This window comes from Cimex lectularius, unplaced genomic scaffold (assembly GCF_000648675.2).
Source record: "Cimex lectularius strain Harlan isolate CLEC.00 unplaced genomic scaffold, Clec_2.1 scaffold125, whole genome shotgun sequence".
Taxonomy (NCBI): domain Eukaryota; kingdom Metazoa; phylum Arthropoda; class Insecta; order Hemiptera; family Cimicidae; genus Cimex; species Cimex lectularius.
Window position 1 is genome coordinate 752,715 of NW_019392662.1, and position 72,089 is coordinate 824,803.

Sequence of the window (72,089 nt, forward strand, 5' to 3'; positions counted from 1 at the left end):
GGAAAAGTCTAGATGTTTAATTTTTTTAATCTAATGAATATTTTCTCTTTTTCATGATCTTCAATTTATGTATACGTTTGGAGCACACTATACGTATGTATTTCCAAATTATGTCTTGGCTATTTCGTTCGAGAACGCCATCCTCAGTCGGTTTAATTTTCCATGTAAATGCAATCTTCACCAGCGGGCCGGCATTTTTCCATTGCTGGTTTAGGCCATAAAATAGCATATCCATAATAGGACTTATCTTCTCATCACACTTCTATTAAAAGTTCTTATTCTCATATCAGGTAGATTCATGGCGTGTTTTTAGAAAAAGCTAGCTTCTATTCGTAACGTAGGTTTAAATTATTTTCTAGGGTTTTATTCCACTGTTTGCCATATCAAAAAACGATTAAATTTAAATTGACGTAGTCTTGTCAAAGAAGGCAAGTACGTTTATTCGGATGGAATCACGACCTTTTTGTACGGAGCAGTCACCAGTTCGTGTCTGAGCAGTGAAATTAATCAGGGTTTCGATATGTCAGGTTCAATCTGGTTTGCTAACAATATAGAGTGCCCCTGGGACTTGTCGGAAAAATATGTTCCTATAAAAGGGATGTAGTGCTCGTGAGTTTAATGAAATGAAAGGACAAGCTAGACCACTGGCGAAAAGCTCCGGCCCAATTGTTATACAAAGTTTAAATGGGTACGTGGTACAAAATAGAAGACAATGGTAAAGGGTGTTCTGCGCGTGTCGGCGATTACTTTCCCAGAGTTCCTATTGGCAGCAATATGTCTTCTGTCGATATGAGGGTGGATGACAATAAGAGGCGCGTGCCCAGTCGCTATGGGAACGATTCCGAGATTAGAACCTTTCTCCACCCCCGTGGGAATGCTGCACCCCACCCTCATTTGCGCTCATACGCATTGGATTAAATTTTTCCCAGGGCACTTAAAGGACCAGCATTCGATACTGACATGGTCTAAATGGCTGGTGTTTCTCCCCTCGCCACCTCGCTTTTTTCCCAAACAATGGGATATTGGGTGGATTTTCACTGGAGAACTTTTATTGTCCAATGTATTTCTAGCCTGTTCGACGTGTTAAGATTTAAATTCATACCTTTTATAATTTTGAAAATAATAAATTATTTTGTTTCTCACTCTGGAATCCGTCAAACTAAAATCGTTTTTTTTTCACACCATTTATTATGTTGTTTATTATTTAAGTCGGTGCTATTTTCGGGTTTCTTTGCTGCTGTTGAGCAAAACCTATTAGAATTTGGGAACTGAAAAATCTTTATTGTAACTGGGGTGTTAAACTTAATGAGTTCTTTAGAAAAATTGACTCTATTGCTTAATTTGATTAATTATTTGCTTGAAGGCCAAGTTTAATTTTTTTTTCATTTTTGGTGAAACTAAAATTTTCAGTTGAAGGTTACCAGTCCACTGAGGGAAGTCGTAAAAAACAACAATGAGCGTGGTTTTATGTGAGGCTTCACACTTAATGGTTCCTAAATTTTATTAACCGTTTGTCCATTGTTTGCCACAACAGTTCACCATATATCAGGCCACCTTCCTTGTAATATTTCAAATTCTTGATGTTTGTTTGAAAAGGAAGAAAATCTGGGTAAAGTTGGGTCAAAGAAGTTAAAAAAACGGATCTAGGAAGCAAGAAGTTTTTGGAACCAAAATCAAGTACTCGTTCAAGCCTAGTACACTGGTTACCTTAAAAGGAAACATATCATGAATTGCAGAGTAGACTAAGTGTCAGATAAAACCAAAACTCAATCAATAGTTAGGTCAAATAGACTAAATTTAATTAATTGAGTTAAGAACCGAACAGTGGATACCAAAGTATTTAATTTTTTTCCGGAGAATATTCCAGGGGTGACGATGGAAAATTCCCATTACCATGGGGTGTTCGAGCAGAGATTTTAAAGCGAAACACTCAGCTACCGCGGTCCAGATTTTTAGAAAGTTAGATTATAAATTAATGTGAAACTATTTAATCATTGTTTGTAAGAAATTTTCATATCCGTTACAGGTTATTCCGTTTGAAAAAAAAAAAATTGTTGAAACCGGATGACTACAATTTCATCACTCCGCAAATCTCACGACTAAGATGGCTATAAAAATACGTAAGATGTGTTTTTAAAGTTCAGAGTACTGGAAATTATTTCTGTATTATTTTTCTTTCTGGCCACTTTTTTTTTATACTTGTTAGAAAGTGAAAACATCACAATTTTCTTTTCAAATCGCTTAATTACCGTTTCGAAAGGGCTACGTACCTGATTTCCTCGTTTGATCTTCCACTACCCTAAGGGCAAGGACGGTTTTTTTCTCAATAAACTAGTACTTTACTTATCGACAACACCTCGCGTTAATATTAGTCATTGTTAAAGAGAATATCTCAACACCCCCACTTGGGTCGTCGAACCTCCACATCTGCCTAAATGCCACCCTGCCCATGAAGGCCATCAGGAACAGAAGACATGAAGTCATTTATAAAATTTTATTATTAATCAAAGTTTTCCTTTCTTTGTGATGGTTATTAATGGAAAAAGAAAAGAAATAGGAGTTAATTTGTAATTGTATATGTTGTACCTATTGTTCATATGTTTGTTGACATATACATGTTGTATATTAAGTAATAGCTGATAAAAAACTAGTAACTAACAAATAATTTCTTGAGTTGATGAACTTGTAGCTTCCGAACATTTTGGTCGACTATCCTCGCTGTTTTTGTTCTGTTGGACGGGTTTTACAATTCAACATTTTCAGTCGTACTTTTGTGCACTATTGGGACAAGCGTGCCCATACAAACTAACCACTAGAGATAGTGAAATGCTAAAAGGCGCCTGACAGACCAAAACAGCGATGATAGGAAGACCAAACGAAAACTAAACTTAAATGACAAAAACTAAGGTGGATGCTACAATTCGAACCCAGAACAAGTAATTTGACAAATTTTTTATATTCATAATTAAATATATGCACTATTAACCAAACACAAAAAGTGGCTTGCAAAAGCCCACCTAGCCAAAAGAGCGATGAAAGGCAGGATCGAAAACGGTCAAATTGCATAATCTATTTTCCTATAAATTAATTTACCCTCTAACAACTGACATTTTCTATATTTAGTTGTTACTTTTGTACTAAGACTGCGACTAAATATAGAGTCGAAGGGTTCGTCGGTCAGGAGGAGGTTACGTGAGGAATCTTCTTTTATAACTTTTCTTTGAGCCCCGCTTCCTAGTTCGTGCCTCTTCAAAAAACGTTATGGATTTCTCTCATTATTCTAATTCATCCGCCGCCGTTCATAGGGTTATCCCGGTGTACTTAAAGCCCATCATAAACGACCTGTCTTCTTTCATTGAATTCTTCTCTTTTTTTAAATTTTTTTTTAGTGTGTAGCGTTAGGGTGTTATATCCTGGGGTACCATTATTTTCACCTTCGGACCATGATATTTGGTATTTTCCCAGACGTAGATTTCATATTATAAAGAATTATCCGTACAGAACTATTGAAATGAAACTGGCAATTTGAAACAAACAGTCTAACATTTATGTCCATAAGTCATATTAAATTTCTTTTACTGCCCACAGTTATTAGATTTATTGAGGGCTATCTTCTGGGTTATAGCCTAGTCAATGGTCGATATGTTTTCGTATTTCACCATTGGTGGCTTGGTTAAGCGGTAATTCAGGGACATAAGCAGGGTGAGGCAAGGCTAGATACTTCTTACTACTAAGGATGGCGAAATGCTGGAACGTCTTTAAAAAACAAAATAGCAAGAATAGGTAGGCCATAATGTTCGAAAACGACAATGTTTGCAGGCCCACCAATATCACCTGTTATTTTTTTTTATTTTTGACTACCCACAGTTATCAGATTTCTTGAGGGGCTATCTTCTGGGTATAGCATAGTCAATGGTCGAAATGTACTTCTTGCTACTAAGGATGGCGAAATGTTGGAACATTTTAAAAGACAAAATAGCAAAGATAGGTGGCCATAATGATCGAAAATGACAATGTTTGCAGGCCCATCGACATCACCTGCTATTAATTTTTTTTTATACTACCCACAGTTATCAGATTTCTTGCGGGCTATCTTCTGGGTTATATCCTAGTCAATGGTCGATATGTTTTCGAATTTCACCATTGGTGACTAATAATGAAATGTTGGAACATCTTTAAACGACGAAATAGCAAAGATAGGTGGCCATAATGATCGAAAATGAGAAGGTTTGCAGACCCATCGACATCACCTGCTATTAATTTTTTTATTACTTATCTTCTTATTTTTATTTCCTATTAATTATTTAGTTATCAGACTTCTTGAGGGCTATCTTCTGGGTTGTAGCCTAGTCAATGGTCGATATGTTTTCGTATTTCACCATTGGTGGCTTGGTTAAGTGGTAATTCAGGGTCATAAGCAGGGTGAGGCAAGACTAGATACTTCTTACTATTAAAGATGGCGAAATAGTGGAACATCTTTAAAAGACGAAATAGCAAGGATAGGTTGTCCATAATGATCGAAATCGACAATGTTTGCAGGCCCAGCAACATCATCTGCACACCTCATAAAAAATTTCACATGATTCGACACATGATATAATAAGAATACTTAATGTGTGTACTCAAATTTGAAAGGGGAGGAAGTTATTTAATATTTTCTGTTTTTTACCAACGAGTACCAATAAGTACAAGATCAGGATGCGGTCATCAAAAGAAGCAGATTTTGAAACTTACTCCAAACTTTCAACCTTCATTGAGGACTTCATCTTATTGGTGATATCCTGACGGTCGATTCATCCTTCTTTCGATACCTACAAGTTAAACACATAATCTACAACTATGGTATGATGTAGATTTCGATTCAGATGGCCATACTTTTGCTTGGTAAAGATTAGTGATATGACTGAAAAACAGCAGTTTCTTTCAGATTATTGTTCATTAACATTTAGGCTTAATAATTGAGTAAGGTATTAAATTAACAAATGAGATAATATAGACTTTAACTAATTTATAACTTAACAAAACAAGCATAGATTTTTATCGTTTGTCTCTTCAAATGTACATTTTTGAAAACTTCTCAATAGTTTCCGGAAGCAATCGGATGAAAAATAAATGTCTTCGTACTAGGGTTATACCGAAATAAAGTGCCCAACGTGATAAATAACCGGCCATTGTTTCCGTGATGAACATTCGATTGTGGAAATAAGTGAAGGGGAGAAGATGTAATTTATGAGGAGGTTCACCTGGCACAAGTGATGAATCAGAGCATTGCTCACATCATTAATCACTCTCTCCACCTTCAGATACATATTATATTACGTAATAAACCATCAACTCTCTGTAATAAGTGTACTAGTACTAAATCAAAATTTGAAAACTTTATGTACAAATGTATTGAAGTGTGACTCTAACATGCTTATATTGTTTTCCGATTAAATATGCAATGTTAGTTGTAGTGACTTTTTTCACTTTTTGTAAATGATCATTATGTTCGATGATTTGTTGTTTACATCGTTCCGGATTTCGGGCGTTAAACGCTCATCATCAGTTTGAAGGAGTTACATACACACCACTTGACATGAATTGTAAGAGTGAACCCGCCAATCTATGTAAGTTAATAATAATTTGTTTCGAGTTTTGGAAGTGTCAAGTTGGTTTTTTGGATCTCCTTCTCGAGGTAAAAGGTTTTAAAGCCTTCTCCAACGCCACGTTCCAATCAGCAGCTCGTTTTAAGTGCCGCTCAATTTTGAACTGGCGAAAAACGCGGATTATAACGCAACTAAATATCCTATTAAATACTGTAAGAAAAATATTTTTGAACTAAGGATTAATTTGTACTTGAATATTATTTAAGTAGAAGCCCAAAAAAGGGGTAAATCGGGGGTATATCAAAATCTCGTATATTATTTATGCATTTATTTCATGTTTTATTTTATTTTCAAATTTCTCAGACCAATCTAGTTCCTTCCCTTTTTTAAACCTGTGTAACACTGTTCTATATAATTTTAAAATGAAATTCTGTTTTGTTTCATTTACATGGTCCTTAAATCTAGAAAATTTGATTGATATAGGCAAGTTTTCTTTAACTCTCGTTTTAATTTTTCTGCAGCTGTTTTTTGCCTACATACTTAATATCGCAATCATTAAATTTAAGTTGGTAAACCCCGCTTTTTAACAAGTTGTCAACCTTGTCTTTATGTTTTGAGAGAATGCTTCTACTACTCTAAAACCTTCTCGTTTAAGAATTTTACCTCTTTTTTATAGCTCACCAAGGAGCAACGAATAAATAATGATTCTTTTTTGGTAGGGTGACCGAGTCTGATGGTTGCTTCTTTTAAAGTTATTTTTTAATATTTTTTTCACTAGCCACCTTTCAATAATTATTTTTAGCTAAGATTTTAATTATGTGTTATTCTTTTTTATAGTTAGAAGGTGTTAATGGGATTTTCAGCGTACAGACTATGAGCCAAATGAATCCAGCAGCCTTTCGGGTAGATAGAATAAAATCTACTGGTATCATACTGCCCGCAGTTGTGAGTTTTCTGTGCCTCAATTAGGTTATTAATTATGGACTATTTTATGTCTAAAAAGTTTAAACTAGTATTTTTATTTATTGCCAATATAAAATTTATAATGGTGTGCAAAGGACTAATTAATGGGACGAATTCTTTTATATCCTCTATTGTTTCTAACCATTGTACATAAAATATCGTCTACATAACGTTTAAAAAAGGACGGATTTTATTAATTTGTTATTCGATTTGAAAACAAATTTATCCATGAATACTTCGGCAAAATGGGGGGGGGGTAATGGAAACCCATTGTTAACCCTTTCATTTCATAAAGTTTAGTGTTAAATTTACAATAATTACACAGTAGGCATATATTTTATAGGCCTATTATATCATTTTTACAAATTAGTTAATAGTTTTAGTTTCTATGTACGCTCTTGTTTTGTAAGTTTAGTATATTCTTTAACAGGAATTAATTATTCAGAAATCGTGATATGCGGTCTGGTGTGATGTAGGTTTCAGAAAAACATTTCCTTTATCGGGCCAACGTTTCGATCTTTATTGAGATCATCTTCAGGGCCTGGGATTTACAAATAAATTTAAAAAATGCTTAAATTTAACAAATACATATAGGATGAGGAAAAAAGTGAATTTATACAATGCAAAAAAATATTTTTTTATATTCAATCAAAGTATTTCTATTCACTCAGTGTTTGTTTTCTGCGTAATTGTTAACATAAGTTTTTAATTTATTTAATTTAATTTAGCAAGAATGAATGGGGTTAGGCTTAATTTCATGCATTGAGAATTGAACCAGATTGATTTTTCAATTTTCGAGCATGAAAGTCTTAATTTGTAATAAAGTTTTAAAAGTTCCTCTTTGTGGCTGATTTGAAATAAGTGGAGGTAGTGTTTTTAATAGCGTTATAATCCATTAATTGCTTTGACTGGCAAATTAATAAAACTGATGAAGGTCGGGGTGAGTATGTCGTGTGACTTTTTTCTTCTTAGCCCAATATCCATATAACTCTATAAAAGATAAAACACATTCGGCATTTCTTTTTTTAATCTTACTCAGAAATCAAAATTAGGTATAATAAATTTGTGAGATTTCTTCTTGAGGTATGTATCTTGAGGAGTGACGGACCTGTAGATTACTTCGTAAGGGATCCGATTTCGTCATCCCCAGTAGTTCATAAGGGATACTGTCAGGGTGAGGGTATACAACAAAACCCACCCTTGACGATGGCGAAATGGAAAAGATTAATGAAATGTCTTAAAATGCAATAGGGGAATTCACGAAACAAGAGTTGTAAAGTCGAGAAATTTTATTTTTAATATCACATTTGACTCGAGCACTGGCTTAATCGGTGTTCAAGTGTGTTATTTCGTTGACTCTTACAAAGCTTTTACTGACCACAAAAGAAAAAGGAAGAAACAAGTTGGTCTGAAAGATGACCTGTCGGGCTCGTTTCACTTTTTCAAATATGGGTTAGTCACGGATATAAGTAGGTTTAGACAAGGTGAATTACCAAGCACGCCAAAACAAGTCTGACGGACAAAAATAATGAATATAGATAAACAAGAACGATAGTTAACTGTAGATGTATTACTGGGGGTGTAATATACTACGCCCTTTAAGAGCTATGGTATCTCCCCGTTCTGTCCCTACAGCACACCGGTGAGTCCTATTTCATCAAGGAATTTGATTAGTAGACCCGGTTTCAGTGGTTGAATTTCTTCTACAGTCACATTGTACATCCCAACATACTTCCTCCTGCGGGCAAGTGTAGCACCAAAGTTTGTGAATAGGTGTGTTGGTGTCTCCTCTGCCTCTTTGCAGAATCTGCATGTGCCGTCTTGGATTATACCAATCTTCTTTAAATGTCCATTTAGTTTGCAGTGCCCTGTTAAGAATCTTGTTAGGATTCCTTTGATACATTCTGTCACTTCTTTCCTTCCGAAATTTGTCAGGAGATTCTTGGATTGTTTATCCAATGAATGAATTCCATGATTCCCTCATTTTCTTTTTATCCTTCTGTCTGAGGTACTCATTGATAGTGCGGATTGCCTATGCCACAGAAGGGTTCTGGTCTTATCGACGGTGTAGCAGCCCCTTTTCTTGCAAGGATGTCCGCTTTTTCGTTGCCTGCTGATCCTATATGTCCTGGGACCCAGCAGATGCTGACTTGAACTAATGATATTTGAGCTTAGTGCCTTTGATGGCTGACATGATGTTATGTTCTTGTTTTTGTACCCTTTAGCCAAGTTGAATTGAGTACATCTCTCGATTGCGTGGATCTCAGCTTGGAAGATACTGGTGTATTTTCCCATGAGTATTTGGTTCCAGGCCAGAATACTCCTACCTCTGTACCTTCTTGTGTTCTAGATCCATCGGTGTACCAAAAGATGCTGTCATTCTTAAAGGAGGTTTTCTTCTCGTTCGCATTCTTTTTGGTACCTAGGTTTATTTGGAAGTTTTGATTAAATTCAAACATCCTGTTCATGTCGTCCCTTGGAGCCGACAAATGACAGTTCACCTGCTCCAATCCACTGTCAATTAGGTATCGTTGAGCATTGACATCAGCGGACCTTATTTTTTTATTTTTTTTATTTTACGAAGGTTCGCAACAGCAGAGGTTATGTCAACCCTCGGGGTGCCGGTGTTTTTGAAAAAAAAGCTCATTTGTAAGTATGTCGGGTTCGAATGCAGGGCTGCTGGATTCGAACCCGGGACCTTTACCTTACAGTGATGAGCGCCGTGTCAACGCAAACCGTTGCGGCCACCGACGCCCGTAGCGGACCTTATTATTATCAGGTTTCACATTTGAAATGTAAAAATCTCCTAAAACAACATGCTTTTCTGAACTTTCGAATGTTAATTGCATTTAAGTGCTTAATATGTTTTTTCAGAACCTCGGCTATACTGTTCGTTTGTTTCAGCGATGATTATAAAATCATGTTGAGTTTTAACAAATTTAATCAGCTCGAAAACTATCGGCATTTTCTGTGAAAAGTTTAGTTGTCTTCTCTCACCCTGCTTATATCTCTAGGAAAAAAAAATAGGTGGCCCTGGAAGATTTTGATTTTAAGTATGATATCACCTCATACCATCATACATTTATACCTGACATTTTTGTTTTTGACATTTCAACTTTGAACAGCTTGAAACCCGTGCAATATGTGGTATTAAAGAAAATTATATTAACTTCAAATTTATGTAAACAGGATAAAAAATATTATTTTTTTTATTCTTGATGTAATATTTATATAGGTTGAATAGCTCTATCATAACTGTTACTTTTATGTCCTAAATATTAATTAGCATTAGTCTAAATTAAATTAGTATAAAATTAAGCTCATTCCCGTATCATTTTGTAAGGATGAAAAGGGTAGGTGAGTGTTAAAAATCATACTGTGATTTTTTTGAGCTGTCGTTGAAATCATCGCAGGCTACGTACAAAATTACATAATAAAATACATTGACGTTAAATAATATAATTCCTCTAATCCATTCCTTCATGGTGATAATCTCCATTAAAACCGTCTCCGTTCGATTAGTTCTACGGTGTAAGAAGAAAAGAAACCATAAAAGGATGCCTTTCACCTCAGGTTGTATTAAACCGTCCAATTTAATGAGAGTGAGCCGGGAGATCAAGTATGGATCTAATCTTTTACTCCCTTCCATTACCAATTCGTGACAACCCTTCAACGGTGAAATATCATTCGAATGATATTTTTCTATAGATCATCCGGCGATTTAGGACGATGATAATCGTGACTGGCAGAGCTGTTAATATTTTAACAACTGCCATGTGCGGCTCGGGCCATTAACCAAGTGAAATGGTACTTTTGGTTTTTTACTCAAGGATTTATACCTATTTAAATCATGATCCTGACGTCGGGTTGTTTGGATTTTATTTGGGTTTCTTCGGGCAAATTATTTTTACAAGTTGCTGTCGTGATCTGTCCGTATTAAATAATTGCGTGTTCGAATTTGACACCAATCAACACAATGCGCCTTTCATACACCTACGTAGAAATAGCACATGTTTTATCCTTCATCCATCTTATATTTTTATATTTACATTCTTAATTTAGTCTAGTTGATTCAGATCATTTTGGTCTGCCTTTCCTTGCTGTTTTGGTCTTTCACGCATTTCGACTTAATATTTTATTTCAATTAATTATTCTTTTTATCTAAGGTCTTGGTTAAAATGAAAAAGTTAGTGTCACGAGCGGGATTCGAACCCACGACCCTCGGCTTAATATACCGCTCCTCTAAACACTTGAGCGATTGTGACTTCGAAGACTTATATAAAAAGAATAATTAACTGAAACAATTAATAATAATTTGGCCTCTCAACACGACATGCAAGAATGGCACAATTACACAGAAGAAATTTGAGCCCTGAAGATGATCTCAATAAAGATCGAACGTTGCCACGATAAAGAAAATGTTTTTCTGAAACCTACATCACACCAGACCACATCTCACGATTTCTGAATAATTATGAAACAATTAATATGAATAATTATGATCGCTAACACAAAAGGATCAATATAATATTTTATTATAATCTGCGATTTAAAATTACAGCAAATATTCCTCCCGTTGCACTTCACTTCATTATTTGATAACCGGTTTCATATACGAGAAAAAAATGAAATGGTAAATATTGTAAGAAAATACGAAAGAACGGAAAATGAAAATATTTTATGAAAAATACACAAGAAAAGGAATAAAATATTTTCCCGTCCTTTTATGATGAAAAATAAAATTAAAAGTACCAACGAGTTTTGCCAGGAGATTCACTTAAGAAGGAAAGCTTTCTAAGTTGTGATTTTCTAGAAACCCGAAATAGGAGGTGTCATTCGTTGGCTCCTTATAGAAAGCATGTAGCACCACACGTTATGAGAACTGTGCTTGAGCTTGGCAGCCAGTATTTCGAACACTTGTTCCTACTTTTGGAAGGAACAGGACTACTTTATTGTAAATAATACTGATGTACAATAAACATATCTCGTTTTGTGTTCTATTTTGTATATATCGCACACCCATAAGAAAAGTGACACAACTCAACAAAACAAAATTTTTCAGGAGAAATGGATCGTTTTTTACTAATGTATTATGTTCACGTCATTACGATCTTTGGCAATAAAAACTGTCATCCATCAATATTGTGTTTTGTTTTTCCGATACTTAAGCGTAAACAATAACTTTAAAAATCCAGCTGTACTACCCCTAAAAAACAATCCTGCATTGAGTTGTGAAAGTTTTCCTGAATTAATTTAAGTTAATTTATTTGCTCTAACTGTAATGGAGGTCATTGAATGAGTATAAATATATTAATTTCTTTGTGATAGTAGCAAACCTAACAAACAAGCATAAATGTCCATGTAGAACATTTTACTAAAATTAGTTTTGACTCAAGTGAATTTTACTCCTGGAGTCAGGGCTAATTAGTTATTTAAAATACAAATTAATTATTAAAATAAAGGTTTTATTGATTATTAAAAATAATGTAATTCAAACATAAAAATTATTAAAACTATGAAATAATGTAAGATTTAAAAAAAATATTGTTAAAAAATTAAAATGTAACTCGGGTACAGCACAAAATCCTTCACTAAAAAAATGACGTAACGAGAAATATGCCACTTTTCCCGATGAATACTCACATGCTTTAAAACTCGACAGAGAACTAAGATATGCCACTTTTCGTGAATGGTGTCAGTAATTTCGTGAAACGTGACATACATTGCTGCTAGGAGTTCACCTACAGTTGTGTCATTTTTGTTGTAGCATGGAAAACTAAACAATCCGGTTTTTAGAATTTTTCGACTTGTGTCACTATTCTTGCGGGTGTGCGTTGTGAGATTGAATGTATTTATTAGTGTGAGTGTGTAGTGTGTGAGGATCAATGGAGGGATTGTACCACCCTAGATGTGGATGTATATTCGGGGTGAGAGATTTACTGCGCACTTGAGACGGCTTGTACCTTCGGTTCTGTGCCCGTAGCGAGCCAGTCAGTTCTTGAAGAATCAGAATAGCTTTCATCAAATTACATCTTGTAATCATAAATTGCAGATTGTAATAAAATATTGGGAAAAAAAGAAGAGCTTGAAATCTTTCTATTGTATAAGTACTGTTTATAGAACGAATAACAGGAAAAGAACAATTGCTTCATTTAAAAAAATTCTAGTTTTATGTTGCCCAAACTTTTCTCAATATATATCGACCCAAATCTGTATTAAAAAATGGCAAAATAAAATTTTAATTATTATTTTTCATTGAAATAGCAATAAGTTATGACAAATTTAAAATTTTATTTACAATTATTTAAACAATTTTTACAGTTAAAAGTTTTTATGCTATGTTCCCTTAATTAAATCCTAAATTGTAAAGGCGAACATTGAACTATCTCGATTATGATGCCGTTTGTGCTATAAAAGCCCTCGGCCGGGAATTTAAGTGCGATTGATACGGATTCTTTTATCCGGATTCCCTTTCAGCAACAGCGTATTATTCAAAAAAGCTATTGTACAATAGTAATTACTGAATCGCACTAGTCCCGCCGCTCACAAAAGACTCACTTGTGCCCCTCTTGTTCTTAAGACTTCCCCAACTTCTTTTGTTAAAGTTCTTAAATCGGGGAGGTCTTTTATCGTCCACCTGGCGAAAACCATTAAGGCAAGTGTAGAATAAAATCTTTTTTTTAGACAAATACTGACTATTTCTGGATTCATTTGTCTTTTTATATAGCGCAATTGTTTCTTTTATTATATTTTATATCGGGTCACTTTTCATATTGTCATAAAGAAACCTTTCGTAATAGGATCTTCTATCCAATTGACCAGCCCTTCTAACAGTTACTTAGGATTAGGGTTGTGTTCAGAAAAAATTCCTAATTTTTGCACAAACGCCGAGCTTTCGGCGAGATATTTCGTCTTTTTCAGGGTCTACAGAGAACATTTTTGCATTAATATTCATACATATATATAGGTGTATCACAGATGCTTCAAAAACCTTACAGGTACTTAGTCAAAATGTTAAATTATTAAACAGGTTTGTCAAATAATACCAAGAAATCCAATCAATTCACATTAGATTTTAAATAATGGGAACAAAATATAAACAATTATTTATGTATTTATTTATATAAAAAACATGCTAATATATGCTAATAATTTAACATTCTTCAAACTACTAGTTTTTAAAAATATAAATAGGAAACTTGACTATAAGAAATATAAATAATAAAACACATAGTAATTTTTATATAAATCAATACATAAATAATTGTTTATATTTTGTTTTCATTTTTTAAAATCAAATGTGAATTGACCGAATTTTTTGTTATTATTTGTCAAGCCTGTTTAATAATTAAACATTCTTCAAAATATACTAGTTTTTAACAATATAAATAGGAAGTTTGACTAAAAGAAATATAAATAATAAAACACATAGCATTTTTTATATAAATCAATACATAAATAATTGTTTATATTTTGTTCCCATTTTTTTAAATCTAATGTGATTTGGCCGAATTTCTTGTTATTATTTGACAAGCCTGTTTAATAATTAAACATTCTTCAAAATATACTAGTTTTTAAAAATATAATTAGGAAACTTGACTGTAAGAAATATAAATAATAAAACACATAGCATTTTTTATATAAATCAATACATAAATAATTTTTTATATTTTGTTCTCGTTTTTTAAAATCTAATGTGAATTGATCGAATTTTTTGTTATTATTTGACAAGCCTGTTTAATAATTAAACGTTCTTCAAAACATACTAGTTTTTAACAACATAAATAGGAAACTTGACTATAAGAAATATAAATAATAAAACACAGCATTTTTTATATAAATAAATACATAAATAATTGTTTATATTTTGTTCTCGTTATTTAAAATCTAATGCGAATTGACCGGATTTCTTGTTATCATTTGTCAAACCTGGTTAATAATTTAACATGTTGACTAAGTACTTCTAAGTTTTTTATGCATCTGTGATATACCTATGTATATGTATGAATATTAATGGAAGAATGTCGTCTGTAGACCCGGAAGAAGAGGAAATATATCGTCGAAAGCTCGGAGTTGGTGCAAAAATTAGGATTTTTTTTTAACCACAATCCTAATCCGAAGAAACTAAACTTTTATACTTAATATGTGATAAAATTTTAATTAATGGTTTCGAATTGGTATAAAAGCGGTTACAAAAAAATATTGTGAGCACCTGATGCGCATTTCGTTTCATAACAATTTCTCCTTTTGATTTCTATGTTGACACATATAGATTGGTTGTATGTATAGTTCGGCAGTTCAGTTATCTTCGAACAGACCTCTCTTTCTTCCTCTATGTACGCAGATGTGATTCTTTTATTTGCTTTACGGCCCATCAGAAAGGGGGTGAAACACTTTATTTCAAAACTTCGGGAAATCATGTGCTTTGATACGTAGAACATTTTATAATAAGGTAATTCTGCCTAAAGAAACTAAACGCACTTCAAAAACAATGATATAGGTGCCATCTTTTTCGAAAATATTTTTAAAAAATAAGTCAAAGCCTTTTAATCTTTGAGCTTAATGGGTCAAGAACTGAACTAGAGGAAAGCGTGAACTATGGATGATGGTTTAAAGTACTCATTTTGGAATATTCTTTGTAAAACTTTGCAACTCTATTTCCTATGGTTGATTCTAATCAGTTATTAACCCACATTTAAACAAAGCCTTGGTTCGAAAAGAAAAAAAGATAGTTCTTTAAGTACGGAAAGCGATGATGTTTGAAAAAATGGAAAATTCTAATTGATCTGTGACATACAATTATGATATTCACTAAGTTTTAATGACAGAAATAATTTCTACTAGACAAAATTTACTACATAAAATTGCCAGAAAAACCTATTTTTTCTGTTTTTCCGCAAGTTTTCCTTGAGTCTACAAAATCGTAGATTGCGACCATTCCAGTTAACGGCAAATCTTTGTTTTTCCATTAGGGCCTCACACTATTAATGTGAAACATAAGGCCAAAAACAAAAAATAATTCACACTAGAAACTACCATTAAAAAAAAAAAAAAAAAAAAAAAAAAAAAAAAAAAAAAAAAAAAAAAAAAAAAAAAAAAAAAAAAAAAAAAAACTGAAGAATCCAAAGCATGTACTTGATGTTTAAACTTATGTGAAAAAGTCTGAATTTAGTTATCCTACATTTCAAAGTTTATTAGTTATCTGTTTATTATTAATTATTACTTCCAATTTTTATGTAAAGACGGTTGAGAAAATTATTTCCCGCTCGTGGCCTTTCTCAACCGTCTGCATAAAAATAAAAAAATATTTTTTCCAAAGCATAATGGTAGGTACTTTATGTTTAAAACTATGCAAAAAAGTCTTAATTTAATTATTCTACATGTTAAATTTTATTAATTATTATTTTTAATTTTTATGTAAAGACGGTTGAGAAAATTATTTCACGCTCGTGGCCCTTCTCAGCCGTCTTTGCATAAAAATAAAAAAATATTTTTTCCAAAGCATAATGGTAGGTACTTTATGTTTAAAATTATGGGAAAAAGTCTTAATTTAATTATTCTACATGTTAAATTTTATTAGTTATCGGTTGAAAAAATTATTCCCAGCTCGTGACTCTTCTCAACCATCTTTGCATGAAAATTAAAAAAGTCTATTTTTTCAAACATATTGTCCGTGCAATTAATCATTCATGTAAGTAACGAGGGGCTTTATATTAAGTCATACACATGTTACAATAATCTTACGCTCGGCGGACTTCAGCGTCGTTGTATTGTGTGGCGTAAAGAATCTAACTAACTTAATAACTTTTAATGTTCACCTTTAACTCTGTATAATTTGTATTTTGTAGAGGAAGAGGGCGAAGCCTTTATGGTTACCATTAGTGCATATGTTACTTGTATCATCTTACAACACCCACGCATTTAACGACCCGGATTTGACCCAGTTGAAACCAACGAGCTTGGCTTAAAACATTTCCATTAAATAAATTAACTAAGCAGTTTTTTTATAAATATAAAAGTAAATTGTGTAAACTGATGAAACGAAACGTTAGTAGAGAGTTTTTCTTCTTATTGTTATAGTTAGTTGTTGGTTAATTTTTCGTTCCCCTGTTGAGCATATGTGTTTTATGTATGATTTCGTCATTCGCAGCATGAAAGATCGGCGCAAAATGGCGGTACCTCCGCATGAAACCGGATCTCCCGTAGCAAATTGCCAAACTTCCGTTCCCATAGGAGAAAAAGTACCACCTTTACAGGTTATTTGCGCAGTTCTATATACAATTATTTAAGATCTCAGTATGTGGTTTTAACAGGGGTAATTTTTCCGATTAGGCTACGTCCTTGGAGGGGGTCGATTGTCCCGAGGGGTGCGAGAGCTAGTGGGAAAGAGGAGAGACCGGATCTAAAAGGGGGTTGATTCGAGGAAGGGTGTCCCACCCCGTCTCCATACAAACAACGACCGGGAACATTTTTCCACCCCACGTTTCACTATCGTTATTGATGAAGAAACAGGTAAACCCTACCCCCTTGAGATGTAACCGGTAAATCCACTTGTCTCGCAACACACAGGTTGTACCACTCTCCTGTACCCTATGTTCTTCTATTAAAAACCAATGCTCCAAAAATTTGCTAATCAAAGTAGAAAAAAAAATTAAAAATGTTCTACAGACTTTCTTTTCTACATCCGTTAATCCAACATTTCATTTATAAAATATTTTTTCTTGAGGGTTGCGGGCATATGAACCTGTAGTTAGCTTGTTTCCTATTATTTTGGTCTCTTCATCTGCCATACATGTTTCGGCATTTTTATCTTTTCAGTGATACGTAGAAGATACAATCAGGAACAATCACAATTATTTAGTTTGTCATGTTTAAGTCCAATAACACATCTGTACGTCTGACATGCCAAGATACCATTGAGAGGCTGACCAAATTAACGTAAAAGTCGAAACAACAAATATTCTTTGTGTTTTAATTAGCAAGTGCCCTCCACAAAACAATTATTTATACCTTACAATATCACAATCTAAAGTGTCACTGAAAATGCTCTCCCAGGCAACCATTAAATCAAGACTAGTGGGTTTTACGGATCACTGGAATAGCCTGGGGAGTAGAAGGTAAAAGATAAATAGAGCTGCAGTCATGTCCCTGGTGATAGGATTTGTTTCTTCTTAAAATACAGGATCCTTTTAAGGAAAACAAACATAAGTTCACACATGTTATGATTTTTTCCAACTGTCAACTGTTTAACTTTCTATGGTTAATTCTAATCTAGAAATGGTCAATTTGTGAGTTAAAGTTATTAAATATAAAACCAGCGGTTTTTACTTTGTTTTTCTTTTATTTATTTATTTTTTTTATTAACGCGATATCATTCGAAATTTTTCACGTTACTTTAATATTGGAGAGTGTTTCTATTCTTTAGCAGGGTTCACATCATTTTTTTTCTACGTCGTTTCTTAAATACGAGTTTTCGGCCCCCCCTGTTCACTCGCGAACGGCATTTCGTCACTCTCCCCTTTCCCAGTTTTCCCTTTTATTTTCCCCAAAATCTACCTTTATTGTTCCTTACCCTCGGTTGAAACTGTCTTTTTTTGTAGTGCTCGCCGGCACAACGGACTATTTTCCTTCCTTCCTGAACATAATAGGTTTATAGCTCAGGTAGTTCTCCCCGCGGCTTATAAACCACTGCGACCCCCCTATGGACATTTTTTGTTAATTTGCTTAGGATAGTAGTGCCATCCCTCTAACGGTTTTTCGAGATTTTCGATTGTACAGTCGTTAAGTTATGGTCATTTAATGAGAATTTGTAAAACGAACTATGCAGGTGTTGGGTTTCTGAATTGGATAACAATCGAAAACCACTTTGCATGTTTATTTTCATATATAAAATTTCGCAGAAAGCTACAATTTTATTGAATAAGCTAATAGTAATTATATTTTGAGAAATATGTTGCATTTAGAATAGAACTAATAATATAATTTGTTAAAGTCGTGAGGAGCGGTCAAGAATGAGGTAGTTTAGAAAAACACCTTTTTCATTTTTTTTTTTTTTTGCCGACGTTTCGACCTTTATTCGGGGCATAAAGTGTGGTGCTATTCTTGTGGTGTCATATTGGTTTTGTGTGAAAGTGTTACACTCACAATAATAAATAATAATGTGTGGTGATTAGTGACAGTTAATCGATATTTATTTAGAAATCGTGAGATGCGGTCTGGTGTGATGTAGGTTTCAGAAAAACATTTTCTTTATCGTGCCAACGTNCGTGACCTCGATCCACTCGGACACTAACTTCCCATCTCAACCCTTTTGAATTTTCCCCCCTTTTTGCCATTTCTCAAATGTCGTGTAATCTATTTGATTCTCGGCGACAAATGAAATGACCACGGAGAGCTTTAGTGAAGGTATATTTCAACTTATTAAATTCACTAGTTTTCGTGGTCCGCTTGACCAATTGATATCTTTCAATTAATTATGGTTTTTAGTTGAGATAAAAAAATCGGTGTCACGAGCGGGATCACTAAAGCTCTCCGTCGTAGGTCTCCGATGTAGAGTGGTCGTTTCCATAAATTATTATGTAGACTAAACGAGGAAACAACCACAATTTATGTGGTCTGGCCGTTTTCATAGAAATAATCTATCACAATAGTCACGACTAAATAACGAAACAATCCAATTTATTTAGTTTGATTGTTCCCAAAGATTTAAATAAAGTTTTAAGAAAAAAAACGCCAATTCACAAGATTGGTTGTTTCCGTGGAGTAAAATGGATTAACAAGTAAACAACCAAATTTATGTAGTTTGACCAAATATGTAGAGTAAATGTCGAATTAGCCGGGAAACATAAAAATGTGTAGGTTAAGTCGCTGCCATAGAGTATAATCGCGAATTGACAAATTTTTATTCGTTTCCGGTCATCCAGGTCTTCATTGATTTGCGTATTATTTTGTCAATCGTGTCCCCACAAACAATGAGGATAGGCAGACCAAAATGATATGAAACCTCCAGACTGCATGAACCATTACCTCCCAGACCTCATCTAGAAATCTCACGATTTAGATTGAAACAGTTGTAGTGAGTGTTTTTTGTTTTAATATTGCAAAGAATGAAGAAGATGGGATTTAATAAATTTCTAAAAAAGAATGACATCGGATTTGTTCTTCAGATTAGTACCCTTTGAAAATGAAAATTGGCAGCCGAGAAATTAATCTTTTCCGATGCATAAAACAATTTACGATTTTCATTTATCAGTCAATTCATTTTTCTAAAGACAATACATCATCGTTAACGGTGATAAAATCGATATTATACAGCCGTCGATTTGTTTGCCAATCCCATGCTATCTTTAAAATAGCACAGATTAAAGATTCGACGTGTCCTAGAAGTGATTATTTGCTGTACTTGGTGCGGAAGTAAAGCAAGGAGGGGCATTCACAGATGCGCCCCAGGCAAGGTGTGCACTTCACATCTGCCCTGAACTTCTCAATATAGCTCAATCCGTAAAATACGACACTCGACTCCGAAGCAAGGCCGATCCCCCCTCAGATGATTCGTCGCTAGGCGAAGGGACCAGCTGAAAGTAACCAATGTTGACTATTTAGGTAGTTCGACAATTGAGGTTTTCCCATTTTAAATATGAACGGCTGTTTAAAGATTTTTAGTCCTTCTGTCCAGAAGACCGATAAATGTCAAAGGTTTATAGAAAGTATATTCTAAATTGTATAAATTAAGACATATTATCCAGCTATCCCACGTATGACCGATTAGTTTAACAATAGAATACGGATAAAAATATTGTAGCATATTTAATCTCAATTGAGATCATAGCAGTTACGAAACAAGATTCCTACGAATAAACAAAAATATAGACAAGCTAAGATGTACAAATATATATCTTTAACAAAAAAAAAATTGAAAAATGATGGATTGTACGTAGCGAAACAGGGCTATTAATCTTCCAACACCAGATGTGATACGATCGTTTTGATTGGCTAATTGCAATTTAAAAAAATAAATGTAAGCATTAAGCTCAATGTTACATTAATTACACGTGTAATGAATTTATGTTTCTTCATTATATAGAACGAGGTAGATAGATCGATAAATTTACTAAACATGGTATTTAAATATTTAACACCAGGCACATACTAGATGTAAAATTTTAAAAGCATATAAATAATTACATAAATTATTAAATTGTATTTGGCAACACCTATCTTGCAAAAAGGGTCTCGAGTGAGCAGAAGCATAAGAGTACACTTACGACAATTTGGTCAGTTATGGATAATGGATGGACAGTCAGTTAAGTCAATAATTAAGCCCAAAAAGAGTTCCTGAAAGGATGAAAATAAATAAACAAAACAACCTGATTATACCCTTATTCCATGGATTATGATAAAGATAGAACAACGAAACATTCCAAATTATATAATGAAGTCGTTTCCATGGAATGAAATGACAAAAAATTAAATGAACATTCTATATTTTCTAAATTTAGCCGTTTTTTCCATGGATTGTGATAAAAATAGAACAACGAAACATTCCAAATTATATAATGAAGTCGTTTCCATGGAATAAAATAACAAAAAATTAAATGAACATTCTATATTTTCTAAATTTAGCCGTTTTTTCCATGGAATATGATAAAGATAGAACAACTTCCAAATTTATACAGTGAAGTCGTTTTCATGGAATGAAATGACAAAAGATTAAGTAAACATACATTTACTAAGTTTTTCTTTTTCCTTGGATTATGTTAAAGATCGAACAACGAAACAATCCAAGTTTATTAAGTGGTGAGGTCATTTCCATGAGCATGGATAATAAAATAGAAATAAACAAATCCCATTTTTTTAAGTTTAGTCGTTTCCATAAAATATTAAAAATATTATTGTTGATCACACCGCAGACGACACGAAAAAATCTCACAGCATGTAGAAATAATAATAATAATATATCAGAATGTAGATATAGTAATAATATATCAGAATGTAGAAATAATAATAATATATGAGAAAAAATTACAAAACTGGTTGAATATAAACTATGATATATGAAATATAAAACAAAACAAAGGAGGAAAAATTATATTAGTATTAATTACTGTTCCTTATTTGAAAAGAAATAAAATTAATGATGATACATGTGAATATTCGTAAAACGAACAAATTTACCATTGTGTATAAACTGCAGAAACAAGTAGTTAAATTATTGTAAGAAACTTAAGATATTATACAATAAATATTACAAAATAATTGCATAACTCTTTATTTATTCTGATATAATATATATAAAAAATCTAGAGGAATAACAAAATATTGATTACTGGAACCGAAGTTAATTATTAATAGAGTAAATTTGTTTAAGGAAATTATTAAATGATGAGAAATATTCAGTTGGAGAGAATTATTATCCATGTTCATTATTCTATTATAGGAAGAGGTAAAAAAAATTTTTGGTTTGAAAGGGAGGAACCGTCGATATCATTATTAATAATTTTCATAAATTACTAAGTCTTGATGTTCACGTTTCAAGATCATCTATGGTCAGATTTCATTTTGTCAGAACTAATTTCCATTTTGGGAATTCCAGATTTGAAAGCAATTAAACATAGACATTTATTTGGGTAGTTTTCAAATGTAGAAATGTAGGAAATAGAGGACCAAATAGAGGATATATTCAAGAATAGATCTTATAGGATATAAAAATAATACTAAAGTTAATTGAGTCTATAATTAAGCTCAATAAGAATCTGAATCTGAAAATATAAACGTACAAAAGATATTGTGGTGGATGACTGGGCGTTTTACCCCGCTGAAGAAATCGAGAAATGCAAGAATGTCCGATTTACATAGGAATTGCCGTTTTGCGAAAAGTCTACGAAATGACCCCATATTGTCTTGTCGGAATGTCAATGTCTGCGGATTGAAAAAGATAAACACCAGCCGGGGAAAAATCTGTCTTCGAGTAGAGAGTAGAAGGAAAGAGTGAGAGGGAGAAAGCATATCTCTCCTTAGATCGGCGCTTGTGAGGGTGGAAGGAAAGCCAGGCACCTGTATTCCGATACTGGAGGGAGTCCCGCTAAGCGGTCGGCTGGTGGGGGATCTAAACGTTATGATTGGATGGAGGCACGTGCTTTTACCCCTCTACAATCTTAGCAGACCACCTGACCTAGCAGCTGCCAGCGGGAGACCGGTAGTTCACCGGCATGTCCCACTGACACTTGTAGAGGGGGTTCATTTGGGAGGGGATACCTATAAGTAGCTCCCACTAGCTGTCCGTCTTCATAACCGTGCGTCATTCCGACTCGATCAGAGAGACGATCCGCGGCCCGACCGACACTGAGGATTACGTAGTGCTGAAAGTGTTGTGCAGCGGACTTTTGAACTTGTGACACAGTGGTTCTGCGCCAAAATGCATATAGTCAACGACGAGCCTTCCATACCCAGGACCCTACCGTTCAAAAAGAGCAATTATTCACATTGCCCTTTGAAGAAACGGCCGGTCCCGCTGATGGTGAAAGACGATTCCGAGCAAAGAGGTAAGAATCTGACATTTTCTCTCACAATGTTGTCGGCCTTTAGGCGTCGTGATCGTACGGTAGATTATAAATTTTATTTTGGTTTATTGCAGATGTTAGTGACGACAACTCGGAACCGGAAAACTTGAGCACGAAGCCAGAAGATTTAACGTGCAAGTCTTTGACGCCTTCGATCGGTGTCGCCCTGATTTCGGCGAAGAAAGAACCTCAGAGCCCTCAGAGGACGGAAGAGAGTACGATGTCATTGGGTCTACCCTATTCCGGAAGTTTTCTAGCAAAATCCGGCCCCCTGGAACCACTGAATCTGAACACGCAGTCAGAACTGCAGGCATGGCCCAGACCTTACTATCCGTCTCACTACATTCCGCTCAACTATCACTACTCTTCGGATCTGTACAATTACTACAACGACAAATACACGCCGAGTCCATCGCCGCCGCAACAGCCCCCATTTCTTCCAGTTCAACCGAAGCCGATGTATATGACTTACAGCGGTGAATGTGTACTTTCTCCGGCTTCGTCCACTTCCTCTTACGGGGGGCTTTATTCGCAGTCGCCGACAACTCCGGAGGATCTCTCGTCGCCGGGAAGCGTCGGTAGTTCGAGCCCACCCAGGAAAAACAAGGATTCGCCGAGATATCAGTGCGTCTTTTGTAACAAATCCTACACCACCTACTCTGGCCTGTCGAAACACCAGCAGTTCCATTGTTCGGCGAACGAAGACTCAACGGCAAAAAAATCATTCAGCTGCAAACACTGTGATAAGGTTTACTTCAGCCTCGGCGCCCTCAAGATGCATATAAGGACGCACACGCTGCCCTGCAAGTGCAAACTTTGCGGAAAAGCCTTCTCCAGGCCGTGGCTCCTGCAGGGCCACATTCGGACGCACACCGGCGAAAAACCGTTCACCTGCCCCCATTGCAACAGGGCGTTCGCCGACAGATCGAATCTCAGGGCCCATTTGCAGACACATTCGGACGTTAAGAAATATTCCTGCCCCACCTGCTCCAAAACGTTTTCGAGGATGTCCCTGCTCACGAAGCACGTCGACGGCGGCTGCCCCGGTACGAATTCTACGACCGGTGAAGACATGTACAAACAAGAAATGTATTCAAACTAATTGTATTGGTAATGCTTACAAATATGCACACCATTGCATTCCTAAGTCAACTGTTGTAAATAAGTAGCCAGTTAAGCAAATGTCTTTGGGACAATAAGTTGAGTCAAAAATTCTACTTTTTTAATTTATTTATTTATTCTTATTTTTTATTTTATTTTTATTTTAACGAATAAAGCTTTTGAATGGCTAGATATATTAGAATTAAAAAATAAGACTGATTTGTATGTAATTATCGTTTTTCTTAGCATTATTTCAAACAATTACGGCCAACGTAAAAATTCACAGTACAAAGTTGTTAGAATTGTTATTGACCGCAGTGGTCCATACTTGAAAGTATTTCAATTTACCGCAGGTCGATTTTTAATTTCAAAAATGTGCCATTGAGGAATGTAATACCAAAATTATATATTTGTATTCCTTGATTTAAGTTTCCTGTTAGCCATTCAGTTCTAGTCATCTTAGCGTATATTTAGGTTTATTGGAAATAAATCAAATGTTGTATATAACAGAGCGACGTCGAGCATTGAGCTGTACAATATAAAATATTGTAAATAATGTAAGTGCCTTAGTACTGAATATATACTGTTCCTTGAAAAATACACAATTATTGTTTTACCAATATGAAAAATTTTAATACAATATTTTTTCATAATACATTTGTCATACATTTTCCTCGTGTCCTGTTCATAATAGCTAACATAGTTTCATCGACAGCTAAGCATTTACTTGAGGTGATTTGGTTTTCTTAGAAAATACGACTTTGTGACAAGTCGTCTTCTTGCAGAAAGCCGTAAGAAAATAATTAAAACTGTTGGTATAATTAAGATAATAAATGCAATTTAGTGTAATTGCCATTTATCTCATCTGGGTAATAAAATATTCATATAATCTTTCACTTTTGGGAAATGAAAAAAGAGGTGATCAAATTAATGACCAATCTTTGTTTAATATGGATGCAAGGAGTTTCTTCATGGTGGGAAACGGTATAAACAACGACTGAATATGAAAAACAACTATGAATAGACCAAAATGATCGTGAACGCCCAAACTGACAGACATCACCTCCCAGACCCCAAGAAGAACTATCACGTTACGTGGGAATAAATCCTACAAAACAAAGAACAAGCTGGATAGTTTGTTATATTTGCCAAACAACGAAAAACACCCCACTTTGTACAAATGAATTCAGAATCTCCAATATTCCCTCGGGAACCAGACTCAACTGGCCATAAAGATTATAAAATGACGTTTCATGTATAAGATTATATTGGTATTTATATCCATAGGTTTTTAATTAATATTTCGACCTAAAGCTTTGTCGTAATATCGTTTTTGCTTATACTGCTTGATCCAAAAACCCGTAATGATAGATGCCAAATCATTACTTTTCAAAATAGGTATGTAAAACCTTTGCTGCAGTTACAACTTCGAGGTTTGTTCCAAATAGTCCATTTTGAGTAAAAGAAAACATATTTGCTAAAAACAATATTTCTGTTCCAATTTCAGATAATAGACGTTTCCTTATGTAATCGCGTCAAAAGTGTCAAGTCTGATGCACAGACAGTACTGAATCAACGAACGGTTGACCGTGAAACCTGTTTGCCGATTGCACCCAGTTACGACTGGTGATATTATATTTTGGCTTATTCGCTTTCATTTGTCGGTTAAGTCTAAAGTCGGTGCAGTTATTGTGAACTGGGAGAGGGAAAAATGAGAGAGGACAATACCGGTATTGTTCCGGACGTGAATGGGGGAGCAAGGTGGTTTGGCCCACCTGGCGCATTGCTTATTCAGCTCCCATAGGAATATCACTGCTTTTTCGCACGACCGGTTACACCATTTAACCAGCCGGGGGGTAATCAAAGTCGAACGGAAGCCAATTAATACAAATGTAACCACTTTCGATCTTCTATTATCGTTTGGACGTTAACTTAAACCTCTAAGTGATGTGAAAAGCTACCAAACACATAAAGGGATTTTGTTTAGTGAATTCTCTGCATACTAATAAATACTCATATTAAATGAACACGATTAAGCTATAAAGTCGATAGATTGCTCAAAATAGTACCTCTTGAAATAAAACAGAACAAGTGGTTGGTTTCATGAATTCCAAAATTCGGCAGAACAATATTACTGTAATTTATGTGTTCAATATGAGTCGATACGACGTTGGCAAAACCAGATTTATTTAATTTATTATTTATCAAAACGTTAATACCTGTAGTTTGGCCATTTCGAACATCCTGGTCTGCCTAGTAAGTGTATTTCGGCACCATTTTCGTAGATTGGCCAGTGTTATTGATAGAGAACACCATAATCCATCATTGAAGATGGCGAAATAGCACAGGTTCATCATAGCACATCACGAGAAGAAACCTCATAGTAAAAGGAAAATTCACGCCAGCAGTGTTCATCGATTTAAATGTGTTAAGTCGAAAGTGTCTTGACGCAAGAGCACTATTTGGAAATTAATTTCCATTAATTAATTAAAATTAATTCCAACCACATAACAATTTTTTTAAATTTATGGAATCTACAAAAATTATTGAGGCGCTGGTTGGTGTAATGTGCAAAACTCTCAACTTCCCACATTTCCTAAGTTCTAGAGAGAGATCTCGCAAGTTTAATAGAGAGAACATTGCTGGGCAGGGTGCCGGCGGCCCAAGATCAACCAGCCAAATATGGGTTTGATTGCACTTGGGGTACCGTTTATTGGCGAAGAGCCATCAGTGTCGAGGATCAGGCAGATCAGGCATAAGCTCCCAACAAGAAATCTACCTCTAAGAGGACGTGGAACGTGTTGTCGGCCAAAACTAAGTGATTTGTTGAGAATTTCGGCCGGAAAGGGTTCAGGAGGGAAGTTATGCTGGTATGATACCACCAACTCCAGTAATCACATTTTGGAAATGTTGGTGAGTTAACAGAGGCTAAATACTAGGAGTATTCATGGTCTTTGTGTTAACCCTGTTAACTATGTTAGGACCTGTTAGATCGAGAAAAATAATGACGTAGACTTGTAAGAATCGTCTAGTTAACATTGCTCGATCTAACAGGCAGGGCCAAAGTTAGAAGTTCGGTCGAACACGTAGTCACATTGCTATCCGTTAGGGCGTAAGTAACCAACATGGCAGCCAAGAATTTAACAGCTGTTTTTATTTACACGTATTTTTATTCTTACATTCGCATTCAATAAATCAGACCAATACATTTCTTTTGTTCATTTCTGACGTGTCCTTATACTCTCGTTCATAAAAGATAGATCCCCTATCCTGTAAAGTTGTAGGTTGTTAGACGTTAGGGTTAGCGTTGGCGCAGCATTGCGGAAAAATTAAGGTTTAACATGCTAAGAAAAGAATGGGGCGTCCATTTTACTGGACATTTCTCTATTCGAATCTTACAAAGATCATGAATACTCCTATCATTATTCACGCAAACTTTACTGGAAATAATAGCACAGCTGACTGGTCTGGGGTCTGTTCAGACAAGTGTGCTATTTTATAAAATATTTAAAAGTTAAAATTTGGTTTATTTATCAAGTGTAAGGTACTTATAATGGAAGTGTATGATGTGTAGAAGAAGAAATCAGAAAGGAAGAAACGGCTTAGAATAAGATAGTATCAAAAAGGCCAAAACAGGATAATATCTAATTTCTATAATCGAACAATATGTCCTTTTATTTAAATTTGCCATTTAAATAAAAATCAATTAATTAAGAACAAGAACTCAAAAATTGGAAAACCTACGAATAACCCCCTTGAATGCTTAGCATAGTTGAAAGTCTCAAAAGGTTGTTCTCGTATATTCGTGTTTTACTAATACAATTATACATGTAAAAAATAAAGTTATTTATAATGGTAAGTTTGTTATTATTTTTGTGTGAAGAATAATATAGAAACCGAAACTGAAAGAGGACAATAGAAAAAACTTGACGGAAGGCGAAGGGCTCATTCCCCTTCGTTCCTCCTTTAAAGACTAGTCCAGACTGTAAACAATGTTTCCGAACAAAGTTGAACATTGTTTCGCAACAGCGTCGTTGTGAAACATTGCTTTGGAACAAGCTGTATTCATTGTTCAAAATCCAGATCTCAGCTTTATTCTATTCTAGTAGGGGCAATTGCAGGATTTTGTGCTGCCAATTTATTTATTTTCTTAACGGTTTAAAAAACGTTTGTAAAAACGTAGTAAAAACAAAGAAAATGCTAGATTCGGTAGCTTTTGGCAGAACTAAAATTTAAGAATAGATTTTACAGTTGTTCCAGCTAGCGGTCTATCATTGTGATTTACAGACGTTCACTTTTTTTTAATCAATCAATCTTCTTCCCAAGCATTCTTCTTTTTATTTTATTTTTTCTATTTAATAAGTAATCACTTCAGTAAACTAATTCATGGACCCTGGTTGACTGAACTGTGCTTGAAACATGTCCAATTGTTGCGAATGTATGCCATTTAAATGAAAACATACATTTCTAAAACAGTTTCAATACAAGTCAGAAACAAACTTAAACTGTTGCTCAACATTGGGAACGTTCTTTACAGTCAGGGCTAATCTTTAAAGTTATTTTTTAATAAATAGAACATTTAAAGGTGGTGCAAATTTTGAAATTGCTTTAGATGGAGGTCAATCATTTTGTATCAGTATAAGATGGTCACGTTCCTACCAAGCTAACTCTGTTTTCCAAAGCATTCGTCTTTTTATTTTATTTTCTCTTTGTGTGATCCCTACTCTTAAACTAATGCAACAACCCTGGTAGATTGAACTGTGTTTGTCGCTGTACAGTCCGAAGTACCGCACCTTGTCCGCAGTTGGGAGGGATTATTATTTAAGAAAGCAGGGGGAGATCTTTTTACGGAGAGTGAAGGTATTGTAGATGGATTTGTCTGTGTTAATTTTTATCCTTTTCTTTTTACACCAAGACTCTTGTAGTATGAGATTTTAATTAATTGAAAATTGTTAGATTGGGCCGATTTTGCAGTTGTTTTAGCTGGAAGACAATCATTGTGACTTTAAGATGCCCACATTTCTTCTAATCTTATACCAAATGTTTTTCAGTGTTTTTTTTTTCTTCAAAGCATTCCTTTTTTAAATTATATCATTTTTATTTTATTTTCACTATATAATCACTATATGAACATTTATATTAACATCCCACAAACCAACTGCTTTATGTACATTCTCGGTTGGTTTTTATGTTTTATCTCGATTTGAATGAATGAATGAATAAAGGCTTTATTTACACAAAGTATTTACATTAACTTTATATTTCCAAAGAAAAAGCTAAATTGACAATGGCCTTAGCCGTCTTTCGAGTTGCTTTATCAATTTTTGAATCTTGAATGAATCCCTATTTTTGTATTTTTAGAATGACCTTTGATTTTACAAATTGAATTGGTCAACCAGGTATTTTCGGTACCGCAGGGCGTGAGTGAGGTACACCACAAGCTTCCTCCAGTTATCTCTTCCGTTGAGGATTGCAATGACTTCTTCTACATCCAGCTTCAGTTTCCCAAAGTACCTTTGGCGGAACTCTCTCAGAACGGGGCACACTCTCATGAAGTGGAGAGTGTCCTCCGGGACGTTGAGGTTACATAAGGAGCAAATGATGGCGCGGTCCTGTCACCACGGTTGGCAGTTCAGCGGAAATAATTCACCCCTCGCCCTCAAGACCAGAGACACCTCATAGGCAGTCATATCAGAGAACTCCATGCAGTTTCGCCCTAAGTGAAAATCCAGTCTTGCAAGTTGAGATGTAAGCTGTTTCTCGCGCGGGTTACCAGGTCTTTCCTTTTGCTCTCCTCCCATTTTTTATCAGGTCCGTGATATTAGAGGACTTCAGTTCTTCCCTACTTACTCCGTACAGTCTACCTAACTCTGACAGCTGCTTGTGCCATAATATGCCTTTATTTATTACTGCGTCGGCCAAAAACTGCGTCAGTCTGTCAGGTGTGTGAGTCAATACTTTACTTATATATTTCAAATGCAGGCTCAAAGTGTGACTGTAGAGTGGTGTGACCGAGCACTCAATATATAGGATGTAGTCTGGGGTACTAGTTGGCAGGCAGAGCAGTTTCTTGATTAAGTATTTCTGTACATTTTCTATTCCCTTCAAGTATAAGTAACCTCAGACCTGCGCACCATAGCATACTACAGACCTCAGGGTGCTGTTGAATATCACCATCTTTTTCTCTAGTGGGATCTTCTTGTTGGTCATTATTTTGCGCCACAGACTATTAACGGCGTACTTAGCGCTGCTGGCCTTCTCTCTGCAGTGATGCTTCATCTTCAAGGACTTAGTGAAATTGATATAAAGGTATTTGTAGCAGTTTACGCAGTCCACTCTTTCACTTTTGAAGAACCATATTTCGTTTTTCGTTCGCCTCCCTGCCGACAAACCATAATTTGGGATTTCTGCAGATTCAATTTAAGGTTCCACTTGTCGCAATAGTCTTCTATATCCCTTATCATGAGTTGCAACGATGCAGGTCTAGAGGCCAACAACATTACGTCGTCTGCATACATTAGTGTCCTTATTTTTCGTCCGTTAATTATTACCCCTCCGCATAGTTCGTCCTCCAGGTCGTTAAGGAAGATTGCGAACAGGACCGGACTGAGTAAGCAACCTTGTTTGACTCCCATTTCGCAGGCAAAGTCACTCGTCAGACCTTTTGTCCAGATTCGGGCGTCTGATCCGGCATAATAACTTTTGAGGATGTTAATAATCTTTGTAGATAGCCCGTAGGTAGATAATTTATAAAATAGTGCTCTCCTTTCTATACTGTCAAAAGCAGCCCGAAAATCTACAAAAAATAAGTACACCCTTTCTTTTTCGCATAATTTTATATTTACAATATTGTACAGGTTGAAGATGTTGTCTATCGTGCTATATCCGGTTCTGAAGCCTGCTTGCGATTCTTTTATCTCGATTTTTCGTGGTAATCATTTCCCTCAAACTAACCAACACCATTGAAATACGTCTATTGGTCGTACTCCATTTAAGCAAAAACGTAAATAAAAAACAGTCTCTAAACAACCCAGAAACAAACTTAAGCTGTTGCTCAATATCGTGAGCATTGTTTGTAGTCTAAATTAAGCTTTACGTGTATTTTTTATTCAGTTGAAAATTCGGGATTATTTTTTACACAAATTCACCGGGTTAGGGATCACAAAACCATGTGCAAAGTAACAGCATGGCATATGCTGAAAATGAAGTTAAATTGAATGACATGCTTCAATTCATAGAAACCTATAAACCCAACGCTGTTTCCGGCCTGTTAATTAGGCCTTAGCCTTAATACGCGCCACAAAGGGGTGTTGAACGAATGGTGCTTTAGATGTCCACAATTCCAAAATGGGATCTTATATTGGTAATAGTACTGTCATTAATGCCTTTTCGACTCTGGCAACTTTATTGAACACGCCCGGCGTGCCGTAATTGGATTGGCTTAGTTGATATTCCACATTGCCGAAAAGAAGTAAAGAAAGAAAAAGCATATTTCAATATGAATTTCCTAAACGCTTTAAATTTTAGTGAAAAAATAGTAAATTGTTCTGCAGACATAAAATGGTACGAATGTATATCGTACAGTATACACACATTTTTCGATTTTTCAAGCCACATTGTATTTTTGGAATTTACCTATAAGATTTATTGGGTACTACTTGTACGTGCAAGCTGTAGGTTTAAAAAGCTTTCGATTGAATGTATAGATTTAGTATTTTTAATTTTTTTATAAATCAATTTTTTAACGAATTTTCATATTTACAAAATTGTCGCAAATCTTGTGGAATTGCACTTTCAGAATTATATCAAATAATTTTAGTAACTTTCACAGATCCCTTAAACTTGAATTTACTGGCATAATTTAATCTGTAGCAACTTCCGATTTTTTTTAAATATAAACAATGGAGTTGTGTTTACCAATATACTTCGCAGCAAAAATCTATAATTTTTATAAAATGCATTTGTCAATATCTTTTTTAAAACATTTTGGCCTGTGCCATTGTAAAAAAAAAGTAGGATAAACAACTACTAACAATACCAATAATTGGGATCTCGGTATGGTCTGGATGAAAAAAAAAATCAATTGTTATCTGCCAAGCTTTCAACCAATGATTATTTGAAAAAAGTGAGATGCGGTCTGGTTTAGGTTTAGAAAACATTTTCTTTATCGTGCCAACGTTTCGATCTTTATCGAGATCATCTTCAGGGCCTAGGATTTATAAACAGTGTTCGAATTATACAAATACATGTAGAATGTGAAAACATGAATTTATACATTGCTAGAGATTTTAGACTCAATCAAAGTATTTGTACGCACTCAAAGTGTTTGTTTTCTGTGTAGATGTGTCATTATTGTGTATCGTCTTCCAACCAATTTTCAAGTCATCATCAGGGCAAGACAGTCTTAAAGTTGCCTATAAATTAAGACAATTAAGTTTTGACTGAGAATGACTGAGTCCCATCATTGCCAAGGACGGTTACACTATTGGAATAGTGAAAGAAACGATGCTTTCGGCAAACATCTTATATTTTTACTTCCTGTATTATATCATCTTCTATAAAAGCATGAAAATCGTTCAGGTATAAGGAGAAAAGATGTGGAGTCAAAATAGAATATATTATCGTCAACTAATTAAGGTTTTTAGTTGAGATAAAAAAAAAGTTAATGGCACGAGAGGGATTCGAACCCCCGACCTTCGGCTAGATACGCCGCTGCTCTACCACCTGAGCTATCGTGACCTCGATCCACTCGGACATCAACTCCCCATCTCAACCCCACCTTACGAGTTTTCCCTCCTTTTGCCATTTTTCAAATGTCGTGTAATCGGATTGGATTCTCGACGACAATTGAAATGGCGACGGAGAGCTTTAGTGGCTTGAAAAATGGCAAAAGGAAGGAAAACTCGTAAGGTGGGGTTGAGATGGGGAGTTGATGTCCGAGTGGATCGAGGTCACGATAGCTCAAGTGGTAGAGCAGCGGCGTATCTAGCCGAAGGTCGTGGGTTCGAGTCCCTCTCGTGCCATTAACTTTTTTTCATCTCAACTAAAAACCTTAATTAATTGTCATGTATTAATTGGTCAAGCGGACCACGAAAGTAGTGAATTATCGTCAACATTGAAAATATTTTCGTTTACATTTGGATTGCGTTCATGAAGATGGTCATTATTATCTGGAAGAAACGCAACCGATCCAATAATGAGAAAAAAAGCAATTTTTGACAACTCTTCAGTAATTTTTCTTCGTCTGAAGGATCGTTAGTTTTAGGAATCAACGAAAAATGAGTTCTTCAATGTAACAATAAAACTGATACGGAAAAAGTAAAAGATAACAAAAGTGAAAAAATAATTAGTAAGACTTCGTAATTAACTACTTTTCTTAATGACACGTATGATAATTTAGGAAGAAAAAGGTAGCAGATTCGGACAAAGTGTGTTTAAGTACACCGTGATATTACAATTTTGCGAAAATAAATATAAACCCGAAACACATTAAAACATAGTAGTTTGTCCTATGTTTAAAAAAATGTTTCATGCTTGTTTTCAAAAATATATAAATACGAAATCAACTTTACCGTTTTGGTTGAGTCGTCACGTAACGGCTGGAGTACGACGAGTTAGCAACAGGTTATCACAAAACATGGCTAAAAGAGGCGGGAATTAAGCTTCTCGAATAGCAAGGTAGATAAAAAGTCTAGAAGCTTTTTTATATAAAAATTGATTGCAACCAAATGAAGCACTTATGGTGAACCATAATTCACTTTTATCCAAAAAGGGTGAAAGGTCTAAATTATTGATGGATTAGTTATTAATTATTTGTTTATTAAATATTAACATTTTAGAAATATTTCTTTGTATGTCCTCGTAGTTAATTTTAAAATTCAAAAATATGAAAACTGTCACATGAAATTCGAAACTTTCCATTAGTATATTAAAAAAAGAATTACAATTTTTTTTAACTTGTAATTTTATAGTTGTGGCCAATATTTGTACCCGGAGAAGTGAGAATAGAAAATAGAACTACCCGGGACTTTCTACTGTAACTTACATATAATCGTTTTAAGTTAACAAATTTCAAAAAATAAAATAAGCCTGCATCTAAAGAAACAGTCGTCTTTTCTTACGAGGGTCTATTAAATCCATCCTTATTTATCATAAAATCCCCATGAAGCATAAATAATAACTGAAAGTCGGGGAGAAACGTGTCTGAGGGTGTTTGATTGAAAAGAAAGTAACAAAAAAATGAAGGCCTTTGGTTACTGTGTCGGAATTATCATCCTCCATTATGAGTTATGCTGCCGGAGATGTACTGCTTTAACATTAATGAGTCTTGGCCTCAAACCTAGTCACTGAATCAAGATAAGGGAAATTGTTTTGAGAGATTATCATTCATCTTAAACATATTCGTCGTTACTTCTGTAAGGTAAGTCTTTAAAGTTGTAATTCTTACAAAATTAACTGGCATTACGTTTTGTCTTTTTGTTACAGAACTGAAATGATAATTGAAAGTTGAGGTTGTAACTTTAAGCCTGTGGTGTTTGAAAAAAACTTGGGGATCTACAAAGTGTAATTTAATTGAATAACCTCGCCTAGTCCAACTTTACTATAACAGTTTGGATACTTTTGTTTTTTTATTAATAAAACATAGGTTATGGTTAGTTTAAGTATGTAACCACTTGTATTCACTAATTATGTTTATGTTCCCTTTTATGCCAATAATTTAATCTTAATCTTGAATAACCTTTTTGTCGTCCTTTCTCGTAAATTATGATATCAGAATAATTGTGGACATCTTCAAAACATTATTGAATTTATTTCTACTTGTCTACATTAATAATCAATGTAATGAGCGTACAAACTCATTCCGAGTACTTAGCATATTTTTTTAACTCGTCCTACTTCTTTAGAAATGCCATGCACGACGCCATTTCAACTGTACGTTAACTATAAAAGGGGATTTTAAATTGGAGGTCGGTATGCTTAATCTCACCATCTGAAACACGTCTAAGAGCCTCGGATGAACCTTCGACGTTGATGAGAATTTGTTGGACATGATCGCGAATGAAACTGGCTTACTTATTGGCCAGGGCGGAATCAGCCCGTTCTCATCTCGTCCCGTGTACGAAGAATTGTGTACAGTAGTGTTAGATAATTTTCAAAGTTTATACTCGTGACTTCGACATTATTGCTCGAATTAACATTATAATAATGGGTCAATTTACATTAAAGGAACTGGTAGTCTACTAAAAGAATTGCTGAGTTATTAGCGGTGTAATTATGTCTAATGATAAGTAAAACTTTTCAGATTTCGGTGGTTGTTGGTCTAAGAGTAAGCGAACAGACGTTAAACTGTGAGATTTACCCCTACTGACCTGCCGTTTATCGGTGAATTGGACAATCAGACAGGTAGGATAATGAACAAACACATAAGTGCCAGTTTTGCCTAAATGCTTGGTGCCCTGGCTAGAAATCTTGGGAAATGAACGAGCAGACAAATTCGCCTTAGGAGGATCTGCAGGATCAAATGCTGCCACAGCAAAAATACAAGATCAAACACAAATTCACTAATTTCGTGGTCCGCTTGACCAATTAATATATTACAATTAATTAAGGTTTTTGGTTGAGATAAAGAAGTCAATGGCACGATCGGGATTCGAACCCACGATCTTCGGCTAGATACGCCGCTGCTCTACCACTTGAGCTATCGTGACCTCGATCCACTCGGACACTAACTTCCCATCTCAACCCCACCTTTTGAATTTTCCCTCCTTTTTGCAAATTTTCAAACACAAACTTCAACATATCGTAATGGGTCTGCATAAAACAAAAAAAGGAACGAAAACTTGCCGGACATAGTTAACTTGTAGGCTCATTTATCGCGAAAACAACATTTCTATAACTAAACAAGGTAAAACTCTGAGGATGGTTAAATAAGAAATGTTAGCTGTTGTGCAAACCTATGAGCATTTAAACTCATTAGGGAAGTGCATGTTGATTTGTCTTGCTGAAATACATTCTATTTCATGCATGCCAAGCAGCTCTAAAAGCATTAGCATGTAAAATTTAATATCCAAAATAGTCGTTAACCTCAAAAACCTAGGAAATTAACACATTATCTTGAGCTAGGCCAGGAACAAATTTTGGGAACAAAAAACGAATTGGCCAGAGGAGGATCTGTAAGACAAACGATAAGTTCAGAACCTATAATCTGGATGAAACATCCATTTTATAATCCACACAAAGCAAAACGTTCGAAGTCTATAGGTGCTAGAAATAGAAAACCCATGGAAAAAGAAACTTTCCCAACACTGGCAAACACTTTCTTACAACTAGACGAGGTACATTTAGAAGGAATGAAAGTAATCTATACTAGCACTGTCAAAACATCTACATAGCATGGCCATATTCAACGATAACTTTATTTGTAGTTTATGCAATGGCGAGGAAGAAATTCCTACCCATGTTATCTTCGCGAAACAACCACTTAATGGAGACATAAACAAGGAAACACATAACTCGATAAAAGAAATTCAATAACCCCCATTCAACGACCTACTACTTTTTAAAAGAAGGGCAGAGTCAATTAAACTAAACTAAATAACTAGTAAAAATACAATGAGTCAAAAGGCTGCAGTTTTTAAGGAATAACAAACCCCGGCTAGTATACTCATAAATATCATCAGTTATATTAGACCTTACTAAGTTACTAAACCGTTTAAACGCGAAAAAACAATTTTTTTCTTTTATTTTGTTTATCTTAAGATAATAATTTCAAATTGGGCTCTCGCATTGAATTGGCCTACTAGCTAACGAGCTTTTACCATAATGGTACTAACGACTTTTTTACACTAAAAAATCCATGTTTGCCAAAATTTTCAGTGGGGTTGCGACCTTTTTAATATTCACCTCATTTGAAATTAATAATCTAAGGTCTTTTGCTATCCTGGCTAATATTGAAAGGTTTTAAACTATTAATTACATTTTACGAAAGACTTGTTAAAAGTTAGGAATGAAAAGCTTGTATTATAATTAATTGAATTAATTGACTTAAGATACAAATATTAAGATTTAATGAAAACGTCAGTTGAACGATCCCCGTTTATGGTAACATGGTTTATGTATTTATGTTATTATTAAAGACAGGTTAGATAATATAATATTTTACGGATTTTCCTAATAAATAGTACATGAAATAAAAATAAATGGTGAATCAAAATCAATTAGCCAATAATATATTTATTTGATAAGACCAATTACTTGGCTGAAATGTTTATTGCTTGAAGCAATAGTTATAGTTGTTATTGTTTTTTGTTTATGCATGATTTTCTTTTTCAATTAATCCTACACAATTTTTTCGAAATGAAAAATTGTGTCTCAGGCCGGATTCTAACCCACGACCTTTCCTCTAAACACGCCGCTGCCCTAACCGTTTGAGTTTCCGTGATTTTGATCCCCCATGCCACAAATTTCTCATTTCGACTCCCCTCGTTTAGCGGAAGGTCGTGGGTTCGAATCCCGCCTGAGACACAATTTTTCATTTCGAAAAAAAAGTATAAATAGATCAGTATATATATAATTAAGAATAACTTGATAAAAAAAATTGGACTTAATTTTTCTTAGATTTAGGTCTTTTTTTGTTGATGGTTAAAGAAATTTTCAAATATACAAAGTTTCGATATCCTGTAACATTTTTAAGAATTCCTTCGAAAATGCATACAAATAAGAAAAATTGGACCAGCCAAAAAGCATTATCATTTACAATGGCAAACCTCGGTTGCAGTTATGGTAGAATGTCATCAAATAACTAGTTAAATTTCATATTATTAATCATGTAAAATATCAATTTGTCTTTAATTTTTAATAGAAAGTTATAATATATGTTGATATTAATTATATCTGTGAAATTAAAATTATTAACGGATTTTAAATAGTGCTTGAAAAATGGGGCAAATGGTGAAAATGACTCGAATCACCATCAGAATATTAACACCCAAAAGTTCTAAAAACTACTATTAATAATTTACAACCTTAATATATATTAAGATTATTTACAATATTGATTGTTATGGTACACAGATGGCTCCAAAATAAACGAAGGAACCGGATCTGGCGTTTTTTGTACAAGCCCAAAACATGAGCAATCAAACTCATTAGGGAAATACACTTCGGTCTTTCAAGCAGAAATACATGCCATCAATGCTTGTGCCATGGAAAATCTTAAAAGAGGTTACACTGACAAAAAAATCCTCAGATAGCCAAACAGCCATTAAAGCATTAGCATGTAAAAGAATCACATCAAAATTAGTCAGTGAATGCATCCAAAATCTCCAAAACCTGGGGAAGCACAACAATCTGATGATATTTTTGGTGCCAGGGCACAGGGGAATTTTGGGTAACGAGAAAGCAGACAGTCAGACCAGAGGAGGATCTGCAAGACCTCCATAGGCCCCAAACCTATTCTTGGGATAATAAAAACAAATATAAAATTCTCCATCGCAGAATGGATCCAAACAAAACAAAAGGAGAAGTGGATATACTCTAGCAGTGCTAGACATAGTAAACGTATGATGAAACAACCCTCACCAAGACTGGCAAAAGCACTGCTGCAATTAGAGAGGGCCAAACTCAGAGGAGTGGTAGGTCTATTAACCGGTCACTGGCATCTGAGAAAACATCTGCACAACATGGGCATATACAACGATTGGAGGAGTGCATCCAAAACCTCCAAAACCTGGGGAAACACAACAATCTGATGATATTTTGGGTGCCAGGGCACAGGGGAATTTTGGATTTTGGAGATTTTGGATGCAGGTCCAGATATTATGGAGGAGGAGGAAACAGCCACTCATATCATCTTCGAATGCGAAGCAACAGCTCAATGGAGATTTAACCTAACGTACGGAAAAAACTTAGGGAATCAAATTGCAGAAGCGACAGTCAATGACCTGATACTTCTAAGGAGAAGGGTTGAGTCTGTTGCACTCCTCCTAAGGAGCTAGGAAGGTACAATAAGCCAGAAGGCTGCAGTGCCTGGGGAGTGCAAACCCCGCTTCCTAGTATCCTTTTTCACCATACCATACCATACCGTACAATATTGATGATGACAATAATGATATGAGGATTAAATTTATAGTTAACGAGATTTAAAACTCTTCCATTATAAATATAAGTCGTTCTATGATATCCGACTAAGTTAAATGTACAAATTGTACCTCTTTTAATTTTTCGTCCAACTATCATATCAACTTTTAATTGATTCTCACCCAGACAGAAATAATGCACGTGTCCTATCTTTCTACGAAACAAAATCAATTATTCTGCAAAATCGGCTTCTGTTGAATAGGAATTGTTCTCGTAGTAACCTTTAAAATAGATCCCTATCTACTTTTGCGTTTCTTAATCGTTTTCTAGTTGATCAAGGTGAAAGCACCGATATATGTTGATCAATTGTTGACTTGTATAAAAACAGCGATTGTTATTAGGTTTTTTCTTTTTTGAATTCTCTGGTGAGTTGTATGGATTGAATGGTTTGGTAAACAAATACTGTTTCCACTTTGTTCCTACCAAACCTGCGTTTAACTTTTGATGAAATCGATAATTTTGTAAAATCTAAACTAGATGGGTTTTTTATTTAAGAAATCAAGAAATGTAATAATATTTATTTATAATATGTAACAGTAACACAAACCAAGCAAAGATTAAATAATGTATTCATCAATGAAATATTGCTCTCAGTTGGCGTATTGATCTATGGAATTATTGATAAAATGGGATTCTATACATAAATGAGTTATAAATAATTTTTGCCGAAATGCAGCTGTGCTTAAAATCGTTTGCCCGTTTTTGTGTGCTTAGCCGGCGAATAAGATTGAGAACGCCGAATTTATAGGGTGGTATCTGATAATAACTTCCCTGCCAAACACCGTGATCCCGTAACAAGACCGCACAAAATTCAACTCCATCGGGGTTTCCTTTATCTTAATATAGTAGAGCCCTATATCCTCCAAACACGAAAACAATCTTTACATATATTTATTTCCTTACCAGTGCCCAAAACCTGGCCGGATTCGATCTCTTCTCCTTTCAGATATCGTGACAAAGCGCTAATCCTTTCATTATACGTATAATACTGCTAAAATAAGCGCCTATATTTTACAGGATTCACCCACTTTAAAGATCTCCAGCAATAATGGCGCATTCGCTACGCGATTATACGAACTGGATGCGGAAACTTCTTGGTCGTTTAGTTTTTCTGTCTCTCTTCCTTTCTCTCATTCTCTCTCTCTCTCTCTCTCTCTCTCTCTCTCTCTCTCTCTCTCTCTCTTTCTCCTTTTTCCCACTTTCTCTCTCTCACTCTCTCTGCTCTCTCTCACTCTATCTCTCTCTCCTCTTTCTCATTTTCTCTCTCTCACTCCCTCTGCTCTCTCTCTCCTCTTTCACACTTTCTCTCTCTCACTCTCTCTCTACTCTCTCTTTCTCTTTTCACTAAATCTCTAAATTTACTTATCAATGAAAACATAGTTTTCTTTTCTCTCTCTCACTCTCTCTCTCTCTCTCTCTCTCTCTCTCTCTCTCTCTCTCTCTCTCTAAATATATATCCCACCTATCTATCTAACAATAATATGCTCTGAATAAAAATATAACTTATAAGTTCAACTCATTCTGACTTTATTCATTTTCATTGTTGATGTGACATATTTTATGTCTATGCAAGTATAAACAAATATTATATTTATAATTATACGTAAGTGCAAGAAAGGTTCTGGAGGCCTAACTTTTCTAATTTATTTTACTAAATAAATTGTTAATCAATCTATCTACCTATGTATCTATCTGTGTCTCTCTCTTTCTCACTCTATCTCCTTCTCTTTTTCTCCCATTCTCTCCCTCTCTCTGCCTCTGTTTTTCTGTCTGTCTGTCTGTCTGTCACTCTCTCTCTCTCTCTCTCTCTCTCTCTCTCTCTCTCTCTCTCTCTCTCTCTCTCTCTCTCTCTCTCTCTCAATAATTGATGTATTAAGATGGATAAATTACAAAAAAATGGCCATCTTATCAACAAATCAAGTTTAAAATTATTTTTGTGTAGAGATTAGTGACCGTTAATCGATAGTTATTCAGATATCGTGAGATGCGGTCGGGTGTCCCAGGCCCTGAAGATGATCTCAATAAAAGATCGAAACGTTGGCACGATAAAGAAAATGTTTTTCTGAAACCTACATCACACCCGACCGCATCTCACGATATCTGAATAACTATTTAAAATTATTCCCACTAAGCAACCGAACTCTTTGTTAAATATAAGAAAAAAAAGAAAAACACCAACTTAACACAAAACAATATATTTGATATTCCAATTCATAGAACTAAAACATACTCCAACTCTTTCTTAGTTACCAGCATAAAGATATTTAATAATGTTCCAAATAGCATTTCCTCTGAGAGTAGTTTTCGCACTTTCAAAAGAAAATCTATTAAAAAAATCTGATGGAAAATAATTAATGCAACATGAAATCATGGAAACATAAATTTACATATTATATTATGTGTTTTTTATTCTCTAAATAACTATAGTAACAACGAAAATTCAAAACTAATGGTTAATTAATTTAAAGTCATGACTAACTATCAAAATTCACGTCAAAGTTTCTACTGTTTCTGATTTTTCTGATTGTTATTCGTTGTATACTTCAATTTTTTTACATAAATAAATTTATATTATCTTACAAATTTATAAACAAAAAAATTTTTGTAAAATGAATTATTTAATAAAAAATATGTAAAACTGTTTTGTTGTATTGTATTTGTAAAATAAATTGTAAAGTTCAAATGAGCCTGCATAAATTGTATGAGTAACGTATGATGTACAACGTAAGTCACATTAATTGGAAGAAAGGTCAAGAGACATAACTTTGCGTGGTTAAATAAAATGTTAATCAATCTATCAAATCTCATTATGTAATATATATATATATACATATATATATATACATACACATATATATATATATATATATATATATATATATATATCTGTTTCTATTTCTTTGCATATATTTATCGATCCATCTCAATCACAAAATGTTAGCATATACTATATACGAATTTAGCCACTTTTGTATTTATTGGAAGAAATATCTAATGGAAGACATTTTTAACCCCTTCATTTTTATAAGACTCTTTTCGACTGGTCTGCCTCATAAACCACAGATCATCTTTAGTGGTTTTTGTTCGAGAATAGTTACGATTTTAGTAAAGTTGATATAGGATTCGGTATCATTAGGAAAAATGTTTTGGTCAACTTTTATATGATAGGTAACTTAACTTTTACAAATTGAGCAAGTCAGAAGATAGTTCTCCCTATCTTTTTACATCCGGGACTTATTGTACTTATCTTTAAATAATAAGATCTCAATGATAAAATTTATCGTAATAACAAACGGCTATCTTATGGTAATAGTGTGGGCACGTGCTGGGCACGCGTCTCGCACCATGGACCATGACCTGTGTGTCAGCTGTGTGACTGCAAGGTGCAGGATTAGCCAACGCCCGTGCTTCCGAATACACCAGAAAATAAGAGGGCAACCGACGTTATAGCAAGTGAACCGTAGGCGCGATTTTCGCCATATGTTGCTTTGGATGTCGACTAAAAGAAAATAACCTGCTGATATTACAAGACGGCATCATAACCGATATGATTCCGTGTCCGTACATCACATAGTCATGCACAGAACCGTAGTGTGAATAAAATTTATACACTTTTTTTAACTTATAATCTTCAATAACACACAGTAGGTCCTAGAAAGCGGAGGGCCAGGACTGTTACGGATATGCATAGAGAATGACCCGCATGTCAGCATCCGGCAAATAGAAGGGACCGCGGAAGCTTCTTACGGTACATTTCGATCGAGTAGTAAAAGTACAAATGTAAGCAGTAGTACAACTGTTCCATCGAGCTTTACTAAACATAAATTTTGTTCCAAATTGTTTCAAAATAAGGTTTCTCGAATGGCAAGTGACCAGTGAAAAATATGACTTCACTATAGTCTATGTATGTCAGTTTACAGTAGACGTAATTGATACTTAATATTGTTAACTAATTATTTTTTAACGTACTGTAATGAATAATGTTCCAAATTTAATTATAATCTGATTTTATTAGACAGTAGTAATTATTCTGAAGCATTAAATTTAAATATCCACCATCTCTTCTTACCACCCTCTCTCACTGTCTCCCTATCTTTCTTTCTCTGTATCTATATCTTGTGTGTCTTTACATGTTTTTATATAAACGTATATCCCTCTTCTTCTAGTTTGAAAGCAAAATTCAAACAAGTAATTTTAATTCTAACTAATTAATGTCGTTGTATATTATTCGATTTTGTCCTATTATGTAATTTTATTTGCAATGTTAGTAATCCCTGATCTAATATGTTCAACCAATTAATGACATAAAGTTATTATTTTTAAATTCACTAATTTCGTGGTCCGCTTGACCAATTAATACTATTACAATTAATTAAGGTTGTTAGTCGAGATAAAAAAATTTGAAAAATGGCAAAAAGGAGGGAAAATTAAAAAAAAAAGGTGCGTTGAGATAAGAAGTTAATGTCCGAGCGGAGCGAGGTCACGATATCTCAAGTGGTAGAGCAGCGGCGTACCTAACCGAAGATCGTGGGTTCGAATCCAGCTCGTGCCATTGACTTTTTTATCTCGACTAAAAACCTTAATTAAGTTATTATTTTTACGTGTAAATTAATTGTATACATCTTATACGTTTCATTTTTTTTTGCCAAATTTTTCCATTATAACAAAATTGTTGATTTGCACTACTTCATATTTTTACTTTTACATTAAAATGTAAATGGATTAAAAGTTTGAAAATCGTCATGAAAATATCGTTGGTCGTTTTCCCCCAGTAATTGGACGTCTTTATTGGCCGGGTAGACAGACTGGATAAGAAATGTTTTGCAGATCGTTTTTCCCCTGAGTGCCCGGAAGAGACCAAATTATATGGGCAAGTGCGTGAAGTAGGCACCTCGTCGGACATTAAGGAACGGAAGACCTGCAGTATGTCAGCAAGGTGGGCGACCAACAGTGCGTATCACGACAGTACCGATAGTCCAAGTACTTCTACACCTTTCGGTACGGTCTAATGAATTGTGCATAATTTTCGAGCGCTTTTTTTCGAAACACGTGGCATCGCGGTGAATATGTTATTCGTCGGGCAGTACACCCGGTTAAAGTTTGTTGTAGGTATAAAAATTCTGCTTCAAGATATAAAGAATAATCTGTTGTCAAAATTCAATATGTGAATCTAATAATTAGAAGTAGTTTTCCACTTATTGGCAGCACAGTTTGACTCTAGCAAAATAGCAAAAGAATTAGCCGAATAACCAACATTTTCTTCCTTTAAATGGTTAAAATATGGAAAGATGGGAAACAATCAATCTGGGAAACAATTCAAATTTTTTTCATAGAAATTATTGTTTTAAAAATCAAACGATGAACCTAACTTGTTAACTTTATATGCTTGCTTTATTAATAAAAAATATATATATATATTATTAAAAATTTCAGAAATCTAGGAGCTTCATTCAAAATGCAAGCTAAAGATTTAAACAGTTTTATTTTTTAATTGTTCACCCTTTTCAATAGTTTTTTTTTCTCTTAAAATATATATAATCTTAACCTGGCATCCAATTTTCTTATTAAAAACAAGAGAATTATCGATTACAAAGACAGCATTTTCAAAAGGGGCAACTCGACAAACATAAAGTAGAGAATAAGAAGACTAGAAGAGAATGGGAAAAAAACTGTTAATATTTTTGCTGGGAGAAAAAGAAATAGTATCATAGTACTCAGAAGTGATATGGCTAACCTAGGATAGAATATTTAAATGTTAGGGCGGAAAATGACCATAGCCGTTCAACATTATAGTATTAATTAATTTTTTTATGTAGGGTTTTGGTTGAAATGAAAAAGTTAGTGCCATGAGCGGGATTCGAACCCACGACCTTCGTCTCAATAAGCCGCTGCTTTAACCACTTGAGCTATCGTGCCTTCGATCCACTCGGACACCACCTTCCCATCTCACTTACCTTTCCAATTTTCCCTTCTTTTTGCCCTTTTTCAAATGTCGTGTAATCAGGATTCGATTCTCGGCGATATATGAAGTGGCCACGGAGGCCTTATTTTATTTACTTATTAAATCCATTATATTTCGGCCCGACTGACCAAATAACTTCTTTCAATTAATAATTCTTTTTATGTAAGGAATTGGTTGAAATGAAAAAACAAGTGTCACGAGCCGAAGGTCGTGGGTTCGAATCTCACTCGTGACACTAGATTTTCATTTCAACCAATCCCTTATATGAAAACAATAATTAATTGGAAGAAGTTATTTGGTCAATCCGACCACGAAATATAACGGATGATTATTAATAATAGCAATATTAAGGCTGTATGTGATGAATAAAAAGCATTAAAAGGCAATGTGAAATATATACAGTTTTTGTCATATTTATGGTTGTAATAAATATATTTTAGTATATCAGGCTACCATAAGCCTTAACACGAATCGCTTGTTATATATTTTTGATTAAAGAAATATATATTATTTTATAAAAACAGAAAATATTTTATTCCATTTAAGTAGTTACTGAATGTATAATAAGGAAAAAAGGACACATACCAAATCTATGTTTTTGATCCATCAAAATGATCGGTAGCGACGATTGGAGGTTCAGCAACGCGCAGAAGTATTAACTTAAAACTTATTTTCAATTAAATATTGAATTTATTTTAAAAATCTAACATCGGACAATAGTGATTAAAAAATAGTAACCATTATTTGGATTTTTATTTAAAGCTTTATTTTATTTGTTGCTTTTATTTTAAACGGATTTCGAGCCATTGAGTCTCCTCATCAGTACAAATGAAAACCTTTTCGAGTGTTGTATTCTAACTTCAAGTCTTATTAAGTTAATTTTCAAGCCCCAAGTACTCAAAATGCATTTACAACAAAATAAATAACAATAAGGCTGATTAATGATTTCAAATATACACAAATATATATGATTCAAATATGCGAAAAATAATCATTTGTTTTGGACTCCCAGACACTATGTTTTTTCTGCATGGATCCCCATAACGCAGCCTTTCGGAAAACTAAATAAAAAGTTTTATCCTGACGAAATAAATTCACGCAGGTCGTGCCAATTGTGCTAATCGTATTAAGTGTGTTAGTCGAAAGATTTTTGTGGGGTCTGATGACCGTAGTTCAAGTGTGTTGCTTCTTATACTCTTTAGTTAGGTTTCGATTTATTTAGAATGTACATAATTAGAAAAAAAACGAGATTAAGAAGGGGGGTCAAAATTGGTGAAAATTTATATAATTCAATTTTACAAATGATTGCCCTTCAAGACACTTTTAAGCAGAAGCAGCTTTTTATTTATTTTAATAGGTTTCGTGGTCCGCTTGACCAAATAAATTCTTTCCATTAATTAATCTTTTAATTAAGGTTTTGGTTGAGATAAAAAAGTCAGGGTCACAAGCGGGATTCGAACTCACGTCCTTCGGCACGATAGCACAAGTGGTAGAGCAGCGGCGTATTTAGCCGAAGGTCGTGGGTTCGAATCCAGCTTGTGATACTGACTTTTTATCTCAACCAAAACTTTAATTAAAAGATTAATTAATAGAAAAGTTTTTATTTGTCTTTCTTACAAAATCAAGTAATGACGAACAAAAACTTGAACTTCTCGTTGGAATCGTTACTTAGCACTCCTAACAGATGAAAATCGCAAAAATCCTTCAAGTATCTTCGTACATCGTATGTAAAATGGTAGCTTTATAGGCCGATAAACAGCTGATGTCTCCGCTTATTTTGTTTTAAACTGCAACCGTTTGAACGTCCAGATGTAGTTACTGTCTCTCTGCTTTATGTCTACTATGTCGATATCCTAAAATGCTAGCCTCTCTTTTGTACTGCAGATTGTCAACTAGAGAATATATATACATAAACATCGTCACAAACATAGAAGTCTGGTCGAATTTACTCCCCCAGATTAATCCTAGAGATTCGCCCGGGCGGGGTTGAGCCCTCTCCATTCCCGGTTTTCTTTTACAATACTCTTTCCAGACGTTCTTAAACAACTCCTTCCATTCACGCTAATAAATTACATTCCTTCCAATAAATTAACATAAACCCAACCCCGGATACAAGCTTAGAGGTCTGGACACATTCACTCCCCCATAGTTGAATATTAATAAGTTAGTAACACAATTATCTCAGTAGACCGGTTGAGAGAAATCCTTCATTTTGTCAGCATACATTTGATCAGCACACAGCAGAAACACATTTGATAAAAGTTAATATTTTATTAACTATTTTAAAACTTTCGAGAACCATTGGAGATCCAGGCACCATCAATTGGGACACGTTTATCTAAAACACTAAAATTTAATTTCCAAGCTTCGTACTTCTTCAACATAAACTTAACAAGAAAAAGTATGAGCTTGAAATAAATACAATTAAAATTATGTCCTTGTTGTTGCTCCTTTCATTGGCAAGAAAGGACACCAGATGGGTTCGCGCCTGAAGTTCAGTCGGGTCACAATCTCGGAATCGTTGTTCACGCCCAACAAGGAAATTTGAGAGTCCGGTCGCAAATGAATGCAAATAAATTCTAAAGGACACACTCGGACAATCCTCGTAAACACTCGTCCCCGGGTTTTTTTTTAAGCTGACATATTGATGGCACTGCGCTTTGATTGGGTTCAATTCGATTTTCAAACCCACCGCTGAAACTTGTAATGGTCTAACTAAGAAAACAATGTCATCATGCTCATTTCATAAACAAGAAAAAGTCATAGGTTTGGTAAAAATTAATATATAACAAGGCGTTGTGTTCAAGCCGACATATGTTTCCGCATTCATGAATGTGATCGATGTGAATAAAAAGCCCGGGGCCAACAGCATTTCCTCAATTCGGTGCGAACAAACTTTGATGGATTAGAAATCCCTTTTTATAAATCCTTTCCGCTGTTCTCGGCTTATCGGCTGACACTAATGTAGCTAAAAGCAAAAACGTGACCCTTCGGAACTGGTTCACTAATGCCCGATATTCGGGTGGACGAAATGTTTGATAAACGACGTGCGTGTCGGTTTTGGTGGGCGTAAGGACAAGAAGCCACCCATGGCGGGAACCACTGTCCAACATAACTTGTCATAATCAAGTTGACTATCATTAATTGGCCCACGCTACAGACCCGCTGAGTGATCTACACAATTCATTAGACCCGGTTACAATAACAAGTGTGCCCGACGGTTTAACAGATCCGAACCCGAGCTGGAAATTAATATGTATATCATACTCATCGATCTGCCCGCAGTATCAAATGGGTGAAATTATAACGATCAGATAAATTTCTGGCCGGCCTGAGCACGCGCTCAGTATGGTCAGTTTACACTTTTCATGCCGTCTATTTAACAACGGAAAATAAACGAGGTGAAAAGGTTTTCGTCATTACAACTTCACACTCGAAGTGTCTGATGATGAAGGCAATAAGAAGTTAATTTATACAAAAACTTTCAAACTACATAAACGGAGTATTTAGTTATCACACATGAAGCGTCCAGATTCAGTTTGTATTTCGGGAATTTCGACCAACATGATATGTTTTATTGACATATGTATTTACATGTATATGAGTCGAAGGACTGAGTTTGACAACTCCTTCGATTGTTGATGATCCATATTTATAGTGTTCTAGTTATATGTTTATACAGTTCCATATGTTCGACTGTTCGGCTACTCGTGTTACAAGCTTTGCCCGTAGGTTCTACATTCAAAATGGAACCAAAAAGTCCTAATTAACTATGGTCCGAATGTCTACAGTTGCGGAATTATTCCGCTTTTTCTGATTTTTTAAAATTTCACGACCTTCCTTCAAATAAACAACGATAACTCCAAAACTAAAAGGTTTTGTCCAAATTCGTTGATACCATTGAAAACTAAGTTAAATATCCAATAAGAAGTGATCAATTTCATTTTCTAAATCAGTGTTTTAGTAGCGAGAACTTTGAGAAAAAAACTTTATTCAAAGTTAAAAAACTTACTATGGTGATTCTAAACTACTATTTCCAAATCTAGAGACCAGCAAGTTTCCCCAAACGTACTTCGTTTAATATCCTTTTTAGTGGTGTAAATTTCTTTTTTAATTACTTTTTTCAAAGATGAAGAAATTGATGGCGGAAAGGAAAAACCGTGACTGGATTGGTAAAGTGGAAAATTTAAAAAAAACTTAAGGAGATTTTGAATGAATTTATTCAACTTTTTTTTAATTTGGGTTCGAAACCGAAATAGTGCAAGTGTTTACTTATTTGCCAAAACAACTGCAACTTTGATTAAAGAATTAGTGCATTGTTATTCTCTGGAATAAAAGAGTTTTAAGATTAAAAACGTTTTTAGTTATCTACGGGATATCTTGATAAAACTGTGGCTACTTTTTCTAATGAAGAAATATACATCAGACAGGTGGAGAGCATTTCAAATCAAATTTCAAAAACGTTTAATAAATTCATTCAAAATTTCCATAAGTTTTTTATTTTTTATTATTATTAATTTCACTAGTTTTCACGATGGGAGGTTAGTGTCCGAGTGGATCGAGGTCTCGATAGCTCAAGTGGTAGAGTAGCGGCGTATCTAGCCGAAGGTCGTGGGTTCGATCCCGCTCGTTGAGATAAAAGCACTGACTTTTTTATCTCAACTAAAAACCTTAATTAATTGAAAATTATTATTAATCTTTCCACCTCACCAATCTTCAACAACGGTTTTTTCTTTTCCTTCATCGATTTCTTCATCTTTGAAAAAAGTAATTAAAAAAGCAATTGCACCACTAAAAAGGATATTAAATGGAGTACGTTTTCTGAAATTTGCTGGTCTCTATGTTTAAAAATAGTAGTTTAGAATCACTATAGTAAGTTTTTCAACTTCGAAAAACAAAATTATTTTTCAAAGTTCTCGCTACCAAAACCCTTATTTCACAAAGATTTACAAGTTTAGTATTGATCACATCTCTTTGAAAATTTAACGTAGTTTTCAATGGTATCAACGAATTTTGACAAAACCTTTTAGTTTTAGAGTTATCCTTGTTTATTTGAGGCAAGTTCGTGAAATTTAAAAAAATCAGAAAAAGTGAAATAACTCTGAAACAATGGAGATTCGGTCCATAGTTAATTAAGACTTTTTGGGTCCTTTTTGAATTTAGAATCTACTGGCAAAGTTTGTAACACGAGTAGCCGAACTCCCTGTTTATATATTCTGTTTATGTTTATTCGGACCGTAGTATCGAGCTTTTGCAAATTTCCAATTAAAGTTTTCTTACATTATCTAAGAATTAATTAATATAATCTTTAATTTACTATAAACTTTCAATTTACTATAATAAACTTTCATTATAGCAAGCTAATGACGCATAAACAAGTTTAATGAGATTAACTTATTTTACTCAGAGTGTTGCTCAATTTAAAGTTAAAATAAAAGGATCTTGTTAAAAAATAATACATGTTGCATTAAATAGTGAAATTCCTTGAATATAAATAAGTGATGTGACTACAAGCTTTGAACTGCTTAGATTTAGAACTTCTTTTTAAATTAAACTTCTTTATTGAAGTTTAGCTTTAACGTAAACAAAAGTTGAAATCTATCCGAATTTTTTTTTCAAGCCCTCGCCAAAAGAAATAAACTAAAGTCTGTTAGTGTGGGCGATATGGCTCCGCTTTATTTTTTTATGAAACGGGCAATAAAATCATTAATCTGTAAATGTGGGCGAGCGGTAAAGCATGCTCGTGGGGTCTGTCGTCTATCCACCGGCAAATGCTAATGTAGAATCCGTTTCAGACTGTCCACATAAGGGAAATGGCCCATTGTGTCCATGAATGATAGTAGAAAACCACTTCCAACTTATTTCTATTCCACTTAGAAGCATATTTTAATAAGGTCTTGACGTACTTTGCTAATGTCGAAAAAGCGAAACTTATTGTTAGTGGTCAAGGCGAACACCTTGTTTTAGAATGAAAAGGCAATAAAAACTCTAGAAAGAAGGAAATAAATGATAAAGCTAGTCACAGTTGGGGATTTGTGAAAAAATATCTCCATGCGTGGATGTGAACAACTTAATTCTGTATGACAATCCTTTTATCTTGTATTATAATTCACAATGGACAAGCGAGTGACTAAAACTCTTTATTCAACATATATCATTTTACCCTCCATCTAAAAAGTAGTTCCTACAAATAATGCGATTTTAGAGACTACATTTTTATATAAAAACTATGATTATATTGTTTCATGATCGTTCAGTATGAATTTGACTAAACATTCGGGGTTCACTGAGTATATTATATTTGAAAGAGGGCTTTGTTCTTGTTCATTTTTGTTACGCTGACCACATGGCGACGTAAATGGATTTTGATCTAATGACATAATCCTACCCAGAAAAGTTCGTTAACGACCACATAATAATTTTGTTCACTTACTGCATGAAATACATTGAAATTAAGTTACTTGTTTCGTTTTGCCGAGGAGTGGGAAAATATCGGTTTACCCTGATACTCGAAGGCAGGATTTCAAGTTTGTTCCTAATGTACTCCTAATATATACTTTTGTCTTTTTGATCTTACCTTGATATCATTGAAATTAAGAAATAAAATGTAAAAAAATATTATATAATACATATTCTAGAACTAGATATATATCGCTGAGGCTTGAGTTATAGAAGACATTTAGCGTTTTTTCTTCAAATTCAACTTTTTTCAGTTATATAAATCCTTGTCCCCTTAAAAATAATCCTTTTTAAATTCAAATTAGCCCTTTTTCACATCAAAATGACCCTTTACCGAATTGACCTATTTTAATTTTAATTAGTTTGCCATCAAATTAAACCTTTTTAATTTAAAACAAATCCTTTTTCCGTCAAATTGACTTTTTTGCATCTAATTTACCCTTTTCATTTAAAACTAATCCTCTTTTTCTCAAATTAACTCTTTTTCTCGTCAAAATATTTTTTTTTTAATTTCAAAGTAACTCTTTGTCGCCTTAAATGAACTTTTTGCATCCAATTTATCGTTTTTAATTTTAAATTAACCGCTTTACAGTTTAAATTAACCCTTTTTAATTTCAAAGTAACCGTTTTTTTCTTCACATTAACACTTTTTAATTTTAAATTAACACACTCTTTAAACGAAAAACCTTAGTAGATGGTAAAAAATCTGAGAATGTTAAGTTTCCGTATTTTTAAAATTAAATAAATAACATAAATGGGCCCTTAAAAAAATAATTATTATAATTAAAAATCTTAATATTATAGTTTATAAAAGTTAAATATTAAAACAAATAGTGCTTCTTTTAAGTTCAGATTTTTTAATGTATAAAATAATTGTGCAAAAATTAATCAGCCACATTTCTAAACTAACAAGAATTTTATTTTTATATTTTATATAATTATTAACTTTAATTTTAATTATTTTTCATATAGTCTTCTAGTGTCCAATAAATTTATTTTAAAAATGTGTCCAATTTTTACAAAAATTACTTTACATGTTTATATTCCATACCATCACCTGGGTTTATTTAACGCTTTAAATAAAGTTACTTTGACATTAAAAAAATGTTAATTTGAAGTTGAAAAGAATTATATTTAATTACTTAATTAATTACACACATATTTTACGAAATGAAAAATTTGTGTCAGGCGGGATTCGAACCCACGACTTTCGGCTAAATACGCCGCTGCTCTACCACTTGAGCTACCGTGACTTCGGTCTCCCATGCCGCAAACTTCTCATATTGACTCCCCGCTTATACCAATTATATAATGGTTTAATAAGGCGGGTTCGAAACCCACCTGTGACACATATTTTTCATTTCGAAAAAATTGTGTACAATTAATTGAGTAATTATATAATTAAGCATAAGCTGATGAAAATAATTAAAAGTTAGAATTAAATTTAAGTTAAAAAGGTTTATTTCAAATTAAAAAGATTAATTTGAAGTTAAAAGAAAGTCATTTGAAATTTAAAATATAACATTTGGTGCGAAAAAGGGATAATTTGGCGGATAAAGAAACAACTCGAGCACGGGCTACTGTTTACCTTATCTGGAAATGTTAAAAGTACCTGTCATACAGGAATGTCCGATTCGCCAAACTGAACTGTAATCAATCAATAAGATTAAGAGCCATTTTATTGTACCACCTAATGCCATATTGTGGTGACATGTCCATTAGCAGTTGTCGCTAAATTCCAGATAATATCATTGTTCTTTTCTACCAAAACATGCTTACCTTTTGCCCATCAATTCCCCAACTTGCCATTAACACCGATCTATCGAGCTGTAACTCTATTTTTTAGAGGCATGAAACAGGTGGCAAACTAAAGGTGAGAGGTGACGAGGATACGGAAGATAAGACAGGACGTCTCAAAAACTAATTTTTCCTTTGTTCATAATAGGTCCTGAAAAGGCAGACGTCTTAGAATTTTCGCGGAAAACGTCATAGTTTTGTTGAAGCAATCCGGGACGTTTTTTACTCCAATTGCAGCAATTAGGCTTTGCAGTTTAAACTAGAATTAAGGTCTGATGAAAGGAAATACCTGTACCTACATCTACATTTCAAGTCCTACTAGATCTAAACGAAGCAATATTATCGTACGGTTAATCATGTTAAGTTCTAAACATCAATTTTTATATATGAGATCGTTTTCAGCGAAAGCTTGGATTTATTCATAGTCATCATCACCGGTGGATGGTCACGTCGTCTATGTCCAACTCCCCTCTTCCAACCATAACAAACCAGTAACTTTCACATAGCGCCATCCCCAGTAGGACAATCCTTACGACCGTACTGCGTCATTTTGTTTTGAATAATATAAGTATAAAACAGATTTTTTTATTAAACAGTATATTAAAGATAGATTGATGGTCGTTTCCGAACGTTTCAGTTTGTCAAATGCGTTTCGGCCTCTGTCCATTTTTTTTAAACTCACCCTACGCATACTCTTGAACATCATTGAGGATGGAGGAAAGCCTAAGCGCCTTAGACAGACCAAAACAGCCAGATTAGGCAGAAAAAATTGATCGGCAAGGACTGAACTTACAGTCCATCAGTTCGCAGACTTCTAGAGAAAATCTAACAATTAAGATTAAAACTAATTGAAAGCACCTCTTTCAAAATATGTACACAGTGTCTAAATAGGACAAGACAAGATTATCATCAATTTATGTAGAAATAATATAAAAATTTTGTTTGCAGAACAACTTACAGAAGCAATAATAATAGAGGTGATTATTCGGACTTTCACCCCGAAGGGTTGTTGTCACTCTCCGATGTGCTGACCCAGGTGGATTATACATCGGGGAGTTCACCCAGCTATGTGGTTGGGTCGCTAGTCGCTTAAGCGATGGAGGCTATGGACAGCTAGGTCATTTCAGCTCCAAACGCATGCATTTTACAATCCAGCCTAATACTTACAGCTTAAATTGAGTAGATCAGTCGCACATACGTTGCACTCATTCTGATTAATCGATTAATTATTGGATATTCCTCCGTCGACCTGTACACAGTATCAAAATTCTAACCTAAATTGAGTAGGATTGAGGAGTTGGTGACACTATATTTCACCATCACCCCTCACCACTCACACTAATAAATTCACGCATTCAAACAAAACACTATAACTTTATAAAGTAAAATACCCTCATGTCCTCTAAAAAAAACGGAAAGGGGCACAAAAAATGACTTATACGTTAGAGAACGCTTTTTAAATACGGCGGCATGCTTACACGCTCCCTGTATGGAACCAAGACATGACACGCCTCTATTATGTGGGACACATCGAGCAACCACCTCTGCCTAAGAGCAACTGTACGGGCGTTGGCCCATAGGAGTTATTATTAAAATGTATTACTTTAAAACTCTAAATCCTTCTAGACTTAGTGATTATATCGTTGTTAATAATTATATATTTATAATTAACTCCTCCCAACTACTTTATAATTAACATATATATTTATATTGTTGTTAATACTGTTATATTATTATATTTGAAAATACATCTAATAAATAAACATATATACAATATAATTAGCCCATCAAATTAAGTAGGACATAAAACTAACAAATAATTGTACACGGAACAAAAAAGGAGGTATGTTAAATGAGCAATTATTAACAGTGTAACGAAACAAATCAATTGAACTAATTAAAAATTATATGTAATTAATTTTTAATATAAAAACAAGACACGACCATATATCTAAGAGCATTTAATTATCGGGAACGATTAAAGCTTAAAGAACACACGAAACCATTTCTGACCGGCGAAAAAAAGAACCCCATACTCGCACGAATTCTTTCGGTTTACTTTGTTTTTGAAATTGATTTTTTTCTCTCTGTCAGGAAGTCGAGTCACGACCCGAGGTTTGCTAAGATCGGTCGATAAAGTGGGTTTGAACAGGAGAGCAGGTGGCCCGTGGGAACCACGAAAGGATTGGACGTAGGTACAGGTGCAGCCCAGAAACCTGCTATCCGGCAATGCCAAATTCTGGCCCCACTCCATACCGACGACCGGTAAACTTTCGCATTTTCGAATGGAAGTAGCATAAAACGGCAGTGAATTAAGGAAAGAACTAAATTTTGAATCAAATCATTTTTTGTTTATAAATTAAAGTCATAGTCATTGCAGCTACCTTTCGTCTTTTAAGAGATAAAAACTTATATAAACAAAGATGATGATGATGTAAAACCTGACCCGGCCCGGCCAATAGTAAGCATTGAAATAGGATGTCCCAGTAATAACCTAACAACTGATAACAGTAAACCAACTTCCAGACCATCTGACCGAACTTCACAATACGACCCGCTAGACGTTTCTTCATTGCTGGACATCGTTCTGTACGCTCAACTAACTCGTTCATTAGAGAGGCGTGACTCTTCACGACATTATAAGTGGAAGTCTGTGAAATCATACCACTAACGGGAAAAATTAGAATAACCTAAAATATTACAAAGTCTTCTAGTTTATGCTTTCATTTCCAATATGAATGTAATGGTCAATTAATTTTAAAGTTATAATATTAATACCTTGAAAATATTTGACTTTTTATACTTCAGGCGCTATTAAGCCGTTTTATACGGCTTTGCCTGAAGTACTTGCTACAGGATCCGCACAGTTGTATCAGAGTTGTAAAATAAATCGAGGACTTAAAACTTTCTACTTTAACAGAAGCCCAACGGTGGAAAAAGAGAGATCCTCGGATGCTGGGTCGCATTGTACAGTTTACTCGTGAGTAGAGGCTTAGCTGAGTTGGCCATGTCGCACATCACGGATTGAAACATCTACACGTCAAATTATGAACATGGCGTTTTCTATTCCCATGAATGTCTCACGCTTCCTCATGATTAAGGACATTTTCATATTATTTATTAAATACTCTATCGTCAAACAATTTACTGTTGATTTACATTAAAAAACTATATTATCAACTTCTAAATAATCTTTGGTACAGCAAAAAATTTATAGGCAAAAATCAGAATATTATGTGTTCATTTAATTATATAATCATCAAAATACAGCAAATAGCACATGAGGTTAATACAGTCTGGCGTCGCATAAGTCCCGATGCAGTTCGTCTGGTTTCTCAACACCAACTGAAGATGACGTAAAGCAAAACCGTGTCATACTTAAGGATAAATGGGATAAATATACATGAAATGACCAAACATTGGTACCGTTTGCACGTTGATATTTATCATTATTTATCCTTCTCTGGTGACGTTGAAAATCTATACATTAAGAATTAGTTATATTTAAAATACTAGTTTCGAAATAGACGTTGATATATTGAGTTGTCACACAAGAAATGGACGTTTTCTTTTATCAGAAAGTAAATGGCAGTAAAAGTACAATTTACCAACAATTGAATGGATTTACCAATTTTTTATGAGTTTTTATTTTTCTATGCCATTCAATAATAATTAATTGGGATCAAAGAAAAAACGCAGAAGGAAAAATAAAACGTGTGGCTTGAATTGTTTATAATGTTTAGAATTAGAAATCTGTGTTTATAATTTGTTTGAATCAATAGGGAGAAATTAAAGGGTTATTTTGAGATTAGTAAATCGTCAAATGAAGCAACGTAATAATTAAAATAATCATTACCGTAAACAATATTTCGTTATCTGTTTATAACAAAAGAAAAGGTTTTTAACAATAAGCAGATTCAAAATTTACAAAATATTGAAATATACATTTGGCAAAATATGCTGAATTTTGGGGTTTTTGATGAAGGAAAACAACGGGTTCTTACAGTTTCAGATTTAATGCATTTTTGAGCCTTACGAGCTTCCTCTTCAGAATAACTGGAGTCAAGGAAAAAAGTTTTACTTAGTAAGTCACCTAGGTAATAGGGATACAAGACGCTAGCAAAACCCTTGTAATAACTGCTACAATTTTCTAACTGAGGCCCATACAACACAACTTCGCTGTTGGAAGTTAATAAAGGAAAATGTGAAGGTTGCAGAGATTTCATATTCCCAGATAGTCAGGCAGCCAAAAAGACACTAAAATGCATATGCTTTCAACTCCAAACTTATCTGGGAGTGCCTAAATTGACTGCTGTCCCTGGGAAAACAATACAAGCTTACCTTAAGTTCCCGGACTTGAATGCCTAGAAGAAAATGAACAGACTAACCAAGCCGCTTGGGCAGCCCTCTCACCCATTGGACCAGAACCACAACTAGATGCACCGGAATAGGAGTTTAAGTTGGAATTGGAAATATGGCTTGAGAAAAAATATCTCAAGCACTGTACAAAAGCATCAGGTATGAGGCAAGCTATGAAAATTATAAATCACACTTTGGATCAAGGTTTCGTCTTGAAGAGAAAAGCAAATTCAGTTGTTACTGCCAAGCTTTCGAGCTATTTTAAGAACATCATCAGGTCTATATTAATTTCACATTATGAAAAAAATATGTGTACAATTGATTTAATAATCAATAATACAATAGTTAAATCAATTGTACAAATATTTTTTTCATAATGTGAAATTAATATAGGCTCTGATGTTCTTAAAATAGCTCGAAAGCTTGGCAGTAACAACTGAATTTGCTTTCTTCTTCAAGATCATACTCCAGAGTGTCCATGTGTGAAAAAGTGGTCGGTATTTCTAATACTGAAAATTATAAACCTCTGGAAAAGGAACGCGAACGAACTCCTTTTCCCCATTCAGCAAGCAGAATTTGAGTTAAGTCCGACTTTAAATTATACTGAAATGAAAATTGTGTGATTTCTTCTTGAGGTCCTCTTCTTGACAAGGAGAAAACTTCTTCCAAGTAGAATTGATTTGAAAAATAATTCAGTAAATGTTCCAGGTTGATAAAGATCAATTTTATCTCCAAGAATGATTTTTTTCATTTTTTTATTTAAATTAAAGATATGTATACTGCTGTATTGTGTAGTGTGTATTACTTCTGGAATAAAACTTTGAAATAGTTCAAAAAGAAAAATCGACGCTATTTTTTTACTTTGTTCCACTTTACTGTATAATGTTTTTATTTTTAAAATAATTTGTTTTATTTTTGCTTAATCAAAATCGCACTTGTATTTGCAAGTATGGAAATATTTTGTAGTGACAAACAGCATATGGACCGAGTAAAAGCTGTTTTTCATTAAACATCATTAGCATGAAATACAGTTGACTGTACATCAACAATTTAAATAAATTAAATCAAAAGTTTTGGTAGGCCTTATTTTGAAGGTGTTTTATTTTTTTAAACTCAAAAAAGACTGGACAAAAAAGTTCTGGTAGTGATATTTTTCATAAAAGATCATTAGCATCAATTACAGTTTGTGCAGTTGTGTTTTATGTTTATTTACTTTTTTAAACTCAAAATAAGTCCTACAACAAAGAAAATTTTCATCTATTATAAGAAAAAGAAAGACAACAATTATAAACAAATAGAATAAATTAAATATATTTTTTTAAAATTTACATTAAACTGAGAGATTCCTTCTTGATGTTGGGTGATAGAGCGGAATTTTGATCATTTTGGTCTATCTGAGAACAAACATCACCGAATTTGGAAAAAGCCGAATCGCAGACATCTGAGACAATGACGATTCGCAGAGCAAAATGGACAAAAACGACTAACGTACATAAATGATGTTTCCGACCTATTGTAAACTTTACCCCAAACTTGAAATTCATACTCACCTTTTTCAAAACAAAATAAGCTGATAGCATAACCCAGCACTATATAATGAATATTATCTCCCATTTGTTCACGAAGTTTTTACAATTTTTATTCTTACATTATTCCTCACAAAAGAACAGTTAATAGTTGCATACTTGCTAACGAGCTTTTACCATAATAGGATCACCATTATGATCCAACCTACCTTGGTGGATAAAATAGAATTATCCATTTTTGCCAATGGAATGAGTCTCGAGGTGTGGTACATTAGACTAATAAATAAACGACAGGTGATTGGGACTGAAGTTATCAATGATTGATGTTTTTAAAATGGCTGAAACTCAAAGCCTATTTATAAAATGAAGAAGTAACAAGTGTTGATACGAAAGTTTTTAAAGTATCATAGTAACAAAAACGTATAAATCAATGTAATAAAAACTGGGCTATCAAAATTTACCATTTACCAATTTACTTTAATGGTAAAGGCATACTTTTTGAGTTAAATTTGTATTGATGCTCAGAAAGCTGACCTAAGGAAGTTCGAAATTGTGCAATGAGGCACCTGCCACCCACTCGTGACCTTTCGAGTCCAAACATGCACTCTCGACCCGGGTAAGTGGATTCATTGCACTCTGGAATCTCCTCCACCTGACACACGCTCGGGAGAAAGGAGAACACCTGACGCTCCGATCTCTAATGTCTATATCCACCACATGTCTCACGAGCTCATTTACTCCCTTTCGAATACCCTTTTAATCTATTCGTGATTGGGCCGTTCGTTCGTTTATAGCGGATCGTAATATTGAAACGGCCGGGTCGAGTGCGCAATTGCGTTGCAATTCTGCTGGCACTACATTTACAACCGGGCCGGTTCAGCAGGTGACCAGTCCATCGGCCCACGATCGCCCGCGACGACTCATCGATCCCGTTCGACCCGGAAACGCCGAAGGATTTTTCAATAAATTGTTCACTGCTATTAGCATTCAAAATGACAACACATGCCAGCTCATGTCAGTATTCAGAACATATATGAACTTACTGTGCAATACAAGTAATATAATATGCAAGAATTTTTTTAAATGATTTTATATGCGTAAAATCTTAGAATGATAAATATACATTAAATCAGAAATTCAAACGCATGAGATTTTCTTTTAGAAAATCACAAAAATTTTAATAAGTTTCGAAAGACGACACTGATCAGGAAACCTTGCATGGGTTTAGAACCATATAATCCAAACCTTGTGGCACAAACGTCGTCTTGGTAAATAATCGCCTTCTTTTATTTCATTATTTTTTCCTTCTTATAATGACATAAAATCTAAACGCTGTTGACATATAGAGACAGAAAAAAAATCAGCCTTCCAACGGTTCTAATAACGTTGAATCAAGATAAAATTCAGAGTGGTTATAAATTTTTGAGTGGAACACAGATCAAATAAAAGAAGCCCCTCGCGAATCCAGCACAAAAATGTCTATTTTTTACTACTATGAAAATTCGTATTTAGGAGTGGTAAAGGTTATTTTCTTATCTTACATAAAAATATAAAATAATTAGCTGATATACAATACATACATATGCAAAGGGCAGCAAATTTAAAATATTACTTAAATTGGCTGAAATAAGTTTTTATTGGCCCCAAGGGCTCCCAAACACTCTCGGATAAGTGTGTAATATTTCTTGACCTAAGATCCACTCAAAAAGGATTCTTTAAATTTGATGATTCCACTTCCACAACCTCCTCCCCTTGTCATGATTTAAAATTAATCATAAATCCATTAGATTTCGTGGTCCGATTGACCAAATAACATCTTTCAATTAATTATGTAAGGTATTGGTTGAGATAAAAAAAATCAGCGTCACGAGGGGGCTTCGAACCAACGACCTGAACAAGGATGATTGGAAACAAACTTTAAATTTATTACACTTAATTAAGGCTTTTAGTTGAGTTAAAAAAGTCAATGGCACGAGCGGGATTCGAACCCACGATCTTCTGCTAAATACGCCGCTGCTCTACCACTTGAGCCATCGTTACTTCGATCCACTCGACACCAACTTCCCATCTCAACCCCCTTTATGAATTTTCCCCCCTTTTTGCCATTTCTCAAATGCCGTGTAATCTATTTGATTCTCGGCGACAAATGAAATGGCCACGGATAGCTTTAGTGAAGATATACTTCATTTAACTTATTAAATCCATTAGATTTCGTGGTCCGATTGACCAAATAACATCATTCAATTAATTAATCTTTATGTAAGGTATTGGTTGAGATTAATCTTCAAGTGACTTTGTGAATTATTACACATCACAAATTTGTGTCAATTCAGTGCACTTTGGTATTTACAAAAATAATATTTTATATAAATATTGTTTTTATTGCCAATTGTATATTTTGAAAACCGCGCAGATTAAAATCTTCAAACATAAATTAAATTAACATAAAGTGAACTTTCAGCACTATCAGCACGATAATGACTCGCAGCGTGTTGTGTAACTTTTTCATATCTTTACCATATTATAGTAAATTTAATGATGGAAGAATTTTTCTGTTTGGTTTTTGCACTATTACATTTTCAAAATACGTTTAAATGAATTATATAATATTTTATATTGCAGCTCTGCTGACAAGCACTCAGTTGTTTTAATGAACATTTATTTAATTCTTATTTTTAGAATCAAAATGCTATTACTACTACATCTTATGTACAAAATCTCTTATGAAAAGGGGTGTAAAGAATAATTTATTTGGAAAATGCCAGTAAGTGTATATAGGGGGAAAACGAAGGCCATATCTCTTGCGCTGGGTATGTCGAAAGAAAGCGAAAAGATTCCTTCGTAAAATTCACAGACACCCTAACCGCGATACAGGAATGAGAAATATATACGAACAACTTAAAGGGATCAATATGAGTGGGAAAAAGTCTCCCGGCATGGGTATAGATGCTACCATTCAAAGATTTGAGTTTACAATAGAACTATTTTGGAAATTATTAAGGGTAATTCTTGAAAGCAAAGGAGTAGAAGTGCAATATCCTAAAGATGTTTTAAGAGAAGCATTTAAAGGACATCTGATTGATCATGAACAAGAGTGGTTAAAAATGCTGCTAGATAGAACCCAGCCACATTGGTATAACCGGAAACGAACAAGCAGACAAGGCAGCAAAGTTGGATGAGACCACGCCATGTGTCCAGCGGATATACAAAGAACGATGTCAATAATATAAAAAAATGAATGGACCTCTAAACGAAACAAACACATCTAAATTATGTAAATGTAAGAAAGACACTATCCGTGGCCTGCGGAGGCTATGCCTAGAAGAGAAAAGGTCATACTTATCAGGTTTGCGCATAGGTCATACAAAGATTGTACACGGACACCTTCTGATAGGGATTAGATCACGTAGGTGTCCGTTGTTGAAGAGCTTAACTTAACAGAGGTAGAACATAAAATGACAGACAGTAAGGAAAGAAATACATCCTGAATGTCCTATGCGCGGACTTGCGACACGGCAGCAGGCAGACAACGTTGTTTCCAATATCGGGTCAAACTATTTTAAATTTTATATAGATCTTTACACCTTCGAGTATGTGATTGTGTTAATTATTGGTGCGAACGTATTTATTTGCGTGAATGGAGGCTTATCCCCACAATACCCCGGGAATATCAGGTACTCTGGGGCAGTATGAATACTGACCAGACTATCATGTTTTCATCTTGTCTCTGTATTTCTGAATATTTGCGTTATTTTATCCACAATTGGCTCTGAGGTACAGAGAGGCTAGCAATATGATAAAGAAAGTAAAAAATGGCTTACCGTTTATCATAAAATATTATGACCAGGCTGAAGTGTGAATGATTTGTGGTGTGAGTATGTAAATTATTAACATGATGGCATTATTTATCTCAAATTACCCCGTGGAATGTCGAGTACTCTGGGCGGTAGTGTGAATGAATATGTGAATGTAATTTATTAGCGTGAATGACGGCGCGTATCCTCAAGTATCTCGAGGAATATAGAGCACTCTAGGGCTTGAATACTAACCAGATATCATGTTTTATCTTGCCACTGTGTTTCGGAGTATTTGTGTTATTTTATCCGCAATTGGCCCCGAGGTACAGAGGCTAGCAATATGATAAAGAAAATAGAAAGTTGCAATTGAAAGTCTAGTAGGTTTAAAACGCGAAAAAGAAATGAAAAGATATGAAATCTAAGAGACGACCAATGTAGTTTGCCGGCCCTAAACCTACAAAAAATGCCTAAACATATCATAAAATAGAGGTAATGTTTTATCCTAAGACGAACAATTTTAAAACGGATGCGCGATATTGATTTATTTTTGAAAAATTGATTTTTCAAAGTATAATTTAAAATTGCTTAAACTTTAAATTCTTAACGGGAAAATTTTCAAATTAATCTCTAAGAATATGCAGAGCCAAATACCTAAGTAAAAAAATATATTAACCTGAATATTACCACTATTTCATTTACAGCAACGAACCATAGTAAAAACACGTTGGAAACGGATCAAAAACAATGAAATCAACATGAGGAGCGTAATTAAATTGCTTTTATAAGAAATATTGTACGCAAATTTCCATGGGCAAACATTAATTATTTATGTTTTCCTTGGTGTTTTTTATTGAAATACAAGGTGGCCACATGTTTATTCGAACCCATTCAAACAGAACACACACATTGAACGTCCGTAGGTTTCGCCTGGTCGATCTAACAATGGATTGCGAAATGCAGGGAGAGAGAGAAAAAAAAGAGAGAGAGGGAGAACAGTACAGTAATATTTCAGTATTAAATAAACATTTGACGTTTATCTTGATCCTTGATAACAATTCTAAATAATATAGGGTGGATTAAAAAAAATCAATTATTTCCATTTAGAGTCACATTTGCATAACTTTATTCATTTCGTCAATTGTAAAAAATAGAAACTTTTTACTTTGGAACTTTGCGGGTCTTGTGAATAATCAAATACAGATGACGAACGACTGGATTTAAATTTATTAGGCGGATCAAGCCAGAATTAAAAGTATAGATCCGTCATCAACCAACCAACGACTTAAAACCTTGCCTTTTTAATTTTTTTTCCAATAGAAAAGTCGTAAAATCTATCTGATTTCTGTATCATTATGACCACGTAGTCATTGAAATTTCATAGACCTAGTATCACCAAATGTTTGTTTGAAGTCGGATCCACGTTTGAACCCTCGTCTTGTAAGTGTATATTTCTATATGTTATGTGGTAAAACGAGAACCACTATATGTTTGTTGCTAGTTTTAAAAAATCGAATAAACAATCAAAATAAAGAATAAATTATAGTTAAATAAAGAATATTCCCGATGATAATTAACCGATTTTGTACTTACGTGTTCCAATTACGCTTTTTATGTTTTTGTTTGGAAGTTGGAAACTTGCTTTTGATCAATTATTTTATCATGAGCATGTATTGGTAGAAATGATTATTTGATCATGTAATGCGTAAAGTTTGCTCATATTTAATCACTTGATCTTTTCCCATAAAATTTTTGAAAATTTTTTTTACACTAATTTTACTATTGCGGATTGCTATTTTCAATTCAGTTTGTATTATTGTTCCGCACAAATGGATAAGAAAGAACTACAATAAAAAAGTACTCATTTGTCTGTATTTTAAATATTGTAATTTTATTAATATGTACAAACCTATGTAATTTTTTAGACGTTTTATTATTCTATTTATTTAAGGTATTTTAAACTTGTACATATTAATTGGCATGAAACTTTAAGATCTTATCGGTTGCTATAAAATAGTTTACAATTTTTTTCTATTTCTTCCAGAGTCTCCCTTATGGATTATGTAAATAAATAGATAATACAAAATATTCCATTAAGAGTGAGAAAGGCTATTGCATAATCCATTACTTAAAGCTTAAACGTATTATTCTCTTTCTCTTGTCATTAGTTTGTAATTTTATTAGATATTACTTATTATGTTATTATCATGATTTATATGATTTTTTTCAATTGAAACTATCCGTTTGAAGGAAAAGTTTAGCTAGATTTGTAATTTATAGACCTTGGAAATGTCTCATGGCTTGATCACAATTGACCCAGTAACAGAACTATGCAATAAACGCGATTGTTAGAAGTATTGTGTATTTTTGTAAGAACTTTAAGGAAAATGAAACTTTTTTCTATTGAGAGATGAAATAATGTAGTGTTCGCTTCCTGAAGTGAAAAAAAACGCCTTCCGATCTTATTGACCAAATAAGAGAGCCCCTATGTAAACTGTTACACATGGGAAAACGTAAATTGGACGGCAAGACGCCCGCCCGGTTGGTGTGCTGTTAATCTACTACCCTTGATCTTCGTCGAAGAGAAGCAATGCGGTCTGTGTTCGTTGTCCCGCATTTGAATGGGATGCGGGCTGTCACCTGTCGTCTGTTAGGGTCATTGGGTCATAAGAAATTCATGGTCACCTACATAAAAACTTTAGCTGGTAGGTGCTACCGCATTTTTTGTTTCTCAAGGCGTTCGACCAATTTGAAAGGAGACGATACCGGTGGTTATCGAGGACGACCTCACATAGTGGAGAAAGAGGCCACGGGGATGCTATCGAGGATCATCTTAGAAAATGCACCCGACGGCGATCGCTGATGAGAAAGCGAGTGATCTTCTCACACGAGAACGGACAAACGGCAGCATAAGTTGATCATGAATGAAGTGATCGGTGTTGTTCAAATTGGTGAAAACATGTTTTTTTTGTTATTTTATTGTTTCTGGGCTCTTGAAACAAACTACTGTTCTCTCTCTCTCTCTCTCACTCTCTCTCTCCCTCTCCCTCTCTCTCTCTCCCCCTCTCTCTCTCTCACTCCCTCTCCCTCTCTCTCACCCTCTCTCTTTCTCCCTCTCCCTCTCTCTCGGCCTCTCTCTCTCTCTCTCTCTCTCTCTCTCTCTCTCTCTCTCTCTATATATATCTATCTATCTATCTATCTATCTATCTATCTATCTACCTACCTATTTTCTGTCCTCCCTTCTTTCTCTTTCTCCTTTCTCCCCGCTCACACAGATGACAATCATCTAGAAACGTCGTTCAATATATCCAGTACAATAATCCAGTAGTAGTTATAACAACAGAAACAACTCTTTTTTAAAAAGCCAGTTTTAAAAACGCTATATTTAAAAAAAATTAAACTGTGCATTTATTATTTATATAAACTAAGCTCTGTATCGGACCTCTCACTTTTACAGCGCGCAAACAAATACATTTACTGTCAGTTTACACACAAGGAGACACAAAAAGAGATATTTATCATCACTATACAAAATTAAAACAGCCCTGTTTGCTCCAAAAATCGGATATATATATAATACAAGACCCGAGGGGTTAAATGCCTGGGTAGCCTAAAAGGACTTGGACGTGTCCTGCAAAACCTCTAGGACCCCCACAGACCCCAAGATTTTGAACCATTTCATCTCGGGAAGTGATATGGTGATGTCCTCGCCTTCAAAAGTTTCAAATCTAGACCTAGCGTACCTATCACACTCAGCGAGGTAGTGCCTTGCCGTTTCTTCTTTTATTTCGCAAAAACGGCAAAAGGGATCTGGTAGAGATCCATTACGGAGAGGTTTCTTCTCAGTGGGCAGTGGCCCGTCAGGATACCTACCAGCCTCCTAATTCCCTCCTTGAGTTAGAGAATAGCCATTTCGATTCTGCTGGTTTGATCTCCTTAACAAACTCTTTCGAATGCCTGTGTTAAGGAATTGTTCCATACCCCAGTACGGAGCAACGGAATCAAATGTTCGCTGCCGTGCTCAAGCACAATTACGCTCTCTATATGGAACCAAGGAATGACTCCTTTCAATTAAGCCACATAAGCTAACGTTCTCTATATGCTAGACACATACGCAGGTTTTGGCTCAGAAGAAAGTGCTCGTTCGCATGGCTTATTCTTAATCGGGTGAGTATGAGCCTCTTCCACGATTCAAATCCTCCGAGGATACCCATCGACCGTGGTCTTGACAAGTTGAAGCTTCATTGGCCTGCCATTTCCTTTTGTTCATATTTTTATTGCATTTTTGCATCCTTCGTCAACTGGTCTGAAGGTTGGGACTTCAGGATCCCAGACCACCACGTTTTGCCAAGAATTCAGAATGCTCTATAACAAGAGAGAGTCAAGACAGCAGTAACCTGCAGAGGGAGTCGGTGAAGACAAGACAGGCAGAGACACCATAATTATTTTTTTCAAATTTGTTATACCCTAGTTAAATCTAAGCTTTGAATCCATGACCACTTACTTCATCCAAAAACAAAGAAATAAAATAGGGCTTAACAGACACCTTGTCTCAAACCGGTTTAAAACTGGAAAAAATATCCGAAATACCATTTTTATCGTATATAGCAAAGACGCTGCTTGTCGACTAAGACCAAAATAGTCTATCTATCTTCTATATGTGTTGTGTTCGACTTCCAGGTAAACCAAGAAGACATCTAACAGCATTAATGTAAGGTTTATTCATGATAACGAGTTTTATGGTAATCCACAAATTGGTTCTTTGCCAAATTTCTTGAGGTTGAAACATTCACGGAATTCTTTTTCAAATCGATTGTAGGTGCAAGGATGCTGATGTTCCTTCTGGTTGTAGTCTTCATTGCTGAAATAAGGACGTGTACTACTTTTTCAAAACTGAAGTTTTCTTCCTTCGCCATAACCTGGTAATATTTTTCTCCCCAAAGCTTTAAACTTAGTTTCTTTTGTTTCCTGTTAAAGAATTAATTGATGTCTCTTTGTCACTGACCCTATTAGATCTGCCCTCTTGATTTAGTTTTGTTTATACATGTTGTTTAGTATTAATTTAATATTAATTCAATGGACTATGAGTTTGTCGAAATGAAACCTTATCCGTCTTCACATCAAATCTTTCAAATTGCCCAAAAGGAGTGGAGGGTGTATACCGCTATAGTTCCATTTCAATAAACGTAGTCCTGTATTGCTAAATCGAGCTTTTTTCTTTTCTTTTTTTTGTAATTAAACTGGATACTTTTGATTTCACAAGTACTTGTACTTAATTTATTCTCAGGCTGATGAAGACGGAACCTTTGGAACCGGTCTTAAAATACAGACATTACCAATGGAATGACTTTTTCTTCTTCAGCCTCATTAATGATTCAAGAATTTTACTTGTATCGAGAAGAAAAAATCGAATTACAGGGAGAAATGTGCTCGGCAAGAAATTCACTCTTAATGACTCAATTATTTTCGAATTGAAGGTTTAAATTTAAAAGAGAAAGAAAACGAAAAGGCAAAAGTCCGTTTTGCAAAATTACTTGACGCACATCAACAAACGCTGTATTTCTTCTGTATATATCGAAATCAACAATAATTTATTTTTTGAAGGTGTCCCACAAAACGGAATTACTTTTATTGTTTTGTTTTTAATGACTTGGTTTATTCACCATTATTATTATTAAATTCATTAGATTTCGTGGTCCGATTGACCAAATAACATCTTTCAGTTACAATTAATTAAGGTTTTTAGTTGAGATAAAAAAGTCAATGGCACGAGCGGGATTCGAACCCACGATCTTCGGCTTGATACGCCGCTGCTCTACGCCGAGAATGTCGCCGAGAATCCAATCCAATTACACATTTGAAAAATGGCAAAAAGGAGGGAAAATTCAAAAGGTGGGGTTGAGATGGGAAGTTGGTGTCCGAGTGGATCGAGGTCACGATAGCTCAAGTGGTAGAGCAGCGGCGTATCAAGCCGAAGATCGTGGGTTCGAATCCCGCTCGTGCCATTGACTTTTTTATCTCAACTAATAACCTTAATTAATTGTAATATATTAATTGGTCAAGCGGACCACGAAATTAGTGAATCTTTCAGTTAATTAATCTTTATGTAAGGTATTGGTTGAGATAAAAAAGTCAGTGTCACGTGCGGGATTCGAACCCACGACCCGAACCCACGACCAAATTGTGCCTTATACAAAAATGTCTTTTCTATACCGACTTCCTACCTCACCCCTTCAAAATCCACCGTATTTAACGTAAAACCGCAAAATCTCACTGGCACTCTCAACACGACACGCAAGAATGGCACAATTACACAGAAGACAAACACTTTGAGTAAGTAGAAATACTATGATTAAATATAAAAAATATATTTTGCATTGTACAAATTCACTTTTCCACATCCTAAATATATTTGTTAAATGTAAACAATGTTTGTAAATCCCAGGCCCTGAAGATGATCTGAATAAAGATCGAAACGTTGGCACGATAAAGACAATGTTTTTCTGAAACCTACATCACACCAGACCGCATCTCTCGATTTCTGAATAATTACCGATTAACGGTCACTAATTACCACACAGTATATATTATTATTATTACCATGTTACCATGGTCTATTTCACTTTCTAAAATGTAATTTTGTTACCGTTCCTTTTTTGCGTATGCGTGTGATTAACATGAACAATGAAAAAAGTCGTATTTATACCATTAATGATTTTCTCGATTCATTACGCTGTACGGTTGATTTCTTTGAAAAAGGACAAAATAAAAATTCTTGCGCGTTCAATGTTCCATTAGTGGATTGTAGGTCACTGGGAGAGTACACTCTTTGACGGCTGGCTATCTAATTAGGCTCGATAATGATGATAATAGCTTTGTCTTTGTTCTTCTAACACTTCGGTCAATCAAAAAGATAGTTAGTCGGATGATGACGGCACTATTGTCCCTATTCACCGTTAGCCCTCCTACGCTCGAGCCCTTTCCTCCCTTACAATGGGACCCCCTACACTCGGTCACACCGTCCTGGTTTTACTCTGCCCAGCCGATAAACATAATTTATGCTTTCTAACTCCATTGTTGTCCACGGCCTACTTCCTACAATTCGTTTTATTATATTTTTAAAAAGAAGAAAAAAAATCTCAATGTAAGTACAAGGAGAATTAATGTAAAAGCCCATTTGAACTCTCACTTCGAATACAGAGCGCATAGATCCGACCATGACCTTTGGAAACGTTATGATCGCTAAAGAAAAATCGATAAGAAACCGCTAATGAAGAATGCTAGTCGTCACGACTAACCGTTTTCGACTATAGACGACTGAAGCCCTTTGATTAATAACTTTTCTTACCTCAAAACATACTCCTAAAAGTCGTAAATTGGATTTTTTCTTCAGTTCCTTACTGAAGATGACGCAAAATCTGAACAGGTCTGAATTACATAACCACCCAGTTACGGTTGAAGCATGTATTCACCGACTCGCAGACCAACATATGAACTACTAACATTCAGTATCATAACAAGATGGCTAATTTGATTATTCATGAAAGTGTCAGAATTAAAGCCTAGTGGGTTAAGGTCTGGTTAGAAAGAGCGCGGGAACTCGAAATCCCCATGGATTTAAACAGATTCAATGCCGAATATGTTAGTAGCATCGCTGTACCATTTTTGGAAAAGCTGAGATTGAGAAAAGGGGCAGATTATTTTAAATGGAGACAAATGGGATGCTAATTTAGTAAGTTTTTGGTGGATGAATTTAATTGTAATTAACGTTTCATTTTATTGAAAAGTAAAATTCTGCTTAATTTTACTATGTTCTTACTTTGGTATTTTATATTTATTTGTATATCCATTATATTTCGTGGTCCGAGTGACCAAATAACTTCTTTCAATTAATTAATCTTTTTATGTAGGGTTTTGGTTGAAATGAAAAAGTTAGTGCCATGAGCGGGATTCGAACCAACGACCTTCGGCTAAAAACGCCGCTGCTCTACCACTTGAGTTATCGTGACTTGATCCACTCGCACACCAAGTTGCCATCTCAACCTACAACCTTTCAAATTTTCCCTCCTTTTTGCCATTTTTCAAATGCCGTATAATCAGGATTCGATTCTCGGCGACATGAAGTTAGGGAGATGTTAGTGAAGGTATACTGCGTTTTACTCATTAAATCCATTATATTTCGTGATCTATTGGCCAAATTACTTCTTTCAATTAATTAATTTTTTATGTAAGGTTTTGGTTGAAATTAAAAAGCTAGTGCCACGAGTGGATCGAAGTCCCGATAGCTCAAGTGGTAGAGCAGCGGCGTATTTAGCCGAAGGTTCGAATCCCGCTTGTGACACTCAGCCTAAACCTTACATAAAAAGGTTTATTTGTATATGTGAATTCGACAAACGGACTCCGGTCCATTGTTATGATTCACGTTTATATCCTTTTTTTGTATTGTATTTTTTATAGTTAAATAAAATATTATTATTATATTTGCTAGCATAAAGTAAACTATCCAAACTGTTATACAGTTTCACTCCAATTAAGAAATGTACTTCTCGTTAATACATCGGAATAATCGAATGTTTAAAAAGAAAATTTCGATTTAACAAGATTTTTTTTTTTAAATGTACAAATTTAATATAACATATATAAGTTCACAACAGCATACGTCATAATAGCAGGGGGTTCTGGCGTTTAGAGAAATTAAAAATATTTGGAAGTACGTTGCGTTCGAATTTAGCGCCCCTGAGATTCGGACCCGGGATCCTTACGATTTTGCACAAATTATACCAATGTAGGGAATTTAATAAGTTCTCAAACACTGAAAACGACTTAATCGTCCGACACTGGAA

At 34.5% G+C, this 72,089-nt stretch overlaps 1 protein-coding gene across 1 annotated transcript; it reads left to right on the forward strand.

Annotated features, from left to right (window-relative positions):
• Positions 1–22,376: 22,376 nt before the first annotated feature.
• Positions 22,377–24,769, forward strand: LOC106668706 (zinc finger protein SNAI2-like). Its single transcript, XM_014397682.2, has 2 exons — positions 22,377–23,092; positions 23,185–24,769. Exons 1-2 carry the CDS (start codon positions 22,966–22,968, stop codon positions 24,210–24,212), a joined length of 1,155 nt encoding a protein of 384 aa, XP_014253168.1. The 5' UTR covers positions 22,377–22,965; the 3' UTR covers positions 24,213–24,769.
• Positions 24,770–72,089: the final 47,320 nt, after the last annotated feature.

What these genes read in the sequence shown, in the direction of transcription:
- LOC106668706 (XM_014397682.2), top strand. Translation starts at nt 22,966, where the DNA reads ATGCATATAGTCAACGACGAGCCTTCCATACCCAGGACCCTACCGTTC. An exon ending in AGACGATTCCGAGCAAAGAG is followed by an intron (nt 23,093 to 23,184) that starts GTAAGAATCTGA and finishes GGTTTATTGCAG; the next exon opens with ATGTTAGTGACGACAACTCG.